Source organism: Scyliorhinus canicula, chromosome 15, assembly GCF_902713615.1.
Source record: "Scyliorhinus canicula chromosome 15, sScyCan1.1, whole genome shotgun sequence".
Classification (NCBI taxonomy): Eukaryota; Metazoa; Chordata; class Chondrichthyes; order Carcharhiniformes; family Scyliorhinidae; genus Scyliorhinus; species Scyliorhinus canicula.
Genome location: NC_052160.1, coordinates 140,681,223 through 140,752,564, shown reverse-complemented (window position 1 = coordinate 140,752,564; position 71,342 = coordinate 140,681,223). Strand labels below are relative to the sequence as shown.

Below are 71,342 nucleotides of genomic sequence, written 5' to 3'. Positions count from 1 at the left end.
AATTGAGGTTACTTCCCCATGAGGCAGCCACCTAATCTGTTCCTATACTTACGATGACCCAACTAATGGGCACATTCTCAGTATGTCCAAGGATCTGTATGGTAACAGACACCACAGTGAGTAAAGCACTCGCCAAGCTTCTCTCAATGGGCAGCATTGTGGTTAACACAATTGCTTCACAGCTCCAGGGTCCCAGGTTTGATTCCCGGCTTGGGTCACTGTCTGTGAAGAGTCTGCACGTTCTCCCCGTGTGTGTGTGTGTGTGGGTTTCCTCCGGGTGCTCCGGTTTCCTCCCACAGTCCAAAGATGTGCAGGTTAGGTGGATTGGCCATGCTAAAATTGTCCTCAGTGTCCAAAATTGCCCTTAGTGTTGGGTGGGGTTACTGGGTTATGAGGATAGGGCCGAGGTGTGGACCTTGGGTAGGGTGTTCTTTCCAAGAGCCGGTGCAGACTCGATGGGCTGAATGGCCTCCTTCTGCACTGTAAATTCTATGATCTCTATGATCTATGAATCCAATCCCCCCCCCCCATATATTAGATCTGACCATGGAAGGCTCATGCACACTGAAGCTCAAGTTCTCCATCCATAGCCCAGTAAGAACATTCAGGAGAGAAACTGCAACTGGCTTTAAGTCTTCCAGTACAAGATTTCAATGGAGATGGCCACGAAGTTGTGATGTCAGAGCATAAGAAATAGATGCAGAAGGAGGCCATCTGGCCCTTTCTTTCGTGGAATCCCACGGTCCATGTGGTGCCTGAAGCAGATGAAATGAGACAGGTGGTGCTCGCTTCACATAGTTAGCAACTTTGTGCTCATCTTGGGAGACCCTATAAAATTAGAGAAATAAGTTTGAGAAATTGGATGTTGCTATATTATGTGACATGATGTTGCCGTGCAAAGTATGCCTGGCATTAGTTAGGGAGTGAGCATTAAGAGGAAGAAGAAGAATGGTTGTGATTTCCCTCCAGTGCCTTGTCTGAGCCAGACTCCATCACACTCTCAGGCAGTGGGTGAAAATATTTTCCTCATGTTGATTTTGCTTCTTTAGCCAATTACTTTAAATTATGCCCTTTTGTTCTCTATCCTTCCACCAATGGGAATTGTTTCCCCGAAATTCCTTATCCTAATCCATGTGATGTTGAATACCTCCATCCAATCTGCTCCATCTTCTCCAATCTATCAATGTAACCAATGTTCATCCCCCTGGAACTATTCTCATCAATCTTTTCTATACTCTAATGTCTTTTATCTTAAATTGTGACACCCAGAACTGTACACACTGTCCCAGTTGATGCCAAACCAGAATTGGTCTTGTGTACCTTAAAATGGAACTCCAGCTCAGTTCAGACCATTACCAGTCATTTCCATGTTTTACTGGTTTTTGCATAATATCCTTGTATTTATAATCAATGTTCCTATTAACAAAGCATTCGTATCTCTCAACCAGTCCTACCACCATCAATATTGTGTAAATTATCCCTCTGCTCCTGTTCCCACTTTAGAATTATACCTTTTATTTTATATCACCTCTCTGCCGCATCTTTCCTGCCAAAATAAATCGCTTCAATTTTGGTGTTATTCTTTTTTTTTAATTTAGTGTACCCAATTATTTTTTCCAATTAAGGGGCAATTTAGCGTCGCCAATCCACCTACCCTGCGCATCTTTTGGGTTGTGGGGGTGAAACCCACGCAGACACAGGGAGAATGTGCAAACTCCACACAGGCAGTGACCCAGGGCCGGGATTCGAACCGGGGTCCTCAGCTCCGTAGACAGCAATGCTAACCACTGTGCCACCGTGCTGCCCTATTTTGGTGTTATTCTGTTTTTCATCTACTTATTGTGTTTCCTGTAACTTCAAATAATCAGATTACTTGTCCAATTACTGTTTCAAATGTTTTCACTGGGAAAACATCAATTCGTTTTGTTGAGAATATATTCCATGTATTTAAGAACAAATATTGCCTTTCTAAATTCATGCTCAAGTTCTCCTCTCCTTCAAACATGTTTACATTTTTTTAAATCCTGTATAAATCCAAGATAAATAAGCATTTTAAACTTGTTACATCCTCTCTTGATCACCTTTTCTAGTATAAAAAAGGAAGTCAGCTGTTCCTCTAACCCATCAGGATTTCAGATGTAACCCAGAATCGTTATTTAACAATAAGTCTATTCCTGATAAGTTGAAGTTGTATTGAAAAATGTAATTATTCAACTTCCGGTTGCGGTTACGCAGAGCTAAGTCGCACGTTCGGCAGCTCCCGCTTAGAAAGGACTTTTGGGCTCTTTTCAGGGCCCCCAACGGCAATTTTTCAACATTTCCAGGTGTGGGAAGGAGTTTGCAGCATTCCCCCAACAGTGTATGGCTTGGATCAGGAGCGGGGCGACTAAAACATGGTGGTGAAGCCAAAGAAAGTGCGAGGGAAGAAAAGCAAGATGGCGGCGGGCGGAAACCAAGCAGCGGGATGCAGTGGGCGGTGGAGCAACAGGAGGCTGTCCAGCGCTGCTTCAGGGAGCTTAAAGCGGACCGGCTGGAGCTGTTGAAGGCTTCCATTGATAAGTTGCTGGAGACCCAGGCGGCCCAGAGGGTGGCGATCCGCGAGGTCCGACAGAAGGTCTCTGAGCACGAAGTCGAGATCTTGGGCCTAGCGATAAAGGTGGAGGCGCATGAGGCGCTCCACAAGAAATGGCAGGAGCGGTTCAAGGAGATGGAGAATCGGTCGAGGCGGAAGAATCTGCGGATCCTGGGCCTCCCGGAGGGGCTGGAGGGGTCGGACGTGGGGGCCTATGTGGTCACTATGTTAAACTTGCTGATGGGAGCGGGGTCCTTTCAGGTGCCCCTGGAGCCGGAAGGGGCCCATAGAGTGCTGGCGAGGAGGCCCAAAGCTAAAGATCCGCCGCGGGCGGTGCTGGTGATGTTTCCCCGATTCGCTCATCGGGAGTGTGTCCTCCGGTGGGCCAAGAGAGAGCGGAGCTGCAGGTGGGAGAATGCGGAGGTTCGAATTTATCAGGACTGGAGTGCGGAGGTGGCGAAGAAGCGGGCCGGGTACAACCGGACAAAGGCAGTGCTGCACAGGAAGGGGGTGAAGTTTGGCACGTTCCAGCCGGCGCGTCTGTGGGTCACCTACAAGGACCGGCATCATTATTTTGAGTCCCCGGAGGAGGCGTGGGCCTTTGTTCAGGCCGAGAAGTTGGACACAAACTGAGGGTAGGGGTGGGGGCCGTGCAGTGGGATGGTCGGGGTGCTGAGGTTGTGATACACTTCGAGTGGGGGTTCTTTATGTTCGTTCTCTATTCTTGTTTTTTCGCAATTTAGGGTGGATGGTGGGGGTGAGTGGGGCACTGATTTGGTTAGATCTGTCGGGTGGGTTAGTGAAGGGAGGCAAATAAATGGAGTGGGAGTGGAGGGTTGGTAGGGGGGACGAGGCCCCGGTGGGGGTGAGAGGACTGGGCTTGTGAATAGGAGCTGCACCAGAGGAGGTGGGGCCGGGCAGGTGGAGGGCTCTTTTCCCGGGATGAAGGCTGGAAGGGGCGGGGCCGGAGCAGGGAAGCGCGGGCTTTTTCCCGCGCTTGGGATGAAGGGGGAGGTGGGGATCCTGTGGGTGGGCAACGGAGGGGGAGGGGATGTCCCACAAGGTGAGGGGCGGGAACGGCCAGGGTCAGCAGGAGTCGGCTGACTTGCGGGAGTGCAACGGGGGGAGCAACACAGCTAGGAGGGGTCTTAGCTTTGGGGGGGGAATCAGGTTCCTGCTGGTATGGTCAAGGGGGAGATGGAGCGAGTAGAGGGGGTCGGGACGGGGGTCTGCCGCGCTGGGGAACGGGCCGAGCGTGGGGTGTAGGTGCGTGGCTGGCCGCGGAGGGGTTATGGCTAGTCGGCGGGGGAGGGGGCGGGCAGCCCCCTGGTCCGGCTGATAACCTGGAACGTAAGGGGATTGAACGGGCCGATTAAGCGGGTCCGGGTGTTTGCGCACCTGAAGGGGCTGAAGGCGGATGTGGTCATGCTCCAGGAGACGCACCTGAAGGTGGCTGACCAGGTAAGATTGAGGAAGGGGTGGGTAAGCCAGGTGTTCCATACAGGGCTAGATGCAGAAAATCGGGGGGTGGCGATTCTGGTGGGAAAGAGGGTTTCGTTCGAGGCATCGAGCATTGTGGCAGATAATGGCGGGAGGTACGTAGTGGTAAGTTGCAAGGGGAGAGGGTGGTGCTGGTTAATGTTTACGCCCTGAACTGGGATGATGCGGATTTTATGCGGCGCATGCTAGGCCGAATCCCGGTCCTGGAAGTGGGGGGGCTAATAATGGGGGGAGACTTCAACACTGTTGGATCCGACACTGGATCGCTCCAGATCCAGGACCGGCGGCGGCTAGAGTACTGAGGGGGTTTATGGACCAGATGGGAGGGGTAGATCCTTGGAGATTTGCAAGGCCGAGGGCTAGGCAATTCTCATTCTTCTCACATGTTCATGAGGCCTATTCCCGGATCGATTTCTTCGTTATGAGTGGGGCGCTGATCACGAGGGTAGGGGATACCGACTACTCGGCGATAGCCATTTCAGATCACGCCCCGCATTGGGTAGACTTGGAGCTGGCGGAGGAGAGAGACCAGCAGCACCCGCTGTGGCGCTTGGATGTGGGAGTGTTGGCGGATGAGGAGGTGAGCGAGCGGGTTCACGGCAGCATAGAGAGATACCTGGAGGTTAACGACAATGGGGAGGTTCGAGTGGGGACGGTCTGGGAGGCGCTGAAGGCGGTGGTCAGGGGAGAGCTAATCTCCATTAGGGCCCATAAGGAGAGGAGAGAGCAGTGGGAGAGGCTGGTGGGGGAGATGGTGAGGGTGGGCTGGAGGTACGCGGAGGAGCCGGAGGAGGAACTGTTGAGGGAGAGACGTAGCCTCCAGGCCGAATTCGACCTGTTGACCACCAGAAAGGCGGAGGCGCAGTGGAGGAAGGCCCAGGGTGCGATCTATGAGTATGGGGAAAAGGCAAGCCGGATGCTGGTGCATCAGCTTCGGAAGCGGGACGCAGCTAGGGAGATTGGGGGAGTTAAGGATAGGAGAGGGAGTGTGGCACAAAGGGGTTGACATCAATGGGGTCTTCAGGGACTTTTATGAGGAACTGTATCGGTCCGAGCACCCACAGGAGGAGGGAGGGATGGGCAGCTTTGTGGACCAACTGAGGTTCCCGAAGGTGGAGGAGGGACTGGTGGTGGGTTTGGGGGCTCCGATTGGGCTGGAGGAGCTGACCAAAGGGATAGGGAGCATGCAGGGGGGGAAGGCACCGGGACCGGATGGTTTCCTGGCTGAATTTTACAAAAAGTATGTGGATTTGCTAGGCCCGTTGTTGGTTAGGACTTTCAATGAGGCACGGGAGGGTGGGCCTTTGCCCCCGACAATTTCCAGGGCACTTATTTCCCTGATCCTGAAGCGGGACCATGACTCCCTGTAGTGTGGGTCTTACAGGCCGATTTCGCTGTTAAATGTGGATGCTAAGGTGCTGGCGAAGGTCTTAGCCTCGAGAATTGAGGATTGTGTACCGCAGGTCATTCACGAAGACCAGACGGGGTTCGTGAAGGGGAGGCAATTAAATGCGAATGTGCAGAGACTCCTGAACGTCATTCTGATGCCGGCAAGTGAGGGGGAGGCGGAGATAGTGGCGGCGATGGATGCTGAGAAGGCCTTTGATCGGGTAGAGTGGGGGTACTTGTGGGAGGTGCTGAAGACGTTCGGTTTTGGGGAGGGGTTCATCAGGTGGGTCAGGTTGTTGTATGAGGCCCCAGTGGCGAGTGTGGTCACGAACAAGAGGAGGTCTGAGTACTTTTGGCTGTATCGAGGGACGAGGCAGGGGTGTCCCCTGTCCCCCCTGCTCTTTGCACTGGTGATTGAACTCCTGGCTATGGCACTGAGGGAGTCGAGGAGCTAGAGGGGGCTGGTGCGGGGCGGGGAGGAGCATAGGGTATCGCTCTATGCGGACGACCTGCTACTTTATGTCGCGGACCCGTTGGGGGGGATGCCGGAGGTAATGAGGATCCTCAGGGAGTTCAGGGAATTTTCAGGGCATAAGCTCAAAATAGGGAAGAGTGAGCTGTACGTGGTTCACCCGGGACACCAGGAGAGGGGGATTGGTGAGCTCCCACTAAAAAGGGCGGAGAGGAGCTTTAGATATTTGGGGGTCGAGGTGGCCAGGAGCTGAAGGGCCCTGCATAAACTTAATCTCACGAGGCTGGTGGAGCAGATGGAGTAGGAGTTCAAGAGGTGGGATGCGCTACCGCTGTCTCTGGCGGGTAGGGTGCAGTCAGTGAAGATGACGGTGCTCCCGAGGTTTTTGTTTCTGTTCCAGTGCTTCCCCATTTTTATCCCGAAGGCCTTTTTTAGACGGGTCAATAGAAGCATAACGGGGTTTGTATGGGCACGTGGGACTCCGAGGGTGAGAAGAGTATTCCTGGAGCGGAGCAGGGATTGGGGAGGGGGGGGGGGGGGGGGGGCTGGCGCTGCCCAATCTCTGTGGATGCTACTGGGCTGCTAATGTGGCGATGGTGCGCAAGTGGGTGCTGGAGGGGGGGCGGGCGGCATGGAAGAGGCTGGAAATGGCGTCTTTTGAGGGTACGAGTCTGGAGGCGCTGGCAATGGTGCTGCTGCCGCTCCCTCCGAGAATTACCACGAGCCCGGTGGTGGCAGCTACCCTCAAAATCTGGGGGCAGTGGAGGCGGCACAGGGGGGAGTTGGGGGCCTCGGTGTGGACCCCGATATGGGGAAACCATCGGTTCGTCCCGGGGAGGATAGATGGAGGGTTTGCGGGGTGGCACAGGGCAGGGATAAGGAGGTTGAGGGACCTATTCGTGGATGGGAAGTTCGCGAGCCTGGGTGAGCTGGAGGAGAGGTACGGGCTCCCCCCCGGGAAATGCCTTTAGGTACCTACAGGTAAGGACGTTTGTTAGGCGGCAAGTGGTGGGATTTCCGCTGCTGCCGCCACGCACTGTACAGGATAGGGTGCTCTCGGGGGTGTGGGTTGGAGAGGGGAAGATTTCGGCAACATACTAGGTGATGCAGGAGGAGGAGGAAGCCTCGGTGGAGGAGCTGAAAGGTAAGTGGGAGGAGGAGCTAGGGGAGGTGATTGAGCAGGACACTTGGGCAGATGCCCTAGGGAGAGTCAACTCTTCCTCTTCATGTGCGAGGCTCAGCCTCATACAGTTCAAGGTGCTGCATATGGCACACATGACCGGGACAAGGATGAGCCGGTTTTTTAGGGGTGAGGACAGGTGCGTTAGGTGCTCAGGGAGCCCAGCAAACCACACCCATATGTTCTGGGCATGCCCAGCACTGGAGGAATTTTGGAAGGGCGTAGCGAGGACGGTGTCGAGGGTGGTAGGGTCCAGGGTCAAACCAGGCTGGGGGTTCGCAATATTTGGGGTTGCAGAGGAGCCGGGATTGCAGGAAGCGAAAGAGGCCGGTATTCTGGCCTTTGCGTCCCTGGTAGCCCGGCGGATGATTCTTCTTCAGTGGAGGGATGCGAGGCCCCCAAACGTTGAGGCCTGGATCAATGACATGGCGAGGTTTATCAAATTGGAAAGGGTGAAATTTGCTTTGAGGGGGTCGGTACAGGGGTTTTTCAAGCAGTGGCAACCGTTCCTAGACTTTCTGGCAGAACGGTAGACAATGATCAGTGGCGGCAGCAACTCGGGGAGGGGGCTTTTATTTCAGTTTTGTTTCTATATATTGGAAGTTTTATCTGGGTGTATATATTTGCTATGTGTTTGGGCGGGTATTAATTTATTATTTTTGTTACTGAGTTTCCTTTACATTTTTTGCATTTGGTACTTTATATTTTTGTTGTTCATATTTTGTGAAAACTTTAATAAAAATTTTTTTTTTTTTTTTTAAAGAAAAATGTAATTATTCAGCTAGTTAATTAACCTTTTACAGTCACCTTTGGGTTGTTCTTTTCAGTCCAATTAGGGACTTGAGCAGATAATCCAGGCCAGTGTTTCAATGCAGCAGTCAGGAAGTGGTGTATTGTTGGAGGTGCCATTTTTCAGACAAAACATTAAGCTGGGGCACTATCTACAACTCGGGTTGATGTTAGAGATCCCATTTATAAACCAGTATTGATAGACCTCTGGCTACAAAGGGAGACAATGCAGGAAGGTGGAGCTGGTGTAAAGGTCAGCCGTGATTTTGGTGAATGGTGGAGTAAGCCTGAGGAGTCAAAATAGCCGACTTGAGCTCCTCTTATGCTCGCCTTCAACTGGATAAAGTTAGTGAAATTTTTGACTTCGTTTTGCACCTGTTTTTTAATTCATTCATGGGATGTGAACATTGCTGGCAAGCCCTCACTTATCGCCCATCCTTAAGTGCGAACGGTGATGGTGAGCCATCTTCTTGAATCGCTGTCGGTACAGGAGGAAACTGCAGGATTTTCACCCAGTGACAACTGTGTGGGAACTGTGATATACTTAAACATCCAGCTGGCAAGTAATTTAGAGGGGAACTTAATAATCTTTATTGTCACAAATAGGCTTAATTACTGCAATGAAGTTACTGTGAAAAGCCCCTAGTCGCCACGTTCTGCCACCTGTTCAGGTACACCGAGGGAGAATTCAGAATGTCCAAATTACCTAACAGCACATCTTTCAGGACTGGTGGAAGGAAACCGGAGCACCCGGGGGAAACCCGCGCAGACACAGGGAGAACATGCAGACTCCGCACACACACTGACCCAAACCTCGAACCCGTGACCTTGGCACTGTGACACAACAGTGCTAACCACTATGCTACCAAGCCGTCCACTGCTGACGTTCCCACACATCTGCTGCCCTTGCTCTTCCAGGTGGCAGCTGCAGATTCTGAAGTGGCTGTCGATGGAGCTTTGCTGACTTGCTGGACTGCATGATACACACTGCTGCCACTGTGCACTGTTGGAGTGGAGGGGAGGGAGTGAATGCTCCAGGTGCAAGGAATCAAATGCCCCACTTGTTCCTGGACGAACCTGTTGGTACAGCTACGGCAGACTTTTAAAAAAAAATGTAGAATACCCAATTATTTTTTTCCAAATAAGTGGCAATTTAGCATAGTCAATCCACCTACTCTGCCGCGGCAGATTTTTAAATGGTCCCTTTATTGCCCCTCCCTTCCCTTGGCACCCCAGCCAGCGGTTGATGCCAATGGCCCCGCAGCCAGCCGCCTGCTCCACATGTGGCAAATTGCAACAAGGAGGAGAGCGACTGCGCCTGCGCCAGTTGGCGTCCCGCCCCCGCCTCCATATATGGTGAGGCGCCGGGCACTGCAGCCAGTGAGGTCACCTCAGGACACAAATCTGCCCGGCAACAGCTGGGCGGCAGCAGCCTGGTGACGCGGCGGGGGGCGGTCCCAGTGCGCCCGCGTCATCCTCAGTGTAGCAAAGCGCAAATGTAGCAAAGTTGGCCGAGTTGTTGCACAATTGTGAATGTCCTGAATTCACTCCACTATACACAACACTCAGCAACTAACATCAACACACTTTATTTACTGTTTAAGGCTATAATTAATGAAAAAACAGGACGTTATTTTTCAGGATTTTACGTTATTTTAAAATGTCTCTATTGTTTAAGGTTCTATTTAATGGAAACTCCGGGGTTTAGGTTTTGATTTAACGTCTCTACTGTTTAAGGTTACATTTAGTGGGAACTCCGTTTTTAAAAAATAATTTCTCTTTTTTACTCACTGAAAAACTGAAGTCACTCACTGAGCTGAATAATGTCGGTTTTAATGTGGACGAGATGTTACGTAGAATAAATCGAGTCTGACTCTTTTTAACCCCTTGTTATCTTTCAACCAGTCTTCACAAAGGCTACATGCTGAAATTGTGAAATTTCAGTCATCTGCAAATGATTAGTTAAGAACTGTGAAATGAGGTATGATACACAATGAGGTGTTTGCATTAAAACGATATTTAGTACATTTTTAAACGTTTATTTCCACCTCACTCGCAGTTTCTAACATATTAAAGTCGATTTTTTTTGCCGAGGGCAGAGGCTCTGTTAGACAGAGAAAAGGTGACATCTGCTGGTTCGTTTTAGATCCAGCGAAAGCAACAGGAAAGTGGCATTACCATAGTTGAGCGGTCAATAGACTACAATCTCATAACGCTTGAGAAATGGAGGTCAAAACATTTGGACGAACTTCCAAACGTTAATTTATCACCTCCTATCAGGATCATTATTGTCTCTACAGTGAGTGGCGGTTTTTATTTACTATCTGGAGAATATTACTATGAAAATGTTCCGCAATATCTAAATATTCTTGACCAAATCAATATTTTCCTTAGTCTTCAAGTTTGTTAGAATGTTATTGAAAGGTGCTGTACTTGTATTAGAAATATTGGCTATTACATTGGACCAAATTTAAATATAGGCAGTTCAACGGTAAGCTTTCATGATTTTCTCAAACAGGTAAAATAACAGATGCGATAGCTCCACTTTCTGTATAGTTGCCTGTTGAACCCTAATGAAGAATCCGTACATCCACAACTAAAGCATTGCATCCAGTTCTGGTTCTCCTTTCCATCAGCTACCATAGCCTAAGAGTGCATTGGTGACCATGGCCATGTACTTCCATGATTATGTTTGGCAAAGTACTGCCCCTTGCCTTCTTTGGATTTGGATTTGTATTTGTTTATTGTCACGTGTACTGAGGTACAGTGAAAAGTATTTTTCTGCGAGCAACTCAACGGATCATTAAGTACATGGGAAGAAAAGGAATAAAAGAAAATACATAATAGGGCAACACAAGATATACAATGTAACTACATAAGCACCTGCATCGGGTGAAGCATACAGGGTGTAGTGTTAATGAGGTCAGTCCATAAGAAGCTGTTTTTGAGTCTATTCGTGCGTGTTCTCAGACTTCTGTATCTCCTGCCCGATGGAAGAAGTTGGAAAAGTGAGTAAGCCGGGTGGGAGGGATCCTTGATTATGCTGCCTGCTTTCCCCAGGCAGCGGATGGTGTAGATGGAGTCAATGGATGGGAGGCAGGTTCGTGTGATGGACTGGGCGGTGTTCACGACTCTCTGAAGTTTCTTGCGGTCCTGGGCCAAGCAGTTGCCATACAAGGCTGTGATGCAGCCCAATAGGATGCTTTCTATGGTGCATCTGTAAATGTTGGTAAGGGTTAATGTGAACATGCCGAATTTTCTTAGTTTCCTGAGGAAGTATAGGCGCTGTTGTGCTTTCTTGGTGGTAACGTCGACGTGGGTGGACCAGGACTGATTTTTGGAGATGTGCACCCCTAGGAATTTGAAATTGCTAACCATCTCCACCTCGGCCCCGTTGATGCTAACAGGGGTGTGTACAGTACTTTGCTTCCTGAAGTCAATAACCAGCTCTTTAGTTTTGCTGGCATTGAGGGAGAGATTGTTGTCGCTACACCACTCCACTAGGTTCTCTATCTCCCTCCTGTATTCTAACTCGTCGTTATTCGAGATCCGGCCCACTGTGGTTGTATCATCAGCAAACTTGTAGATGGAGTTGGAACCAAGTTTTGCCACGCAGTCGTGTGTGTACAGGGAGTAGAGTAGGGGGCTAAGTATGCAGCCTTGCGGGGCTCCGGTATTGAGGACTATTGTGCAGGAGGTGTTGTTATTCATTCTTACTGATTGTGGTCTGTTGGTCAGAAAATTGAGGATCCAGTTGCAGAGTGAGGAGTCAAGTCCTAGGTTTTGGAGCTTTGATATGAGCTTGACTGGAATTATGGTGTTGAAGGCGGCGCTGTAGTCAATAAATAGGAGTCTGATGTAGGAGTCCTTGTTTTCGAGATGCTCTAGGGATGAGTGTAGAGCCAGGGAAATGGTGTCTGATGTGGACCGGTTGCAACGGTATGTGAATTGCAGTGGATCAAGGCGTTCTGGGAGTATGGAAGTGATGCGCTTCATGATCAACCTCTCGAAGCACTTCATTACGACTGAGGTCAGGGCCACCGGGCGGTAGTCATTGAGGCACGTTGCCTGGTTCTTCTTGGGCACTGGTATGATGGTGGTCTTCTTGAAGCAGGTGGGGACCTCAGAGTGGAGCAGGGCCAGGTTAAAGATGTCCGCGAACACCTCTGCCAGCTGGTCCGCGCAGGCTCCGAGTGCACGACCAGGGATCCCGTCCGGGCCCGTCGCCTTCCGAGGGTTCACTTTCAGGAAGGCCGATCTGACTTCGGAAGCTGTGATGGTGGGTATGGGAGAATTATGGGCTCCTGGGGCACTCAACAGCGGATTGTTGGTTACCTTCTCGAACCGAACATAGAATGCATTGAGTTCATCAGGGAGGGGTGCGCTGCTGCCAGAGATATTGCTCGGCTTTGTTCCGTAGCCCGTTATGTTTACATTTCATAGGTATACATTTCTGTATACCTTTTGGCTATAGCTTTCTATAATGAAAATATTGAAATGTTTGTAGTGCTCTCATTACAGTATTGAAGCATCTCAGAGTGTATCAGAATCTCTGGAGAAAATGTGAATATCATTGTACTTTCCTGTTATGACAATTTGAAATGTTTTATAATGTTTCTTTCAGATATTTTTTTAATAAAGCATAATTTTGCAAAAAAAGAAACTTTTGGCTATGATTAAGTGTAATGTCTGTTCTTGTCAGTTTCGATCGAGTGGGGACCGTAATTGGATTCAGTTTCAATTGGTTTTGGAGCAAGGAAGGAGATGGATTAAGGGCTTGCCCTGTCCACTCTGTACATTGGCTTTAATAACAATAATCTTTATTCTTTATTAGTGTCACAAGTAGGCTTACATTAACACTGCAGTGAAGTTACTGTGAAAATCCCCTAGTTGCCACACTCCTGTGCCTGTTCAGGTACACTGAGGGAGAATTCAGAATGTCCAATTCACCTAACAAGCTCGTCTTTTGGGACTTATGGGAGGAAACCGGAGCACCCGGAGGAAACCCACGCAGACACGGGGAGAACGAGCACAGACAGTGACCCAAGCCAGGAATCGAACCCAGGTCCCTGGCAGTGCTAACATCTGTGCTACCATTGTTAACACTGATATTTTATGAATAAAGTACATTTTTGAAAATGGTTGACCAGGCCTTAATACACTGAGGGGCTGGTAACTATGTAGAACCCATCAGACTGTAAGCTTGTTCTAGACTATATGTAGTAAATGCAACTGTGTTGAAGCACCTCAGATTGCAACATGATCCATGTACGTGATTTGATCATCATTGCATTTTCCATAATGACTATTTTACTGCCTGCGATCAGGTGTATTGGAAAGATTTGCAGGCCGATAATCAACCTGTTTCATTATTGATTTACCTTCCATGACCCCCAAGTAGGGATAATACCACTACACCACAAGACCGCCCCAGTTCTGGTTACCACATTTCAAGAAGGATGTGAGGGTTCAGAAAAAAGTATACCAGGATGAGGGATTTTAGCTTTTTTGGAGAAGCTGGTGTTCTCTCGGAAGCAGAGAGGATTGAGAGGAGATTTGAAAGAAGTGTACAAGATTATCACATAATAAATAGGAACAAGAGTAGACCATATTACCCAACTAGCCTGCTCTGTCACTCAATACGAACATGATTGACCTTTGGCTTTCATTCTCCCAGTGTTTGCGTGGGTCTCGCCCCCACAACCCAAAGATGTGCAGGGTAGGTGGACTGGCCACGCTAAATTGCCCCTTAATTGGAAAAAAAGAATTGGGTATTCTAAATTTATGTATTTTTAAAAGAAACCACAAAAAATCTTTGGCTTCAACTCCATTTCCCATAGGCTCCACATATTGATTTTCTGAGACAAAAAATATATCTGTCTCAGCATCAGATATATTCAACGATCGAGCATCCATAACCCTGTGGGTTGGAGAATTCTGAAGATTCACAACCCTTCCAGTGAAGAAATGTCTCCTCATCTGAATCCTAAATGATTGATCTCATATCATGAGATTATGCTCCCACGTACTAGGTTCCCTGCCCTGGGGAATCAATCTCAGTGTCTATCCCGTCAAGCGCCTTCAGAATTTTGTATGCTTCAATGAGATCACCTCTTATTCTTCTAATTTACGCAGCCTTGTATATCACAGGACAAATTCTCATCTGAGGGACCAACCTAGTGTACTGCGTCTACTGCAAGTGTATCCTTCCTTAAATACTGAGACCAAAACTGCACAGTACTCCAGGTGTGTCTGCACCAAAGCCCTGTCCACTTGAAGCAAGGTCTCCACTCCAATCCCCTTACAATAAACACCAGTATTTCACTTTCCTTCCATATTGCTTGCTCTATCTGCATGCTGAGGGTGTGTATCTTGTACAAGTACACCCAAATCCCTCTGAACACCAATACTTATGACTTCCACAACCATTAACAAAATATCCTGCTTTTCTATTCTGTTAGAATACCAGAGAGGAGTCGCAAGCAGAAGACATGGATAAAAGACAGGAAGAAATCCCAGGATGGGAATGCAGGAAGAGAGAAAAGGGAGGACCAATGGAGTGGAAGGAAAGCGGGGAAGGAGCTATCTGGAGGAGTAGATCACTGGTATGAATCGCCGGGGAGAGGAGCAAAGAGGTTCCAGTTGTAAAATGTCTGCAGTTGGCAGGCCAGAGCCCAGGAGAAGCCCTGCTGAGTGAAAACACAGCAGAAAGTTGGTGATTCGTACCATTTGCTGTTGGAGCAGCGTTAACCCTTTGGAGCAGTAGTGTTCTGCTGCAAGTGGCTAAGAGCTGAGGTTGTCCTTGTGAGCTGGTGCTGGGCTGGAGTGCAGATTTGGGAATCCAGGGCAAAGGAGCCTCAAGATGCAAAGATGGTCCATCATTGAGGAAGTGTGAGTCGGGTGATGTTTGGAGAGAATTCCCAGGCTAGATCTTCAAAGGTGAAGACTGGAATCCCTCGTGAGAGGGACAGTTTCCACCAGATTGGCTGGCTCATGGTGTTTACTAGGTAGGTTTCTGAGAAATCTGTGGGACGACCTGCCTTGGCCGTATTTGCTATTTATTGTGCAGCATAGTGTGTTTGTTTACAGTTTGCCTGTTAATTCACATGTAGGTCACATTAAGAGTATAAGGTAGATATTGTAGATTATTTTATTTTTCTGAACTTTTACAGTAAAGTTTATTTTGTTTGTTCAAAAGCTTTGGGCGGGATTCTCCGTTCCCCGACACCTCCAAGACGGCGTCATCGAGGAGCGCGCAGCGTGCCGGCCTCAGGACGTCACCTGAAGGCCCGCCCCTGATGGGCCGAGTTCCTGACCACGCGGTTGACCCATGGTCTCAGCAGTCGGGAACATGGTGTGGCGACTTCGGACTGCGTCCATCACCGCCACAGTCGGACAGGAGCCGTGCTGCTGGCTGTGAGGGGGACTTCAACGAGGGCTGGGGGGGGGGGGGGGGGGACTGTTAGGAGGGTGGCAAGTGGGTGGCCAGGGGGGAACCTATCTAACAGGTCGGGTCCACCCATGGCCAACCCATGTTGTACGGCGCGACCGCTTCAGGTTGACACTGTGTGCATGCGCGGCCATAGACCCAGCAATTCGCCAGCCGTTTTTGTCGTGGCCGCCGGGTGGTTTATGTGGCACAGCTGCTAGCCCCTCACCGGTCAGAGGATCGGTGCTGAGGCGCCACCAATTTTTTTGACGTAAAACGTCATGGATCTTCCGGATGTAGCCTGAAAATTGGAGAATTGCAGCCTTTTGTGTCTCGATTTAAATTGTGTCGACTTTAAGCAAAACGTTACTGGTCCCTAACCCAATCATACCAAACCTTGGGGGTTTGGTGTATCATCATAACAATTCTTACTACCAAACTGAATACCTTATGCTTCCCCACATTATAGTCCATCTGCCATCTTGTTGTCCATTCAGCTAACCTGCCTATATTTCTTTGCACCCTCGTTGTCTCTTCACAGCTTGCATTCCTACCCACCTTTTATCATCAGCAAATGTAGACACATTATTCAGTCTCTTCGTCTAACGTAGATTCTTAATGGCTGAGTACTGATCCTTGCAGCACTCCGTTAGTTACAGCCTGCCAACTTGAAAAATGTCCTGTTTATCCTTACTCTTTGCTTCCCATCTGTTGATCAATCCTCTATCCACACTAAGGTATTTCCCCTAAATCCATGAGCCTTTATCTTGTGTTTGAACCTTTTGTGTGGACCTTACTAAAAATCCAAGTATACTACATCTACTGGTTCCCCTTATCTACTCATTACATCCTCAAAAAACTGGTTGAGATAGGCTAGCCAAAGAAAGGTTATCATCATTAGCTGCTGGTACAAGGGTGAGGTGACATAGATTTAAGGATTTGGGCAAGAGATGCACGGAGGATTAATTAATTTTACGCAGTGAGTGGTAATGACCTGGAACTGACTGCGTACAAGATTGGTAGGGGCTTAGGTGATGAATCATTTCAAAAGGGAATTGAGTTGGCACTTGATTAACAGGACTATGCGGACAGAACAAGGGAATGAACTGATTGATTTACTCTACAGAGAGCTGGCATGAATTTGATGGGCTGAATGCCCTCTTTACATGCCATAATGTCTCTAACTATGTGTAGTTTCCAAGTTAGTGTCTCCTATTTCCATAGAAGCAAAGGGCAAGCAACAATTATTAGATGTATCTGAACAGCAATAATACCGTTCTTAACTCGTACTTTACTAAATATTCATTCCAAACCGCATTGCCCACTGAACCAGTAGATAGACGGACTTGATCATTGCCATTCCACAGCCTGCCATCCCAAACTCTGCTCTTTCTTTCCTTCCTACTCTGAATATTCTTAGCTTCTGTGCCACGTTGACATCTGACGAATTAAGTCATTTGAAATAGAGAATTTGCAATGGGGAACTCTAAACATAAATCACATCCCAATGTTTATAGAATAGCATGTACACAAATCTAATGTCACTGATGTGTTGAAACGATGCAGGAAGTTGCTCTCTCTCTATAGTAAACGACTTAACAAACTTGCTCCAGTGAAAATGCCAGTGATATATAAAATTTATACTGGAATTTTCCAAGTTCTACATTGTATGAAACAACTGTACATATCTTAAAAGTATGCAATTCTCAGGTCGAAAAATTTACTTAAATTGGTAACATAAGGCTATTGAAGTGATTATTTGCATTTTATGTCAGTTTGCCTTGGAATCATTATAAAATCTCAATTAATTCATAATCATACAGCACGAGGCCATTTGGCCCATCCTGCTAGTTTCAGCTCTCTGAAAGATCTATACCAAGGGTCCACATTGGCTCATTAAGCATTCAGGTGGAGCTACCGACCTTGATAAATTGAATCCATTTGTTTTTCTCATGATCATTGTTTTTAAGGAAACAATTATCTAAATGTGTTTCTGATTTAATAAACTAACATCAGATATCTAAAAATCTCCTTGGCACTGGATATTTTAAAAGATAACAGTCAGAACCTGTGAAATCATAAAAATATGAAATTATATCGAAAGCTTGCTTGATTCAACAGCCAGACTAAGTTAACAGTCACACTATTTTGCCAAGCAAAATGACATCATGTGCCATGGGGCTAATGGCTTATGTATCGCCCACTAACCAATCATACAAGTGGCTCGCAGATGTGCATCAATGAAGGAACTAACCGTGTCGTTTTTTGAGGCCATTTCGCTGTAAGAGAATTTTAATTTGGTACAGGAAACAAATGTTTGCAACATTCATTGGTATTGTGCCGAACATTTGAGACTGGCTTCTAGTTTAAAAAAAAAATACATTTAGAGCACCCAATTATTTTTATTCCAATTAAGGGGCAATTTAGCGTGGTCAATCCACCTAACCCGCACATCTTTTTGGCTTGTGGGGGTGAGACCCACGCAGACACGGGGAGAATGTGCAAACTCCACACGGACAGTGAACCGTGGCCGGGATCGAACCCGAGTCCTCAGCGCCATAGGCAGCAGTGCTAACCACTGCGCCACCCTGCCGTCCAAGAGACTGGCTTCTAGTAACGTTTAAATTGCTACAAGTAAATTTCTGTACCTGTTGTAATGTACATTCATTAAAAAAAGGAGTTGCATAGAAATCCATAAATGTACCTCAGTCTTGCTTTTCCTTATTATTGACATTTTAAGTTACAGCATTGCAGCTCTTAACATGTTGGGTTTTTGACTGCATTTTAAGAATACCTCCTCTTGTTATGAAGGTCGCCAATCCCTGACCTATTCAATTAGTCCACACTTATGCCACACCCCTGCAAAAGCCACCTTTCCAAGCATGTATCCAATTCCCCCTTTGAACGTTATTGAATCTGTTGGCACCACCTTTTTAAGTAGTGCATTCCAAAACATAACGCAGTGTAAAAATATTTCCCCTCTCCCATCTGTTTTTTTTTTTTGCTAATTGTAATTGGTACAGGATTTAGTATTGTTATGACTCTCCAAAGTGGCCTTTCAAAGGTCACTCACACCCACCACCCAAGTATTTGCTCCCGGCTGGACTGAGAGGCTGGGACCAGGCAAGCCAACTGCACTTTTGACCCCAAGCAGCATGTAGTTAGGACTGTATGGAATAGAGGAGATGGACGGGTAGGTTTCAACCACATGCAGTTGGGAATACAGTTGCCTTCTTGAACACATCACAAATATATATCTATCCATCAATTTATTTTTTTTCCATGTGTTTAATGCTTCCACATGAAGCTCCCTGCCTGCAATGCTCTGGCGAATAACAGTGTTTTTTTTTAAATTTAGAGTACCCAATTAATTTTTTCCAATTAAGGGGCAATTTAGAGTGGTCAATCTACCTATCCTGCACATCTGTGGGTTGTGGGGGTGAAACCCACGCAGACACGGGGAGAATGTGCAAATTCCACACGGACAGTGACCCAGGGCCGGGATTCAAACCCGGGTCCTCAGCGCCGTAGGCAGCAATGCTAACCACTGCGCCACCGTGCTGCCCGCGAATAAGTGTTAAAGTAACAGTTAGAAATTTGATCTAGGAGGCCCAGTGGTAAGCACTGCTGTCACACAGCACCGAGGACCAAGGTTCGATCCCGGGTCACTGTCCCATGTGGAGTTTGCCCATTCTCCCCATGCCTGCGTGGGTCTCACCCCCACAACCTACAGATGTGCAGGGTAGGTGGATTGAAAATTGAACGCTAAATTGAAAATCAAAATGGCACACTTTAAATTTATGAATTAAAAAAAAAAAGAAATCTCCACGCACACACGGGGAGGATGTGCAGACTCCGCACAGGCAGTGACCCAAGCCGGAATCGAACCTGGGACCCTGGAGCTGTGAAGCGATTGTGCTATCCACAATGCTACCGTGCTGCCGTACCATTGCTCTCTCCTTTCTATTATTCATACAATTTTGTATCCACATTGTTACTGTCCACATTATTCCATGAGCTCTTACACATCTCAGAAGTCTGTTGTGTGGCACTGTATTGAATATTGTCTGAAATTCCCAAGTACACCACATCAACAGTATTCCCCTCTCCTCAAAAAACTCGAGGTTCAATCTCAAAGGCCAATCCACATACAACAACCTGCTCTGAAAGCTCTGCCCACATTTTGACAGCTGTGACAAATCGCACACAGCAGCTGAGATAATCCACAACATTCTTTTTTAAAAAAACACCCATAACATTCTAAAATCAAAAAATCAATTCACCTCATCACCCAATGCTAAGGGATCCTTTAAAAAAAACCCAAACAGGATCCTAATCTACATCCTTATCAAAAACAAATTAGTTCTTCGTTGGGTCATTCCTTCTCCTCCCCAGGTTTCATTGAAATCTGCGCATTAGGTAAAATCTGTTGTTTACAGTCAAAGGGACCCGAACATTAATAAATAACTATTGCCACAAGTAGGCTTACATTAACACTGCAATGAAGTCACTGTGAAAATCCCCTAGTCACCACATTTTGGTACACAGAGGGACAATTCAGAATTCTCAGCTGGTACGGGAATTGAACCCGCGCTGCTGGCCTTGTTCTGCATTACAAGTCAGCTGTCTAGCCCACTGGGCTCAACCAGCCCCATGGTAACCAGTCTCCACCAGTAATCATAAAATATTGTAGTGCAAGAGGAACATCTTTATTTTGACCCACGATCACAACATACCCAATCTTTGCAACGTTAGTCTGGCGGGGGGGGTTTGCATTCATTCCATCTTTCACAACCAGAGGACATGACTGTACACCGATGAATTTGTTTCTGAAGTATAGTCACTGTTTTATTCTATTAGGACATTATTCATTGAACAATGAAGTAAGTTAATTTTGTTGCAGGGTAAAAATAGAGGACAGAACTGGTCTCTATTTCATGTCTCATTTGGAAAACTGAACCAGCAACATTATAGCACACTAGTGAAGTGCCAGTCTGGATGGTGTTCAAGTCTTTTGGGTGAAAGCTTACACCCATGAGGTTCAGAATCAGGTGCCACAGTCAAGGCTGACACCTATCTTTTTTAGTCAATGGTGTGCATTGTTCCTTTATCATGCAGCCATGTCAAATGGACACTTGCAAAGGACCATGGGAATTGTGGTCAATTTGGAACACAGACAGGTACACAGCCTCTGTGTGTTGTGCAAAGAAACCAGACTTGGCTGAAACTTGTATCCATTAAGAGTCGATCACCATTTCCCCCGGGACAATAGAGTTTGAATCAAGGAGTTACAACATTAGCAGACTAACCGGCGCCACCCCCCCTTATTTGGAAAGGCCTACATGCCTGGGACAATGATAGCTGGGACCCGCCCATCTATCGAGGTAACTGCCCCCTAATTGGCTGAGATCGATGAGGGTGATCGAAAACCTTATTGATCCATTGGACCTGGAGGAAGGACCGCCGTAAGGGCACGAAAGAGACGAAGGATAAAAAGCCCTGCGCACTAGAAATCTGTCTCTTCTGGGATCGGCCTGTGCGCCACCAACTGCAGCAGAACAACCAAATTCAAGGACCTGCGACCATTCCTGAAGGACGAGCCCAGCTGAGACAAACCCAACAACTTACAAACTGACCACGTGGACCCGGATAAAGGCTTTATCTCGCACAGTGCCAGTCACTCGAAGTTAAGTAAAGGTCATCTTAGTCGTTAGGTGTAGTTTAGTACGGAACCGCGTGTGTTATTGTACAGAGATACCAGTCTTATGTTATTACTAAACTGGGTTTTTGAGCTAACATATTGGTTGTGTGGTCATTTGGTCGATATAAGAAACAGTTTGTGGTTCACATAAAGGGTAAGAAAAGGCAACAATCAGAACCAGTTTAGTTTGTAGCCACTACAAAACTCAAGTAACAGCCTATTAATAAGATAAGATAGCAATATTGAGATAGTACCTTCTACACATAGGGCATATTACCAAAACTTATCCAGTAGAAGTCATCCAAATCCTCCCACCGATCGTGGTTACGGTTGCTTGTACGTCGTGAGCCAACAGCTTAACCCAGGGACCTATAACTGGCCTCAAATGCACATGGGGATGCAACCAAACTAACTGTACACGCTTAATCTTTACTGTGTGTGGCTACGCGATAGTTAAGTGGGCACAGCACCACGCTAGCCAATGAATAGTCATTATGGCCAAGTACCAGAGTGCTCACAAACAACAAATATATAGCACCCAGAAATGTCTTCACAGGAGCATTACAAAACTATATATTTTTTAAAATAAATTTAGAGTACCCAAATCATTTTTTCCAATTAAGGGGCAATTTAGTGTGGCCAATTCACCTAGCCTGCACATCTTTGGGTTGTGGGGGCGAAACCCATGCAGACACGGGAAGAATGTGCAAACTCCACACGGACAGTGACCCAGAGCCAGGATCAAACCTGGGACCTCGGCGCCGTAAGGGAGCAATGCTAACCACTGCGCCACCGTGCTGCCCTTCAAAAAATACGATGACAACATCACCATGCCCTTACTTCAGAAAGAGAAAATCAATGGGCGCAAAAATAAGTAATCATTCATAAAAGCAATGTATGACAGATAAATATTTAATCCCACTTCCGGGCAGCACGGTGGCACAGTGGGTTAGCCCTGCTGCCTCACGGCGCCGAGGTCCCAGGTTCGAATCCCGGCCCTGGGTCACTGTCCATGTGGAGTTTGCACATTCTCCCCGTGTCTGCGTGGCTTTCACCCCCACAACCCAAAGATGTGCAGGGTAGGTGGATTGGCCACGCTAAATTGCCCCTTAATTGGAAAAAAATTAATTGGGTACTCTAAATTTATAAAATAAACCCACTTCCCGGTGAGAGCTTGTCATTCAACAAAAACAAAAGCTTTTGATCGGATCGACCAACCTCACTTCAAATCAAGGTATTTATTCACTCAAAATAACACAATCAGGCGGAACCGAGACAAAGTCACTCCACTGTCATTCCCACTTCCACATCCCGCGACTTGGAGTTGACCAGTTCACGCCTGATCTCGGGTGAAATCTGCGAATGGCTGTGGGTTCTCAGCAGTTCCAGCAATGACTCCTTCTGCTCAGAGGCGAGATCCTCCTTATATCGCTGGGCAAAGGTGAGCAGACTCTGATGCCACAATACGGGCAGGTCTCGCTTGTCAGTTCTGAACTGCAGGAAGTGAAACACCAAAGAGTCGATAACTCGGAAGGGAAGTGCGTACTTCTTGTCGATCATCAGCCGAAGGAAGATGCTGTTTGCTCCATTATATTCCATTTCGGCAATCTTCAGCATTGCAGCACTGTTAACAGAAGATGGATTGTGGTTAAACAGATAGAGATACTGATATCACAAAACGGCAGATTATAAAAATATATGACTCCACCATCAATAAAGCCAAGAACAATTGTTTGATTAACTTAGAAAATACCCGAATTTGCATTTATAAACCTGCAGAGACGAAGCTACAACTTGCATTCCATTAACTGCTTTTTCCCCCCTCTGCAAAAAATAGGGGCTGGTTTAGCACAGGGCTAAATCGCTGGCTTTGAAAGCCGACCAAGGCAGGCCAGCAGCGGGGTTCAATTCCCGTGCCAGCCTCCCCGAACAGGCGCCGGAATGTGGCGACTAGGGGCTTTTCTCAGTAACTTCATTTGAAGCCTACTTGTGACAATAAGCGATTTTCATTTTTCAAATATCACTCAAGTGGAAATTGTTGATTGTTTACTTATTTTAAAACCGTGGGAGCACCACGGTAGCATAACGATTAGCACAATTGCTTCACGGCTCCAGGCTCGATTCCCGGCTTGGAACACTGTCTGTGTGGAGTCTGTACGTTCTCCCACAGTCCAAAGATGTGCAGGTTAGGTGGATTGGCCGTGATAAATAGCCCTTAGTGTCCAAAATTGCCCTTAGTGTTAGGTGGGGTTACTGGATTATGGGGATAGGGTGGAGGTGTTGACCTTGGGTAGGTTGCTCTTTCCAAGAGCCGGTGCAGACTCGATGGGCCGAATGGCCTCCTTCTGCACTGTGATTTCTATGATAATTAGAGTAACTAGTTAGGGAAGAACCAAGATATATTGAGAACTGCTCTCGCCACAAAGGGTAGCTACAACTCGCTGTGGAAAAAAAACAGACATTAAAGCAAAATACCAGACAGCACAGTGGTGCAGTGGTTAGCACTGCTGCTTCACAGCGCCCAGGTCCTAGGTTCAATCCCAGCCCCGGGTCACCGTCCGGGTAGAGTTTGCACATTCTCCCGTGTTTGCGTCGGTTTCGCCCCCACAACCCAAAGATGTGCAGGCTAGGTGATAAATTGCCCCTCAATTGGAAAAAATGAATTTATAAAAAAAAAAAGCATAATACTGCAGATGCTGGAAATCTGAAACGTAAACAGAAAATGCCGGGACAACTTGGCAGATGTGGCAGCATCTGTGGAGGGAGATGTTGAGTTAATGTCTCGGGTTTGTACGACTCTCCCACAGAGCTCCAGAGGTGCCATTAAGCCACGGTGGAGATATTCGGAGTGGGGGCCAGAAGTGCAAATTATACATTGCGTCATGTGACAATGTATATTTAAATAACACCTTGAACAGAAACATGTGCCCAAAAGTGCTTCTCACATGGATTACCAAATAAAGAGTTTGATGTGTAATTTCCCTCCCCCTCCGGTTAGAAAGCCACATGTACAAACCAACAATTACCTGGTGTGTAGAACAGGGATGGAGCATTTTGTCAGAATGCTGCCGATAATGATAGCTTCTCTAAGTGTGCACGTGCCAGATTCACACAGAGGAAGCAGGATGCCTGGGGAAATAAGGGGAAAAAAAGTTAATTTTTAAAATTACAATTAAGCATCTAATCTTGCCGTCTGTTTTTTTAAACCTGTCTCACTCTTGCACAAAGGAAAAAGTTAGAAATTCACTGAAAATAAAAAACAAAAAGTGCTGGAAATACGCCAGGACAGTGAACACTCCTCAGAACAGTTCAAACAAAAGATCACAAGCCAGACATGTTAACTCTTTTTTCTTGCTCAATATGGGCAGCACGGTAGCACAAGTGGATAGCACTGTGGCTTCATAGCGCCAGGGTCCCAGGTTCGATTCCCCACTGGGTCACTGTCTGTGAGGAGTCTGTACATTCTTCCCGTGTCTGTGTGGGTTTCCTCCCGGTGCTCCGGTTTCCTCCCACAGTCCAAAGACGTGCAGGTTAGGTGGATTGGCCATGATAAATTGCCCTCAGTGACCAAAAAGCTTAGGAGGGGTTACGGGGATAGGGTAGAAGTGAGGACTTAAGTGGGTCAGTGCAGACTCGATGGGCCGAATGGCCTCCTTCTGCACTGTATGTTCTATGTAATACTAGACCTGCTGAGAATTTCCAGCATCTTCCGTTTTTATTTCTCACGCCCGTTTTCCCTCTCACGTTATAAATCCACTTACTGTAGGGGCAGCAGGCGACAGCACGTCGCCGAGGTCCCAGGTTCGATCCCGGCTCTGGGTCACTATCCGTGTGGAGTTTGCACATTCTCCCTGTGTCTGTGTGAGTTTCACCCCCACAGCCCAAAGATGTGCAGAGTAGGTGGGTTGGCCACGCTAAATTGACCCTTAATTGGAGAAAATGAATTGGGTACTCTGACTTTAGGGGAAAACAAATATTGTAGGGGTGGCACGTTGATGCAGAGGGTGGCACTGTTGCCTGTGGGACCCCGGTTTTGATCCCGGCTCTGGGTCACTGTCCATGTGGAGTTTGCACATTCTCCACGTGTCTGCATGGGTTTCACCCCCACAACCTAAAAGACGTGGTTAGGTGGATTGGCCACGCTAAATTGCCCCTTGATTGGAAAAAAATAATTGGGTACTCTAATTTTTTTTAAAAATCCACTTGTTGTGTCAAGGATTCACTTTTAAAAAAAGAAATTTAGAGTACCCAATTCACTTTTTCCAATTAAAGGGCAATTTAGCGTGGCCAATCCACCTACTCTGCACATTTTTGGGTTGTGGGGGTGAAACCCATGCAAACACTGGGAGAATGTGCAAACTCCACATGGACAGTGACCCAGAGCTGGAATCGAACCTGGGACCTCGGCGCCACCGTGCTGCCCAGCCAAGGATGAACTTGACCTGGTGGTACGCCCCATCAGGCAGGAGATACCAAAGAGACATATTCTGAGACATCTTTTCCAAGCCTTGGTTTTAAGAGTTCCCAACACTGGCCAGCATCAGACTTGCAAGGTACCTGCCCTGATTAATGCTGTGATGTTTCTTCATTACAGATCAAACAGAACAGCAGAGGCCAGAAGAATTACATTCAGCATAATTGTACCAGGAAAATAGTTTGGCTTTTAAATATCAATCAATTTTCCGTTGCCACCACCAGTGATTGGATTGGAATGATTGGCACTTCCTCCACATATTCAATGGTTCAAGATGGTCTCCAATCAGAGCAAAAGTACAGAGGGACAATCTACAATTAACTGCTACACTTTGTCACAGTTCAAGTTAAGGAATGTCGTTCCTACTTATGCCCCCAGTTCAATCTTACTAGAGTCCCAAGAACAATGATGCTGATCTGGGTGCGCATCCCCTGTCTAGGAAAGGGTTCTATGAAACTACACATCAACTGTACTCTGCTGATTAGGGATAGTTTAGAAGACAAAACGTCCAGCGCACCTGTTGTTACAACAAGAGGTCACGTAGGTAATGAAAGTTACAGGGTTCATTTACTGATGAGTCAAAATGGAACCAGATGTATCCCTACTTTAATCCTCTCAATCCTCTTTAACAGAGAAAATCCATCTTACCTTTAAACCAGGCTCCGGGTTTGAAAAGTGCTTTCTTTAAGGCCGCATAAAGGTGGAAGTTGAGGCGTTTGTATTCTGCGATATCATCTCGCACCCGTGGCAAAAGCACCAAGTTATAGAATCTCTGTGCCATCCTTGCCTTTAGATTGGCGGAAAAGATCCTGAAGGAGAATTGGGAGCGGAACGAAAGATGTGAAACATTGCATCAAGATTGCACCATTATTTTCTTTAAATATACAAAGATGGTGATATCACGTGAAGCGACATCCTGCGGAGGCCCAGTTGCTTTGGATACCAGATGACCAAACTGAGCGAATGATTAAGAACATCACAAGCGACTAGCCCCCAACAGGGCGCAAAGGACCCTCACCCTCGACAGAAAAAGCAACCCCCACAATAGAAGCTTTCCTTCAGTTGTCAATCTAATCAAAGAACTCGGTGGGTGTAGCAGACACTACTTGAACTTAAAAACAAGTACAATACTTTTATTTATTTTTTTTAAAAAGTTTAAAGTGTTCAATTCATTTTTTCCAATTAAGGGGCAATTTAGCATGGCCCATCCACCTACCCTGCACATCTTTGGGTTGCAAGGGCGAAACCCACGCAAACACGGGGAGAATGTGCAAACTCCGCACGGACAGTGACCCAGAGTCGGGATCGAACCTGGGACCTCGCCGCCGTGAGGCAGCAGGGCTAACCAATGCGCCCCGTGCTACGTACAATACTTTTATAATCCTCTCCTAGCAAAGCATAAAGTTTGAACTGCCCACAATTTTAAGTACACTTCGCAAAACCGAGCAAAAAAAATAAAATAAATAACAATAATAGAAGTGGCACTTAGGTTTTAACAGGCTACATGAATACTGGTCCCTTACCTTGTTGCTTGATACATGGCTGCTGCTGTCCAAGTCTCTGGTTCAGTGATGTACAAGATCTGCTCCCAGTTTGACAATGCTGGGATAATCTTAAAGGCTTTAGGAAGTTTCCCACTTCTGTACTTGCACAATACCTTTTGGGAAAGCAAGATACAAAGTGCACAACCACAGTGAATACAGTGCGATGGGCTCATTTCATTCCGAAAAATTCACACATACACACCTCCAAAAAGGACACAGGTCATCAAACGCAGTTGAGAATCAAGATTACGGCCGTAGATGGTTCAATTTCAAAAAGTTTTAAAATGGGGCTGCGTTTCAACAAACCGAACACGGAAATTGATACCGTTAACCAAGATCGCTCACACGACTGCTTACCACATGCAAAGTTTCCTTTCCCAAACTGGGTCATGACACAGACTTTCCCCAGCACCAGAGAAGCATTTGCCCAGGGAAATAAAGGGCATGGGGAGTCAAAAATAATTTTTCAAAGATCCAATCAACTTAAGTATCTGTACAGACGATCAACTTAGTTGTAGAAATGATGTCAGCACAGCTCTTACCCTGCTCGCCTACAATTGATGCAGGGGACAAACATGGGCGAAAGATAATTATTTAATATATTATAAAAAGGATATTATGCTTAAAAACATGCTTTATATATCTAACCTCAAGATTAAGGAGGGTTTTGATAAAGACATTTATAGATTGTTTCCACCGGGCAGCAAGATGCATTAGGAACGCACATAATCACAAGATGTAAATTAGTGAAGAGGGAACTTAGTTAAGTGCACATCTCCACCACATGCTGTGTTAACTCAACATTATTACAATTTCACAGCTCTTCCTGGAGGCTGTTCCCAGCCTGGTTGGTGCTCTGCAACCACAAAGCTGAAAAAGTAACTCCTTTTACTAAGAGCTTCTGACTCACTGAGGGAGCTTCAGGCCAATTCATGTCCAACAACCTGCTCTGAAAAATCTCCTCAAATTTTATGGGCGGCACGGTGGCACAGTGGTTAGCACTGCTGCCTCCCAGCGGCAGGAACCTGGGCTCAATTGTGGCTTTGGTCACTGTCTGTGTGGAGTTTGCGCTTCCTCCCCGTCTCTGCGTGGGTTTCCTCCGGATGCTCCAGTTTCCTCCACATTCCAAAGATGTACAGGTTAGGTGGATTAGCCATGCTAAATTGCCCCTTAGTGCCCAGGTTAGGTAGGATCAGTGGGATTGCGGGGATAGGGCAAGAGAGTGGGGAGCTGTTTCAGAGGTCAGTGCAGACTCAATGGGCCGAATGGCCTCCTTCTGCACTGTAGGGATTCTATGGATTTTGACAGCTATGAAAAATTGCACCAGAGTGCAATGGTGGAATCACAAAAACATTCAACACAAAGAGAGGAGTTTTAAAGGACAGAATCAACAAGGAGGTGGACAATATTATGGGGAGGAAAATTCCAGAGCACAGGACCCTCCTGGCTATAATAATAATAATCTTTATTATTGTCACAGGTAGGCTAACATTAACACTGCAATTAAGTTACTGTGAAAAGCCCCTAGTCGCCACATTCCAGCACCTGTTCAAGTACACAGAGGGAGAATTTGGAATGTCCAATTCACCGAACAAGCATGTCTTTCGGGACTTGTGGGAGGAAACCGGAGCACCTGGAGCAAACCCACGCAGACACAGAGAGAACTCCCCACAGACAGTGACCCAAGCCGGGAATCGAACTCGGGACCCTGGCGCTGTGAAGCCATAGTGCTAACCACAGTGCTACCGTGCTGCCCTAATGGGTAGGGCATGCAGTTGTAAAGGTGGAAAGAAGTAATGTAGATCACACTCTCATATTTCTCCATAACAGATACAGAATTTAGGTTAAACTCCTCACACCCCAAGAGTTCCCACCCACTGGATTATGGGGAGGAATATGTCCTTCCGCATCAAAACGGAGAAACATTAAATCAGGTACTTCGAGCAAAATCGCCTACAATGTTTTTCATGATTTGATGTATTGGTCAGGGGGAGGTGGTGCATGCCTCTGGAGGCAGAGTCAGCAAAATAATCTTAAATTTGATAGAAATAATAAACATACTTCATTTTAAATATATCAACAAATCTAGTTTACAAACGTATTTGTAGTTACGCCCAAAACCATTTAATTAACGGCACCACATCCTTCATTAATAAAAATGATATCGGAAATGCACAGATATACAGATTAGGAATGGGACAACAGTCTGGCTTCTTCTATCCTGAAATAGAAGCCGAGAGTTGACTTATAGGGATGTTGAAAATTATGAAATGTTTTGAGAGTGTGGATACAGTGAGACTGTTTTCTTGATGTGTGTGTGTGTGTGTGTGGGGGTGGGGGGTGGGGGGGGGGGGAGCATGACTAGGGGGCCACAATACAAGGTAGTCACAAAGAAATCCAACAAGGATTTCAGGAAAAAACCCTTTCACCCAATGAGTGAAACTCACTACCGCACATAAAAAGAAACAGGAGGCGTAGGCCATTCAGCCCCTCGAGCCTTTTCCACCATTCAGTAATATCATGACTGATCTAATTGTGGTCTTATCTCCATTTTCCTGCCTCCCTGAACTACAGGAATGGTTGAAGCGAATGGTGTAGATGTGCTTCAGGGGAATAGAGAAAAGCACATGGGAAAGGGAATAGATGATGACAATTATAGATTTAGATGAGAAAAGCAGGGAAGAGGCTCAAGTGAAGCATAAACACCAGCATGGCCCATGTTTTCTTTTATGCGCATGGCCGGAAAAGCAGCTATATATGCCTTGATGTCAAGGTTAGCAATTCATGCAACAGCTTCAGTTGATGCAGTGTAAATAGTTGTGATGGTGGCACAGTGGTTAGCACTGCTGCCTCACAGCGCCAGGGACCCGTGTTCAACTCCGGCCTTGGGTGACTGTGCAGAGTCTGCACGTTTTCCCCGTGTCTGCGTGGGATTCCTCCGGGTGCTCCAGTTTCCTCCCACAGTCCAAAAATGTGGTAGGGTGGACTGGCCATGTTAAAATGCCCCATAGTGTCCAAGGATGTGCAGGTTAGGTGGGGTTACGGGGTTAGGATGGGAGAATGGGCCTAGGTAGGGTGGGCTTTCAAAGGGTCAGTGCAAACTCAATGGGCCGAACAGCCTCCTTCTGCACTATAAGGATTCTATGCCACTCGGAATGGATCTTCAGGGACGAGGTTCGGTATGTGGGCGATGCTCTAACTTGTCCCGCCGTTTCACTTGAGGAGCAAGTGGTCACAGCTTCCCCGGCCTATGCCCAGGCAACTGAGGATTGTCTAGAAATTCTGTGGAAGCTCGAAACCTGGGACTCGACCACTCGGGTCAGTTACCAGGTTGCAGTTGGTGATGTACCAGAAGATATGCCGTTGCAAGAGGGGGCTGCTTTTCGAATGTGGAGTGTGTTCAGTAGGGACTGTGAGGTGCCAAACGAGCTTGTAGGTTGTTTTTGAGGTCTGGTGGCGATGAGAGTGCTTCATTAGCCATCAGCAAGTGTGGTTTCACCTGGGGACTTTAGGGCTTCAATATGTGCTAGCACAGGAAGTCACTTGAGGTGTGTTGGCCTCATCATCATATTCGATATCGGAGGTGACATGGTGGCACAGTGGTTAGCACTGCTGCCTCATGCCACCAAGTATTGTGGTTCGATCCCGGCCCCGGGTCACTGTCCGTGTGGAGTTTGCACGTTCTCCCCGTGTCTGCTTGGGTCTCACCCCCACAACCTGGAGATGTGCTGGGTAGGTGGATTGGCCACGCTAAATTTCCCCTTAATTGGGAAAATTTTTAAAAATCATATTAGATATCGTATGTAGCCCAGCATTATGAAGTATGAAGCAGTTATTCTATCCACTTATTTCACTCTCACTCCAACGCGGCACTCCCTCTACTGGCAAGACTGGATATAGCAAGCTAGTATGAATAGCACCTAATTATCAGAATGTGTGCCCTCAAGGTACAATACTCCCGCTGCTAACGCTGCTGCCTTGGTCAAGAAAATATAATAATGCACTCTGAACATAGCAGAACTCTTTACCTCACGGACCCCCTTATACACGTCCAGGACTTTGGGATTGAGCGGAGGCATGGGTCTGCCGGAGAATTCAGACATGACGGTCTCCACTTCCGTCTGCTTCTCTGTGATCTTCTCCATAATGATGTCAGCAAGAGTTCGCCTTTAAGAGCAAAACAAAAAAGGGTTAACTGACCAATGCACACGTGTAGTGAAAACTAGTTTACATCCAACTAACGTTTGGGGCTCAAAATAGGAAGTTAATAATTAATTGACAATATCTTCCAACTTACAACTGGTGACAGAATAAGGATCATGGCATTGAAGGCCTCAGGAATATTATGTCATTAAGGATCATTAACACTTCACTCAAAACAGTTCCATGGATGAATTTGTCTTCCAATGTGATGATGAGTCATAGAGAGACAAAGAAGCCCAAATCCTACCCCTGCTCTCTGCTGAGTTTTGCAATCTGCAAAGACTGCAGTGGGGGGATTTCATAGAATCCCTACAATGCAGGAGGAGACCACTCGGCCCATCGAGTCTGTACTGACCCTCCAAAAGAGCACCCCACCCAGGGCCAGTCCCCTGCCCTAATCCCATAGACCCACGTAACCTGCACATTTCTGGACACTAAAGGGACAATTTGGCATGACCAATCCACCTAACCTGCACATCTTTAGACAGTGGGAGGAACCCGGAGGAAAACCCACGCAGGCACAGGGAGAAAGTGCAAACTCCACACAGAGAGTTACCCAAGGCCGGAATCAAACCCGGGTCCCTGGTACTGCGAGGCAGCAATGCTAACCATCATGACGCTCACTGGGTATTTCACTTGGCTTCAGTATTTAGGGAGAGCAGGTGGAATGAACAGATCCAAAAAAATACAGAAAGCGACTTACTGGCAGCCGCTCGGGCGTTACACAGCATTCCTGGCTAGAAACTGCACACACACCAGATGATGAAATAACAAAGCTCAGATGTAATATTCATCCTATTCCACCCACAGACAAATGGTCTGCTGATAATCACAGTCTGGCTTAATCCGAAAGTCAGGATTTATGGAGGGAGGGGATGAATGGTAAGATAATGGGAATGGGGTGGATGGGAGCAGTGGATGAGATGATGGAATTGGTCAAGTACACCAATTTGTCCACAAATTTTTCACAATTCTCTGTTAGCCTTCGTACGGGTGAAGTGTATTCAAAACGGTACATAATGTACTTGTCACTTCAAAGGGGCTGGTTTAGCTCACAAGGCTAAATCGCTGGCTTATAAAGCAGACCAAGCAGGCCAGTAACACGGTTCGATTCCCGTACCAGCCTCCCCGGACAGGCGCCGGAATGTGGCGACTAGGGGCTTTTCACAGTAACTTCATTGAAGGATACTCGTGACAATAAGCGATTTTCATTTCATTTCAAATAGCAAAGCTGTGCTCTAGAAACATTGCTGTATGGTTAGGGGAGTGAGTTGATTCAACTTCCCATTCCCTTAAAACACCAGACATCTCTCTCTGAGTATCCAGAATGGAGCAGGAACAGAGCACAACTTGTAGACTTTTATGTGGAAGTGACTATTCTTCCCAGCTGAAATATCAAAAGGCACTGGGCTTGCATATTTACTGGACATTACCTGAGCGGTGGGTTTTTGCTCATGAACGTATTGATTGCCTTTTCATCCTCAGGGTTCATGACGACATCCTCACAATACTCTTCCTTGACAATCGCTGCAGCTCTGTCCAGCGTGGGCCATTCATCGTCTGAATCGGAGTCATAGCCTTGACCTTTTGAACTTGTGCCTACAACACCAAAACACATTAATAGCCACAAGCACCCTGGGGAAGGGGGCAACTCTTCAAGTATTCATCCAATCACTTTTTCCTATTTAAATGGTCACTTTTTATTTACACCCCCTTGGGTTTAGCTTCCTCTGACCTTTAGCAAGAGGTCAGCAACGACCTCCATCGCTCCTTTGACCCAAACTCCTGTAGGTGGCCGAGGGTTCTTTACTTCAAAGTATAAAGCTGCAATTGATAAGGCAGCACAGAGCTGGAAATGTTATTGGCCAAGATGCCAATTTCCCATATTTAATATGGAGCAGCGGAGCCTTTTTGGTGTAATGCCTGTATGTGTTTTCCCGCAATAATCTCTGCTAAATAGGGCAGGTCAGAATTTCCACATCCGTACGAATGAGGAGGATTAGGCCACTCTGCCCCACGAGCCTGCTCCACCATTCAATAAAATCATGGCTAATCTGATTGTAATCTGAGGCAAACATTCCTGCCGACCCCGATAACCTTTCACCCCCTTGACCCTCTTGTTAATCAAAACTTTTACTTTGATTTGCTTGTATCACTTTTTTTTTAATTTAAACTTGGCCGTAACTTAATAAACCTTACAAACATTGATAAACGTTACCAGTATTGATAAATCCAAATAATATATAACACACTTTACTAGTTGCAATAATAATTACTGAAAAGGATCACTCCCTCCCCCCCAGGTGCAATGAATTCCCACATGAACCTAATTCTCTGCTCACTCGGTCTCCATCTCATTCGGGCGTGATCTCCTGACCGTGCGTCTCTTACTGACCGTGCAGTTTGAAAGGATTCTCTTATAGACTCTTTGATGAGTCACGAGATGGTTCAGATTCCTGCCACAGAAATGACCACCAATTAAACCAACTTGTGATCTAAAGGCATCCTTCAGCCTCTCTCTGGAAGTCTCGTCTATTCATTAAGGTTGCGTTCTCCTTTTTTCCCTTTTAAGACCACATTCAGTAGTTCCAGGCATGCAGCTCTGGACAATGAAACTAAACATTGTTTATTGAGAAATTCAGCTCGCCTCACTCTCCCGTCCTCTCGCCGTAACTCTGATAATTCTCCTCTCTTCAGGAACCTATCCTATTCCCTCTCGAAAGCCTCGATGGAATCTGCCTCCACCTCCACCACCTTCTAAGGCAGCCCCATGTTTTTCCCTGTCGCCATTGGTTCTTTTGCCAATCACCTTAAAATCGGTGTCGACTGGTCCTTCGCCCTTCTGCCAAGGAAAACCGTTTCCCTCTATCCATCTACAGCAGAATCTCTGCTATCCGGCATGCTCCACGAATGGGAGGTACAGGTTACACCAGTTAACTAAGATCAAGGCGCGATCAGAGACGGCCGAGGGAAGACCTGACGGAGGTGTACAGAATTATAAGACATATAGATAGGAAGGAACCTTTCCCCTTAGCAGAGGGGTCAATAACCAGGGGGCATAGATTTTAATGTAAGGGGCAGGAGATTTAGGAGGGGATTTAAGAAAAATCTTTTTCACCCAGAGGGTGGCGGGAATCTGGAACTCACTGAAAGGGTTAAAGTGCTTCTTAAATGTTGCACTTAACAGCAGAGGAACCTTCACAACATTTAAGAAGCATTTATAATCTTTATTATTGTCACAAGTAGGTTACAATGAAGTTACTGTGAAAAGCCCCTAGCCGCCACATTCCAGCACCTGTTCGGGTACACAGAGGGAGAATTCAGAATGTCCAATTCACCTAACAGCACGTTTTTCGGGACTTGTGGGAGGAAACCGGAGTGCCCGGAGGAAACCCGCGCAGATACTGGGAGAATGTGCAGATTCTACACAGGCAGTGACCCAAGCCGGGAATCGAGCCTGGGACCCTGGCGCTGTGAAGCAACAGTGCTAACCACAAAGAAGAAACCAAAAAGAAAATGCTGGAAAATCTCAGCAGGTCTGGCAGCATCTTTTTGGTTTCAGATTCCAGCATCCGCAGTAATTTTCTTTTTATTCAGTGCTAACCACATTTAGATGGGCACCTGAAACACTATGGCATGCAAGGCTATGGGCCAAGTGCTAGAAAATAGGATTAAATAGGATTAAAATAGATAGATGCTTAATGGCCAGCTGTAAAATTCCAAGGCTCTATCTAGGACCAGGGAGTTTCCAACACAATGGTTACAAGATGTTTATCAATTACCAAGGGAAGATAACAGATTTTGGTTTTCAACACTTTGTAGAATAAATGTCACTTATTAACATTTTAATCAACCTTTTGTCCCAGTGCTTTAAAAAGTGAATAAATTTTGCTTTAAAGCCTATATCACTGTTGCTGGGTCAATATCCTAGAAACTATGACTTTATAACTCCTTCCCTAACAGCACTGTGGATGTACCTACACAAGGGGCTGCAGCAGTACAAGAAGGCAGTTTGACACTACTTACTCAAGGGCAATTAAGGATGGGCAACAAATGCTCCCCGTGTCTGCGTGGGTTTCCTCCGGGCATTCCGGCTTCCTTCCACAAGCCCAACGATGTGCAGGTTAGGTGGATTGGCCATGATAAATTGCCCTCAGGTAAGGTGGGGTACACTGGGAGAGAGAGAGAGAGAGCAGCAGAGCTGCCAAAGTGCACTGTTACTTCTCAGCTGCAGGGTCCCAGGTTCGATTCCCAGCTTGGGTCACTGTCTGTGCGGCGTCTGCATGTTCTTTCCGTGTCTGCGTGGGTTTCCTCCGGGTACTCCGGTTTCCCCCCACAGTCCAAAGACGTGCAGGTTAGGTGGATTGGTCATGATAAATTGCCCTTAGTGTCCCAAAAAGAGATAGGTGGGGTTATTGGGTGGTCTTTCCAAGGGCCGGTGCAGACTCAATGGGCCGAATGGCCTCCTTCTGCACTGTAAATTCTATCACCACAGCACACACAAATTGTAAATAGATTGTTGGTTTGTCAGCTTCTGTAAAGAAAACAGGATACTGCTTACAGTGAACACCTTTACACATGATCAGCACCAAGACTGCTATGGTCTATGCTGGAGTTTATATTCCACACCATTTCCTTCTGACCTGACTTCATTTAAACTCTAACATCTCCTATTTCTTTGCTGCTTGGGTGCTTATCTTCTAAATTCAAAAACTTAATTTTGTTCTGATTAAAATAACCTAATTTCTGAACTGCTCGAGAACTGCCAGGCAGATTTAACACCAACCCTGTGACTATCTCTTGCACTCTTTCTGTCTGTGTGTCTCTCTCTCTCTCTCTTCTGGTGCTCTGCTGTATTCACATCTAGTTGCAGACTCGGTTTCTCTGCCCAGAAGCTGCCAGCTCTGCTGAGCTGCCGCAGTATTTGCTGCTCCACTCTCCCACCTACCCAGCACCGTGGTTTGGGCTCTCTCGCCTCCTCTCTTCCTGACTCCATGCTCTGCCTCCAGCTCCTCCTGCTGAATCCTGGCCTGCTCCAGGATCTTGCGGGACAGCCTCTCGTCCACGTACTCATCCTCGGCGTCCCGGTCCCGGCCTCGCTTCTTGGTGCGGTTGACGGGCTTCACGGCGGCTTCCTGCAGAATCTGATCGGCCAGGGCCAGGTTCCTGGGCACCGGGGCCCCTTTCGCCGCTTTAACCTTCGGCATCTTGGGCTAAAAACCGGCCCACCTTTTGACGTTAAAATAAAGAGGAACTCCCCCACCCGGCCCGCTTCCCCGGGACAGCCACACGTGGCCCGCACAGCCGGCCAGCGCGCCTGCGCGCAATGTAACCATCTCAATGTAACACACCGCGTTCCACTCATTAGCATAGTCAATTTCATGCAGATTGCACCCTCCTGCCCTGCCTTCACCTGCTGAACCCACAGCCCAAACTCACCTCTTTACTCCTCCAGTCCAGCTCAGGAGGCCTTTAGAATCATACAATTTACAGTGCAGAAGGAGGCCATTCAGCCCATCCAGTCTGCACCGGCTCATGGAAAGAGCACCCTACTTAAGCCCACACCTCCACCCTATCCCCATAACCCAGTAACCCCACCTAACCTAAAGGGAAATTAGCCAGCACGTCTTTCAACTTGTGGGAGGAAACCGGAGCACCCGGAGGAAACCCACGCAGGCACGGGGAGAATGTGCAAACTCCGCACAGACAGTGACCCAAGCCGGGAATCAAATCTGGGACCCTGGAGCTGCAAAGGAACTTTGCTAACCACTGTGCTACCGTGCTGATCTATTTAGACTTACTCTGCCACCCACCATCTTAACTCTACAAATAATAATAATCTTAATTAGTGTCACAAGTAGGCTTACATTAACACTGCGATGAAGTTACTGTGAAAATCCCCGAGTCGCCACATTCCGGCGCCCCAGAGGGAGAATTCAAAATGTCCAATTCACCTCACAAGCACTTCTCTCGGGACTTGTGGGACGAAACTAGCAGCCTCTCCCTTCACAATTTTATCCAACGCTATTGAACTGGGTGGGTGGCACAGTGGTTAGCAGTGTTGCTTCACAGCACCAGGGCCCGGGTTCAATTCCTGGCCCTTGGTCACTGCCCGTGTGGACTTTGCACATTCTGCCCGTGTCTGTGTGGGTCTCACACCCCACATCCCAAAGATTTGCAGGGTAGGTGGATTGGCCACGATAAAATGACCCTTAATGATGAAAAACATTGGGTACTCTAAATTTATTTTTTAATAAACTTTTTTTGAAAGTTCAATGCCCTGATCCCACCTTCCCCCTATATACCTTGATTCCTTTATCCCCAAGCGATATATGTAATTCCTTCTTGAAATTACACAATATTTTGGCCTCAACTACATTCTCTGATAGCAAATTCCATAGATTCACCACTCTCTGGGTGAAGAAATTTCTCCTCACCTCAGTCCTTAGTGTTGGGTGGGGTTACTGGGTTATGGGGATAGGATGGAGGTGTTGACCTTGGGTAGGATGCTCTTTCCAAGAGCCGGTGCAGACTCAATGGGCCGAATGGCCTCCTTCTGCACTGTAAATTCTATGTAATCTATGTAATCTATGTTTTCCCCTTAGCCTCAAACTATGACCCCTAGATCTGCACTCCCCCACCATCGGGAACATTTTTCTGAATCTACCTTGTCTAATCCTGTTAGAATTTTGTAAGTTTCTGTGAGATCCCCTCTCACTCTTCTAAACTCCAATGAATATAATCCTAACCAATTTAGTCTCTCCTCATAAAACAGTCCCGCCATCTCCGGAATCAACCTGGTAAACCTTCGCTGCCCTCCCTCCATAGCAAGAACATCCTTCCTCAAATAAGGACACCAAAACTGCACACAACATTCCAGGTGTGGCCTCACCAATGCCCTATACAATTGCAGTAAACATCTCTATTCCTATACTCAAATCCTCCTGCTATGAAGGGCAATATACCATTTGCCTTCTTTACTGCTTCGTGTACCTGCGTGCTTACTTTCAGGGCATGAGGACACCAAGGTCTCGCTGAGTATCCACCTCTCTCAATTAACACCCATTCAAATAATAATCCGCCTTCTTATTTTTGCTGTCAACATGGTCGAAAATGGAGGGGGTAGATAAATAGAAAAATTTGTAGTTTTGCGCCATTAATTCTGAGAATTAGGAGGCAGGTATTTGAAAGTCACCTCCTTTGTTACATTAGAAACATCTGGCTTTAGGGTGGCACGGTGGTGCATTGGTTAGCACTTCTGCCTCACGGCACCGAGGTCCCAGGTTCGATCCTGGCTCTGGGTCACTGTCCGTGTGGAGTTTGCACATTCTCCCCGTGTTTGCGTAGGTCTCACCCCCAAAACCCAAAGATGTGCAGGGTAGGTGGATTGGCCACGCTAAATTACCCCTCAATTGGAAAAAATGAATTGGGTACTCTAAATTTAAAAAAAGAAGTAAAATCTGTCTTTGATGGGGTAAAGAGCAGCTGATTTGCACGTTGCCTCATTACTCTTATAACTATTTTCTATCGCCCTCCACACTCAATCTTATTTAAACAGTTGTACAATAGTATACTTCCTCAAAGCCATATTCATGTTTAGTGTGCATATCATTTGTTTTTTATTTAATTTAGAATACCCCAAAAAAAATTCTAATTAAGAGGCAATTTAGCGTGGCCAATCCACCTAGCCTGCGCATCTTTGGGTTGTGGGGGCGAAACCCACGCAGACACGGGGAGAATGTGCAAACTCCACACGGACAGTGACCCAGAGCCGGGATCGAACCTGGGACCTCGGCGCCACTGCGCCACTGTGCTGCCCCGTGTGCACATCATTTGTAATTTAATCATGATAAATTGGATTAATGTTTACTTACAAGTTAATAACATCAGTTTTATGTCATGTAATATTCTGCTAATAATGCAGAATTTTGCTAAAATATTCTATTCCTTGCATGGCTATAGAGTCTAATTGCTGTAAATCCCGAATTCAATTAAAACTCAATTGCTGTTTGTGGAAACGTTCAGCTATTTGCCAATTTTCAGAACAAAGGAAGCTAGTATGAATGCATTCTAAATTTCTCCATTTAAAAAAAATACTCTTGACACTTTTAAGTGTGAAGGGCCAGGGAGTCAATAGTTGTAAATCTACATTTAGATTTATTTATTGCCACGTGTACCGAGGTGCAGTGAAAAGTATTGTTCTACATCTAGTCCAGACGGATCGTACCATATATGAAAAACATGTATGAGTGGCACGGTAGCACAGTGCTTAACACCGTTGCTTCACAGTGTCAGGGTCTCGGGTTTTATTCCCGCTTGGGTCGCTGTCTGTGCAGAGTCTGCACATTCTCCCCGTGTCTGCGTGGGTTTCTTCCGGGTGCTCTAGTTTCCTCCCAAAAGTCGTGTGTGTTAGGTGAATTGGACATTCTGAATTCTCCCTCTGTGTACCCGAACAGGTGCCGGAATGTGGTGACTAGGGGTTTTTCACAGTAACTTCATTGCAGTGTTAATGTAAACCTACTTGTGACAATAATAAAGATTATTATTATTACTACATAGAACATACGATAGATACCCACCTGCATAATAATTTAGTTGATCTGTTGATTTTCACTAGGTTTGATTTGATTTAATTTTCACTAGGTCTAGTGGATTATATGGTAGCACGGCGGCGCAGTGGTTAGCATTGCTGCCTCAGAGCACCGAGGACCCGGGCTCGATCCCGGCCCCGGGTCCGTGTGGAGTTTGCACATTCTCCCCGTGTCTGCGTGGGTCTCACCCCCACAACCCAAAAAGATGTACGGGTTAGGTAGATTGGCCACGCTAAATTGCCCCCTAATTGGGGAAAAAAATAATTGGGTACTCTACATTTATTTTTAAAAAGAGATTTAGTGGATTATTACTGAACTCTGCCGCGTTCCAAATTGAACTCTATTTTATTATCCAGTCTATAATTTTCTTGGGTTACCTGCTATCAGACTTGAGTTTGCACAATATGCTCATTGGCACCAAATGGGTTCTTGAGTTGGTAGGGAATACATTAAACGAAAGAAAGACTTGCAATTGTACAGCACTTATCAAAGCACTTTAAGTCAGTGAAATGCTTTTTTAAGTGTGGTCACTATTGTAATGTGGGAAAACGCACTGCAGGTGGCATACTTCTTTCAATTTCCGAAATTTGTACTTTTATTTGTTTTAAATAGGCTCCTCGTTGACAAGCCTTGGTCTGTGACTGTGACTGAGTTTGTCGGAAAAGCAGATTTGCAGCCAATGCTGGCTGCAGGATCAGGAATGTTAATGCCAGATAACCTGCTAAGTGGCTCTGACCCTGCCCTCCAGGAGCAGCCAGGAGGTCCTCCTGGGCAGTAGGGGAGCAGTTGGGGAAGGGTGGCTGCAACCCAGCTTGCAGATCCCTCTTTCAGAGCATGTGACCTTCTTTGTGCAGGCAGCCTTGGGGGAGAGGAGGAAGAGGCAGGCACAGCAGCCTTGACACTGAAAGGGGCAAAGGGAAGCAGTTTGATCTGGTCTTCTGCAGCAGGAGGGTTGCAGAGTTGGAGCAAGAGCCAGAGTTGAGAGGATGGGTGTGACCTGGTGAGAGGCACCTTCTTTATGAACTCTCTTTATTCCAGATGTAGGAAGGAGGGTGAGACCCCAGTCTAGATGGAGCCTTGGCAGCAACTCCTCTGTCCCCAACACCGTCCCCAGTATCCAAATCTGAATTCCAGGGCATTCAGCAACCTATGGCTCCAACTCCAAAACAATTTAAAATGATAATTTTGTCTTTCATTGACCACAACAAAATGTTCTTGCGTGCCAGCATTGAGGAGCTCTAACATTTCTTAAATATTCAATTCTCATTTGCAGTTTAAGGATATATTGCATCTATACCACGACAATGCATAATGTGGTAGATTTAATTTGTTTTCTTTTAAATTATTTCCTGCTGCCCCGATTACAAATTCTGACCAAATGGTCCCTGTGCTGTCAGGAGGAGATGTTATTTATTTAACTTTTCCAATTAAGGGGACAATTTAGCGTGGCCAATCCACCCACCCTGCACATCTTTGGGTTGTGGGGGTGAGACCCACGCAGACACGGGGAGAATGTGCAAACTCCACACAGACGGTGTTGTTGAGATTAATGTGTTTTGGGGTTGCAGATTGAAGGCTTCACTGTTTTCGGCTCTGGGTTGTATTGGACGGGGAGGGTTTTTTTTTGAAACCAGAAGCTGGTGGGGGCTGTGGAGGTCACTCCCTGACCAAGGCAGAAACCCTCATCACATTCAAGAAATACACTTAGTGCTGTAACCTATAGAGCTGATGCCCAAGTGCTGGAAAGTGATGTGGACATGACTGGCCTTTTTCTGTGCTGTAAATGTTCCATGCTTCAGAGGATGTTGAGGCAAGGGATTATTAGGGGCACAAATGTCCATTCAGGAAAGCAGCAGAAGTTGACCTCCTCTCTCTGCCTCATAAAGCGGATGTCTTGGGAAAACAGCCATGAACAAAGGCCTTGGACGTTTGAAGACAAGGTGCTGGATTGTCACATGGGAGTGGTTATGGGGGTTGATTTATAAATCACATCCCCAGGGGTCAACACAAGATCCTAACACCTCCAGGGCGTACTCCAGTTTTTAATGGGGGCGGGGTAACGGCCTGTAAAACCCCATGAGCTTGTTAACTAGCCGGAAGGTATGAGAAGGTAAATTCCAATGTGAAAATTGACAAACCTGAACCGTCTAGAGAATGTTAGCTGTAGATTCAATATGGGGAGAAGTGAAAGTTTATCTCGGAGAAGGTGGAAATGTTTTTGAGAGGGCACTTTACGTCAGATTATGCATTACCTCATATGGCCATGTGGTCACTTTCCTGTGCAGGTAGGCTGCTGGACCTTTGAGGTGCTATCTGTTTCCTTAGGCAAGGCAGTGACAGGCCCCATCATGGCTGCCGTCTGCCTTTGTCACTTTCTGGCAGCTCCTGCCTCCTGGTAATCCTCGGTGCCCCTAATTGGATGACAAGCTCGACTGCTGACCTGTTAGGACGTTTCATTTCAAATCAACATCACGTAAGCGATACATTGGGGGCATGGGATTTTCCTGGATGGAAATTGTCTGGGCCTTGGGTTCCCAGCAGTGATTTGAAAATTAAACCCAAAGATTTGCACTGAGTGCGGAGCAGGCTACCGGTTTATCATAACTAACTGTACGTATACCGAACATTTAAATTTTGTGTAACCTGAAGTACAACAAAGTGCAGTTGGCTGCAGAAACTGCTAAAAGGGCACAATTTCTGGCAGGCTTTGGAGGTAAGCTGTGCAGAAAAATAGTGTTTTGCGCAGCATTAATGAGCATGTCGTAAGTCAGCCTTTCAACTCGAAAGTAATCGTAGAAAGGTTTGCACATTCTCCCCGTGTTTACGTGGGTTTCGCCCCACAACCCAAAGATGTGCAGGGTAGCTGGATTGGTCACACTAAATTTCCCCTTAATTGGAAAAAATGAATTGGGTACTCTAAATTTATTTATTTATTTTTAAAATGGTGAGCGACAGGGCAATGCTGGTATTGAGGGGGGCCTGGGTGTCCTTGTGGACAAGTCACAGGACGTCAACACGTGGAGGCAGCAAGCAGTTAGGAAAGCAAATGCTACGTTCATTATTACAGAACAACTGGAGTACAGGAGTGTTGTGCAGTTGTATCGGACCTTAGTGAATGAGACCCACGTCTAGGTTACTACGGATAGATTTGGCAGTCTTATCTAAGGAAGGATATACTTGTTTTGGAAGATGTGCAATAAAAGATCCAGGGACGAGGGGCATAGTCCCACGAGGAAAGATGGAGCAAACTAGATTTACGTTCCCTGGAGCTGAGAGTAATGAAAAGTAATCTCATTAAAACGTATCAAATTCCAAAGGGATTTGGCAGGCTAGATGCCAGGTGGATATTTCCCCTGGCTGGGGTATCTAGAATTAGGCGTCACCATCCATACCACGGGCTGAGATGAAGAAACATTGCTTCACTCGATGGATGATGGCTCTCTGGAATCCCGTAGAGAGCTGTCGCTTTGGGCAGCACGGGAGCACAAGTGGCTAGCACTGTGGCTTCACAGCCCCAGGGTCCCAGGTTCGATTCCCCGCTGGGTCACTATCTGTGTGGAGTCTGATTGTTCTCCCCGTGTCTGCATGGGTTTCCTCCGGGTGCTCCGCTTTCCTCCCACAGTTCAAAGACGTGCAGGTTAGGTGGATTAGCCATGCTAAATTGCCCTTATTGACCAAAAAGGTTAGGAGGGGTTGTTGGGTTATGGAGATAGGATGGAAGTGGGTTGGTGCACACTCGATGGGCCGAATGGCCTCCTTCTGCACTGTATGTTCTATGTTCATTGAGTCGGTGGCCAGATTTCTGGACACCAGGGGAATTGAGGGCTATGAGGATAGTGCAAGAAGGTGTATCTGCGGTAGAAGATCAGCCATGATCTTACTGAATGGAGCTGGCTCGAGGGCCAAATGACAACCTCCTCTTATTTCTTAAGTTTAGCATTTTCAACCTCGAGTGTTTGAAGAGGGAGAATACAATCTGATTCGGGCAGGATCCAGGTTCACCCTCAAGCCGACCTGATTGGTTCTGTCAGATTCTATTCCTGCTCCCTAATTGACCTGATTGGATCAGACAGTTCTCATTTCCTGCCTTCGAACGGATCTGCTTTGTACCAACAACCAACTAATCTGGTGATTTTTCTTCTCAAATGCTGACCCGTAGTTTGAGATGCTGACGGTTTTTGAGCAATGTGGAGGCAGAGAAGGGCACCCGAGGGTCTGCTGTAGAGGGCCAGTGTCAGTACCTTGTGAGGTGGCTATCCACTGTAAGAATCGGGACTAATTCCTAAATCGTGCCGAGGTACAGTAATTATTATGGTTCTAGGCTGGAAACTCAATGGTCATGCATTCAAATTCCACCATGACAAGTTGTGAAATAGAATTAGTGTGCTGAACCGTGAGAGAGCGAGAGAACGCCAGAGCTGTCAGAGAGCATAGTACGGTAGCATAGTGGTTAGCACTGTTGCTTCTCAGCTGCAGGTGCCAGATTCGATTCCCGGCTGGGTCACTGTCTGTGCGGAGTCTGCGCGTCCTCCCCCTGTCTGCGTGGGTTTCCTCCGGGTGCTCAGGTTTCCTCCCACAGTCCATAGGTGTGCAGGTTAGGTGGATTGGCCATGCTAAATTGCCCTTAGTGTCCAAAAAAAAAAGGTTAAGTGGGGTTACTGGGATAGGGTGGCGGCGTGAGCGTATGTCGGGTCTCTTTCCAAGAGCCGGTGCAGACTCGATGGGCCGAATGGCCTCCTTCTGCACTGGAAATTCTATGAGAGAGAGTGAGCATCAGAACTGGCAATAGTAGCCCCCTCCCACCCATCCCCTCCAACCTTCAGGGTAGGAGCTTGCCCACCCTACCCCATGGTACACTCTGGTCCCACATGATGTAATAAATTCCTAATGATGTCTGAGGTGACCTAGCAAGCAGAGTGAAGCAGGAGGCACCATTGGATTACCACAAATTGATCGTTAATGCAAGCATGCTAGCATTCCCAAGGGGAATGTTTTTTTTTAAAAAACAGACTGTCATTTTACCTCCGTCAAGGAAAAGCCAGACTGATTGCATCACCAAATCAGCTAATATTTTAAGAATCCACTGCAGGTCAGTGTATCTCCTCAGCTGGTGTTCTTTTCAAGAATACTCTTCTCAAAGAGTGAGCGATACTTTGGGGTGGACTTGCAGGGAGGTTAGTTCAGAAAACATTTCAGGAAGAAGCGGGATGCTGTGATTGGGAGTTTAGGCTCTATCTGGCTTGCTGTTGGTATATATGCAGGCAATCGTCTGGAGGTGAAGACCTACTTATTTGTTCTCCCCTCATCCTTGGAGGAGACGTCCCCTCCAGAAGATGGCGCCGGAGCGAGGCGACTCTTTGCCAGCTCTCCCCAACAGATCCACCTTTTACTTAACTTATACTCGTTCTAATCTTTTAAAATTTAATTCTAAGACTAACATTATTGCTAACCTCTCTCTTTTACATTGTATACCTTGTGTTGCCCTATTATGTATTTTCTTTTATTCCCTTTTCTTCCCATGTACTTAATGATCTGCTTGCAGAAAAATACTTTTCACTGTACCTCGGTACACGTGACAATAAACAAATCCAATCCAACTTCCGGCGGATGTTCCCCCCCCCCAACACGGGCACCCCTTTGATTGTTTTTTTCAGTGTTTGTGAAATTGTGAGAATTCTCTATTTAAACACTCAGTATAGTGGGCAGCACAGTAGCACACGTGGCTAGCACTGTGGCTTCACAGCCCCGGAGTCCCAGTTCGATTCCCTGCTGGGTCACTGTCTGTGTGGAGTCTGCACGTTCTCCCCGCGTCTGCGTGGGTTTCCTCCGGGTGCCTCGCTCTAATATGCAGATTTGCCAAAAAGTGATTCCGCCCATTTTGGGTAGGATTCACACCGCAACGTCTCTCGAGATTGCGTTGAATCTTGCAAGGCGTGGCGAGCTGGGTGGATCCCCCGACTGGAGTCTCGCGGCTTTCAATGGCCCCGCTGCACCACGGGGGCGAGATGCTTTTTCGGCGCAGTGCGGCCCGAGGATCGCGCCCAGAGTGTCATCTTCAGGAGTCGAGGGGAGAAATAGAATGGAAATGCAAAATTCATCTCTTCCCCCCCCCCCCCCATCTCCCCACAACATCTCCCACCACCAAATGTTGCGCGTGACTGTGGGCTGAGCTTCGCTAATCCGTTCATTCTCCTTTGCAGTGTTTCCCAGATTCCAGCAGTTGAAGGGAAGAGTGTCCAGCAAGCTGTGGAAATGATCACCAAAAAACTGGAGCTATTGGGTGCTGTAAAGCAGGGGACGTTTTGTGTGGACTGCGAAACCTATCACACAGGACAGAGTGTGTCAATCCCAGGTAACTACCACAAAGGCTGAAGGCCCTCAGCCTTCGAATCACAGTTTGTGATTGTTCCTCTACAAACTTAAAATATAGAGAGACCTGCGAACCGTCTGCAGTGAAATTAAATCTTTACTGTAACATAGAACATACAGTGCAGAAGGAGGCCATTCGGCCCATCGGGTCTGCACTGACCCACCTAAGCCCTCACTTTCACCCTATCTCCGCAACCCAATAACCCCTCCTAACCTTTTTTGGTCACTAAGGACAATTTAGCGTGGCCAATCCACCTAACCTGCACGTCTTTGAACTGTGGGAGGAACCCGGAGCACCCGGAGCAAACCCACGCAGACACGGGGAGAAGGTGCAGACTCCGGACAGACAGTGACCCAAGCTGGGAATCGAACCTGGGACCCTGGATTTGTGAAGCAACGGTGCTAAACACTATGCTACCGTGCTGTGCTTTAACGATGCTCCTTTCTTTTTTTTTTATAAATTTAGATTACCCAATTATTTTTTCCAATTAAGGGGCAATTTAGCGTGGCCAATCCACCTACCCTGCACATCTTTGGGTTGTGGGGGCGAAACCCACGCAGACACGGGGAGAATGTGCAAACTCCACACGGACAGTGACCCGGAGCCGGGATCGAACCTGGGACCTCAGCGCCGCGAGGCGGTTGTGCTAACCACTAGGCCACCATGCTGCCCTAACGATGCTCCTTTAAGTCCCCCATCCTACACGGTTGCATCTTTCCCATGCCTGTCCTTTCATGACTCTGGTATCATCTCCCCAACATGCCCCCCACACCCTCCCCATCCCACTGCCACCTTCATCACATTCCTCCCCGCCATCTCATTTCCATCTGCCACTTCCCCCTCCTGTGCACCCCTCCCTTGCCTGCCCAGCCGCCCATGCTTTATACATTGCTGTTGAGCCCCCCTCACCTCCCACTGCTCTTTTTCTGCACCAACGTTCCCTCGCCCCGCTGCTGCCGCAAAGCCCACACGTACGTGCGTGCGCCGTGAGCTGCAGTCGTCCGCAGGCCCTGGGTGCCCTTGTGTCTGCCAGGCTTCGCCCCCGAGATGGACCCACCGAGGTGATACAAGGCAAAACATCAGGAGAACATGCTCAAGGAAGACTCGAAAGCGCAGACGGATAGTACCAGAATGTCGACTGGCCTCTCTGGGACAGGCAGGGAGGATAGCGGAGAATAGCAATCAGTGGAGAAAGATCACTCATAGTGTGGCCAACCCTCGGGGAGAGGATGGATGCAAGACAGTACTAGCGTGCTATAACCTACAAGGTGACAGACTAGGCTGGAAAGTAGTATTAGGCTGGATGGCTACTTGTGTGGCATGGTAGCACAGTAGTTAGCACTGTTGCTTCACAGCACCAGGGTCCCAGGTTTGATTCCCGGCTTGTGTCACTGTCTGTGCGGAGTCTGCATGTTCTCCCCATGTCTGCGTGGGTTTCCTCCGGGTGCTCCGGTTTCCTCCCACAAGTCTTGAAAGACGTGTTGTTAGGTGAATTGGACATTCTGAATTCTCCTTCTGTGTACCCGAACAGGTGCCGGAATGTGGCGACTAGGGGCTTTTTATAGTAACTTCATTGCAGTGTTAATGTAAGCCTACTTGTGACAATAAAGATTATTGTGCTGTAAATTGCTTCTGTGATTCACCACAGTGATACTGGAGCTAAAAGGGTTCCATTACGTACACAGATTACGTCGATCAAACTTGCAAATGTGAGTGTAGAAGATTAAAGGATGATCTATTTGAAATGCGTAAAATGATTAAAGTAGTGTTGAGTAGAAAGAGAGAAACTATTTTGTCTTGGGGGGGAGGGGGGGGAAGAAGACGGGGGGGGGGGTCCAGAACTAAAGGGCATAGCCTCAAAATTAAAGCTTAGCATTCGGGGTGAGGTCAGGAAACATTTCTTCACACATGTAGTGGAAATCTGCAACGCTCTGCCCCCAAAAAAACTGTTGATGCTTCAGGGGGCCAATTGAAATGTTCAACTTTGGGATTGACAGATTTTTGTCAGGCAAATGTACCATGGTTTATAGAACCAAGGCAGGTAGCTGATGCTACGATGCATGATCTAACTGAGCGATCTTCTTTGTGGGTTGTGTTTGTTTGTGCATGTTTTCTTTTGCTTTTTACATGGTCAGATGAGTTAGAAAGCTGGCATCAACGTTCAGCACTCATTTTCAAAGTCACAATTTGCAACATTCGGAATGGTGCATGGGGGAGACCCTGGTGTGTCACTCGGAGGAGGTGAACAGAAGACCCCCTTCGGAAGGAATGATCGTCTCACTTCAGTTTTGTGCATTTCTCCCTGTTCTACCTCTCCACAGCTGCTTACAAAGGGCTTGTGCTGTTTTACGTATAATGCTTGCTGGTATTGATGTACGTTGGGTGACTTCAATAATAAACCCTCTCGCGTTCACAACCATCACATGGGTGTCCCTAAGATTGTTACGATAAGTTCAGCGGTTCGAAGCTACCATGAAAGACTGAGCTGGTGGGAACGTGGAGCTGTGCTTCATGCTTCCAGTGCCCTGGGCACAACACTTCAGGAATGCAGTAGAATTTGGTCTTTGAATGTTATTTCCATTGATGTTGAGACATGCAGTCTCCATCTTAGACTGCAAGACTTTGGGTGATTCACTCGCAATGTCACCCTCTGTATCAAAAGACAGTTCCCTCTCCCTTTGCACTGCTCCCCCCCTCCCCACCCCCACCCTTCCAAGTCAAATACATCCTTCCTTTTTTCAAAATTTAGAGTACCCAACTCTTCTTTTGCAATTAAGTGGGCAATTTAGAGCAACCAATTCACCTACCGTACACATCTTTTGGGTTGTGGGGGCGAGACCCACGCAGACACTGGGAGAATGTGCAAACTCCACACGGACAGTGACCCAGAGCCGGGATCGAACCCGGGTCCTCGCCGCCGTGAGGCAGCAGTGCTAACCACTGTGCCACCGTGCTGCCCTCAATAAATCCTTCCTGAGGGTGCAGTTCCCCGAACTGAACAGAGACTTTAAGTTAAAACATTTTTAAAATATTTTTTATTCGCCTTTTTCACATTTTCTCCCAAATATACACCCACCAACAATAAACAATAATCAGCAACAAATATGTCAAACCCCATATCAATAACAACGATCCCATCTTCCCACCAAACCCCAAACATTAGCCCGCATGTTCACATAAACAAATGACAAAAAGGAATCAGGACTCACCCATAGTCACCATTAACACACACAGCCCCCACCCGCCAAGTAATGTTCGATGTTATCCAGTTCTTGAAAGTGCATAATGAATAATGCCCATGAATTGTAGAACCCCTCCATCCTTCCCCTCAGTTCAAACTTAACCTTCTCAAGAGTCAAGAATTCCAACAGGTCCCCCCACCACGCCAGGGCACAGGGTGGAGAGGCTGCTCTCCAACCCATCAAGATCCGCCCACGGGCAATCAACGAGGCGAAGGCTACAACATCTGCCTCCGCACCCGTTTCCAACCCTGGCTGGTCCGACACCCCGAATATGGCCACCTGGGGGCCCGGCTCCAGTTTCACGTGCACCACTTTAGAAATTACCCTAAAAACCTCCTTCCAGTAATCCTCTAGCTTTGGACAGGACCAAAACATATGAACATGATTCACAGGGCCCCCCTGCAACGTTCACACACATCTTCCACTCCCTCAAAGAATCGGCTCATCCTCGCCCTCGTGAGGTGTGCTCTGTATACCACCTTCAGCTGTATCTTCCCCAACCTCGCTCACGAGGTGGAGGCATTCACTCTCCGGGGCACCTCACACCAGAGCCCCTCCTCCATATCCTCTCCCAACTCTTCCTCCCACTTTGCTTTGATCCCTTCCAGTGGTGCCTTCTCTTCTTCCAAAATAGCCCCGTAAACCGCCGACGCTACCCCCTTGTCCAGTCCCCCTGTCGTCAGCACCTCCTCCAGCAATGTGTAGGCCGGCTCCCCGGGAATCTCTGTACCTCCTTTCTGGCAAAATCTCAAACCTGCATGTAAAGTAAAAACATTCTAAGGACAACTTAACGTGTTAGACCTTAAAAAAATGCAATGAATATATTTCACAAGTCCTCCTATCTTACAGTTTTGTCTTGCTTCCCTGTTTCCACGCACAGGATTTTCTTGCACTTTCATTTTCTGAAAGTGAATCTGAGCCAGAGGTGACAGAACATCTGCGTTTGGTTTTTGATGCACCCAGCATAGGGACCGGGAAATAAGCTGGAATTCCGATTCTCGTTTTCTCTCCATTTGACTTCTACTGGGAAGCGTGTGTCTGTGTGTGTGTGTATGTCTGTGTGTGAAAATGGGTCTGATAATGTCCATGGTCGAAGCTCTTACTATCTCGGTGCTCACGTGAGGCATGGCTGCTGGGGTAAAATGCCAGCAGGTGATCAATGCCTGTGGAATTTAAAGTCGGTTGAATGAGTGAGCGCTTTCAAAAGATGAAGTGACTCAATCAATAACTGATGTAAATCTGCTGTTGTGTCAAAATTCTGTGTGTGTGTGTGTGTGTGTCCCTGTGTCTGCGTGTGTGTCTGCGTGTGTGTGTTGGGTGACTAATTTACTGCATCTTTGTTAGACAGCTGCAGCGCCCAGCCTGAACTGAGTGTGACCTCTTGTGGGCTGGGAGTATAACGAGGGCTCAAATCTCTTTGTTGGCCTTGCGCTCATTAATTCTAATGATACCCATCCTTCCTTCCCATCAGGGCAGGCTGCAAAGTTCATGTACGTTATGCACAACACGGAATACCCGCTCAGCTGCTTTGCCCTTTTTGAAAATGGCCCCTACTTGGTCACAGATACAAACTTTGACACTCTCATGATCAAACTGAAGGGGTTTTTCCAGAATGCAAAGAGCAGCAAGATAGAGAGCCGGGGATCTCGCTACCAGTACAGTGACTTCCTAATAAAGGTCGGGACAGTCACAATGGGACCCAGTGTACGTGGCATATCTGTTGAGGTACGTTCACTAAATTGCCTTGCTTCAGCTGTGGATTCTTGATTTTTCGCCCCTTTGTTTTTCTGGCATTGATTCCACAGGGTTGTTTATCAAAACTTTTATTTTGGGGGCAGCACAGTGGGTTAGCCCTGCTGCCTCACGCCGCCAACGGCCCAGGTTCGATCACAGCTCCGTGTGGAGTTTGCACATTCTCCCCGTGATTGTGTGGGTTTCGCACCCACAACCCAAAGATGTGCAGGGTAGGTGGATTGGCCGCGCTAAATTGCCCCTTAATTGGAAAAAAAATGATTGGGTACTCTTTTAAAAAAAAAAAAACAAGTTTTAATAAACATTTTATTGAGGTATTTTTGGTATTGTAACAACAACAAAATAAACAATGTACATGAAACTATACAGATAATGCAAAAGCCGTCACCCTCCCTTACAGGTCCCACCTTTATTAACCCCCTACTGTAAGCTAAACTAGCCACCCCCCCGGCCTGACGGTAGCATGGTGGTTAGCATCAATGCTTCACAGCTCCAGGGTCCCAGGTTCGATTCCCGGCTGGGTCACTGTCTGTGTGGAGTCTGCACGTTCTCCCCGTGTGTGCGTGGGTTTCCTCCGGGTGCTCCGGTTTCCTCCCACAGTCCAAAGATGTGCGGGTTAGGTGGATTGGCCATGCTAAATTGCCCGTAGTGTAAGGTTAATGGGGGGATTGTTGGGTTACGGGTATACGGGTTACGTGGGTTTTAGTAAGGTGATCATTGCTCGGCACAACATCGAGGGCCGAAGGGCCTGTTCTGTGCTGTACTGTTCTATGTTCTGCGGACGATTAATTTTCCGGGAAGAAGTTGACGAACGGTTGCCACCTCCGGGTGAACCCTAACAGTGACCCTCTCAAAGCGAACTTAATTTTCTCCAGACAGAGAAAGCTAGCCATGTCCGACAGCCAGGTCTACGACTTCGGGGGCTTTGAGTCCCTCCAAGCTAATAGTATCCGTCTCCGGGCTACCAGGGAAGCAAAGGCCAGAATGTCTGCCTCTTTCTCCTCCTGGATTCCCGGGTCTTCCGACACACCGAAAATCACCACCTCTGGATTCATCGCCACCCTTGTCTTTAACACCGTGGACATGACATCCGCAAACCCCTGCCAAAATCCCCTAAGCTTTGGACATGTCCGGAACACGTGGACATGGTTCGCTGGTCCTCCCGCACGTTTTGTGCACCTGTCTTCCACCCCAAAGAATCTGCTCATCCGGGCCACTGTCATGTGAGCCCGATGAACAACCTTAAATTGTATCAGGCTGAGCCTGGCACATGTTGCGGACGTGTTGACTTTACTCAACGCGTCTGCCCATAGACCATCCTCTATCTCTCCTCCCAACTCCTCCTCCCACTTGCGCTTCAGCTCCTCTGTCTGCTGACCCCATAAACTCCTTGTAAATGTCGGAGACTCTCCCTTCTCCAACCCATCCTCTGGAAACTACCCTATCCTGAATGCCCCTTAGCGGTAGGCTAGATACCTGAATTTGTTTCCCCTCGCCAACCCAAACTTCTCCTCCAGTGCCCTCATACTCGGAAAGCTCCCCTCTATGAACATATCCCCCATCCTATCAATCCCTGCTTTCCGCCATATCCGGACACCCCCATCCATACTTCCCGGGGCAAACCGGTGATTATTACGGATTGGAGACCAGACCGATGCTCCCTCTGCTCCCACATGTCTCCTCCATTGCCCCCAGATTCTCAGGGCTGCCACCACCACCAAAAAAAATTCATTTTTAAAAAAAAACTTTTATTTTAACTTCTGTGGCAGTAAAGAAGAAACATAGAACATAGAACAGCACAGAACAGGCCCTTCGGCCCTCAATGTTGTGCCGAGCCATGATCACCCTACTCAAACCCACGTATCCACCCTATACCCGTAACCCAACAACCCCCCCTTAACCTTACTTTTATTAGGACACTACAGGCAATTTAGCATGGCCAATCCACCTAACCCACACATCTTTGGACTGTGGGAGGAAACCGGAGCACCCGGAGGAAACCCACGCACACAGGGGGAGGACGTGCAGACTCCACACAGACAGTGACCCAGCCGGGAATCGAACCTGGGACCCTGGAGCTGTGAAGCATTTATGCTAACCACCATGCTACCCTGCTGCTCCCTTTCCTCGCCTATAAAGTCCATTTTATTTTTCCCATGTTCAGTGGGTTGGCAATAATAAAATTTGTGATGTGAAAACAAATTCTAAGCAATTTGTAGTTTCCTCCCTACTCGCTCTGGCGAATCCTGCTCTCGAGGGGAAACCTGGTGGGTGAACAACAGATGAGAATTTGAATTTTGAACTGTTATCTCCAAGCCAGAGGTCTCGAGCTCCGTCTTTGCAATTTCCTCCCCATTCCAGGTTTTCTCTCCCTTTCCGGATATTTCCCAGTGAACATCACCAACCCTACCAGCAGCTTTTCCGAGTCGCCAACCAATAATTTGTGACCCTACGCAGCTTGCTGGTGGGTACAATCATGGCTGCCTTCACCCAGGGCGTATGATTCTTCGAGAGTGTGGTCAAAAGCGAGAACCCCGGAGTGCTTTTCTGTTTGTATCTGCCCCTTTTCAGCCCAATATTCGGAGGTCGAATACCCTCTGCCACCAATCCAATTTAGAACATACAGGGCAGAAGGCCATTCAGCCCATCGAGTCTGCACCGACCCACTTAAGCCCTCACTTCCACCCTATTCCCGTAACCCAATAACCCCTCCTAACCTTTTTGGACACCTAAGGGCAATTTAGCATGGCCAATCCACCTAACCTAATTTGGACTGGCTCAGGTATTCGGTACACAACAGTGAACATCCTTAGAATTCTTCCTGTTAAGTCTAATAACATTGGGCTTATATCCATTGGGAATCCCAAGGACTTTATGAAGTCTGTTTTTTAAAAAGATTATACAAAAATAATTCCACAGAATCGTACAGCTAGTAAAATGTACCCATTGATTTCTTCCTGGAGCTTATTCCAGGTATCATTGTGAATGGGAAATGACTGCAAACTCTTGGCTCCTCGGCAGCATCCGGGGGGACGAAAAGGTAGAGTAACATTAGCCTGTACTTCCACTCTTCACAGATGCTGCCCGGCCCGTGGAGAGCATTTCCAGTCTTTTCTGTCTTTGTTACTTGAATGAAATGAAAATCGCTTATTGTCACGAGTAGGCTTCAATTAAGTTACTGTGAAAAGCCCCTAGTCTCCACATTCCGGCGCCTGTCTGGGGAGGCTGGTACAGGAATCGAACCGTGCTGCTTGGTCTGCTTTCAAAGCCAGCGATTTAGCCCAGTGAGCTAAACCAGCCCCTTGTTTGACCACAAAGGAACGATGATGGACTGCCTGCCTCACTTACATTGCTGAACAGACTGTGTACTGGACTTTGTTCCGATTGTAACATTTTAATTAACTTGATCGATAATTTTTTTTTCATCACAAATCTGTGGATTAAGCATGCTGAAAATGTTTTCTATTTGATCAAAGGTGGCTGTGTTGATGTAAAAAGGGCAGGACATAAATTGGAGTCTTGTGGTTTTTGGTCAGAGTTGGTGCATAAGAATCGAGGCTGGCACTCCAGTACAGTACCGAGGAGGTGCAACACTGCCAACGGTGCTGTTGTTCAGATACTTTTTTTTAAAATTTAGAGTACCCAATTATTTTTTCCAATTAAGGGGCAATTTAGCTTGGCCAATCCACCTACCCTGCACGTCTTTTTGGGTTGCGGGGGTGAAACCCACGCCGACACGGGGAGAATGTGCAAACTCCACACAGACAGTGACCCGGGGCCGGGATTCTAACCCGGGTCCTCAGCGCCGTGGGCAGCAATGCTAACCACTGTGCTGGCCCCTGTTGTTCAGATATGATGTTAAACTAAGAGTGGTCTTGGAACTGGGGGGGGGGGGCTGGCGTTGCCCAACCTCTGTGGGTACTACTGGGCTGCCAACGCAGCGATGGTGCGTAAGTGGGTAATGGACGGGGAAGGGGCAGCATGGAAGAGAATGGAGGTGGCGTCCTGTGTGGGCACGAGCCTGGAGGCGCTGGTAACGGCGCCGTTGCCGCTCCCTCCAATTAGGTATACCACAAGTCCGGTGGTGGCGGCTACCCTCAAAATTTGGGGGCAATGGAGACGGCATAGGGGAGAAGTGGGGGGCTCGATTGAGGCCCCGATACGGGGGAACCATCGGTTTGTCCCAGGGAGCATTGATGGCAGATTTCTGGGCTGGCACAGGGTAGGGGTTAGGAGGTTGAGGGACCCTGTTTGTGGAGGGGAGGTTCGCGAGTTTGGGGGAGTTAGAGGGAAAGTTTGGGCTCCCCCCGGGGAACATGTTTCGGTACATGCAGGTTAGGGCGTTTGCCAGGCGGCAGATGGAGGGGTTCCCCTTGTTGCCCCCACGTGGGGTACGAGACAGGGTGCTCTCGGGGGTGTGGGTTGGAGGAGGGAGGATTTCGGACATATACCGGGTAATGCAGGAGGTAGACGAGGCCTCGGTGGAGGAACTGAAGGGTAAATGGGAAGAGGATCTGGGTGAGGAGATTGAGGAGGGGACGTGGACAGATGCCCTGGAGAGAGTGAATTCCTCCTCTTCCTGTGCGAGGCTTAGCCTCATACAGTTCAAGGTGCTACATAGGGCCCACATGACTGGGACGAGGATGAGTAGGCTTTTCGGGGGCGAAGACAGGTGTGCTAGGTGCTCGGGGAGCCCAGCGAACCACGCCCATATGTTTTGGGTGTGCCCAGCGCTGGGGGAGTTTTGGAAGGGGGTAGCAAGGACGGTGTCGAGGGTGGTGGGATCCAGGGTCAAGCCAGGCTGGGGACTCGCAATTTTTGGGGTTGCAGTGGAGCCGGGAGTGCAGGAGGCGAAAGAGGCCGGTGTCCTGGCCTTTGCGTCCCTAGTAGCCCAGCGGAGGATTCTTCTTCAGTGGAAGGAGCTGAGGTCCCAGGTTCGATCCCGGATCTGGGTCACTGTCCGTGTGGAGTTTGCACATTCTCCCCGTGTCTGCGTGGGTATCGCCCCCACAACCCAAAGATGTGCAGAGTAGGTGGATTGTCCACACTAAATTGTCCCTTAATTGGAAAAAATAATTGGGTAATCTATATATTTTTTTAAATGTCTGAGTGGGTTTCCTCCGGGTGCTCCGGTTTCCTCCCACAAGTCCTGAAAGATGTGCTTGTTCGGTGAATTGGACTTTCTGAATTCTCCCTCCGTGTACCCGAACAGGCGCCGGAATGTGGCGAAGAGGGGATTTTCACAGTAACATCATTGCAGCATTAATGTAAGCCTACGTGTGACAATAATAAAGATTATTATTATTATTACGATGTATTCTCTTTGCCCCTCTTTCAATGCGGAATGTGTTCATTGGCTCTCGACGTGACACATCCTACTGAGGACTTGGCCAAGGTCAAGAATGCATTCTGTAGATATCGTTTGCAGTTGAGTTAAATAGGGTCTTTGTAAAAGAGTAAATGCTGTGTTTTCCTAATTCTAGGTGGAATACTGTCCTTGCATTGTGTCCAATGACTGTTGGAACCTCATGATGGAATTCATGCAGAGTTTCATGGGAAGCCATACCCCTGGAATTCCTTCTGTATTCTCGACAAAACACGACGGGGTTTATGCTCCGACCGACACAGCTATTCAGTATATGGAACTGTTTAATAAAATTCGGAAGCAACAACAGGCTCCGGTATCTGGAATTAGATAGTCTGCTTTAATGCAGAAAAGCTGCATCAAGCCGCTTGCGGACTTCATAGGTTGCATGTTTTATTTTTTAAAATCTGGACCTCATTGTTACTAGATTGAATCACGGTAAGATTACATTTTCAATATGGAGTGTTCTTGACATCAATCGAGCTGCTACAGAAATCTTGCACAATACTTCCTGTTTAAAAGGAGTGGTATGTGGCGTAAAGAAAGGTGGTTTGTTGTTTTTCATCTCTGCTGATAAAGGTGGTTTGCTCAACATCTCAGTGTCCTTGTTCTAAACTGATCTGTAAAATCTTCCTGTCCTTTATCGCTCCCCACCCACCCCCTCTCCCCATCACTGCTCGTGCTTATCCATTGTACAACTGGAGCGTTTTTTTGCGCCAGGGTCACCGCATTGAAACTGGGCAGAGCCTAAAGTCTGCCCACTCAGGTTTGCACCCACAGCTTTCACGATTTCAGCCGCACCGCTGTGTAGGACTGGAAGCCAGCTGTTCGCAAAGACGTAGGGAGGATCTGAAGAAGATCTATCTGTTCGCATGCACACCCAGGGACCGATTTCAAAGTCGCGGGAGTGATTGGCTTATTCGGACTGCCTGTCTGGTTGTGGATGGTGTGTAGTACGGAAGTCGTAAGCAGCAGAGGAAGATGCAAAGAGTGGACAGGCCTCTTGCTCCCAACAGCAACGTGGCCCTGAAACAAAAGCAATGCTGGAAATCCGAAGTAACTACTGAAAATGCTGGACCATCTCTGCAGGTTAGGCAACAGCTGTGGAGAGAGTAACTTTCTGGTGAAAGGTCATCAAAGGTGGGCGGCACGGCAGCACAGTGGTTAGCACAGTTGCTTCACAGCACCAGGGTCCCAGGTTCGATTCCCAGCTTGGGTCACTGCACTGCGGAGTCTGCACGTTCTCCCTGTGTCTGCGTGGGTTTCCGCTGCGTGCTCCGGTTTCCACCCACAAGTCCCGAAAGACGTGCTGTTAGGTGAATTGGACAATCTAAATTCTCCCTCTGTGTACCCGAACGGGCGCCGGAGTGTGTCGACTAGGGGATTTTCACAGTAACTTCATTGCAGTGTTAATGTAAGCCTACTTGTGACAATAAAGATTATTATTATCATCAAACTAAAATTTCTCTCTCTCTCCACAAATGATGCCTGCCCAAGTGTTTACCTGCATTTTCTGTTTTGATAACATAACCTTTAACGTCTTCCTGTGCGACTGCACTGATAACCAGCTCAATGAAAGTAAATTGCTTTGCTTTAGATTAGAACTGAAAGGTTGCATTGGTCTTTGTAAATCCTTTGTTACGATGGTTTAATAGGTGCATTTAGTGAGCCTGGCAGGATTAGTCACTCAAAGCTTGGTCTGTGTTTAAAGTCTAAACTGAATCAACAGCACTGACACATTCAGCTCCAGTGCTGTCGTGCTGGAGAGGGGGGGGGGGGGGGGGAAAATTCTAAAACAAAATACATCTGAGTAATCCCATTTTCGATCAGTTGATTGACTCCCGGTGGAGAGTTTGCATGTGGCCTTATGGAGAGGACGTTCTGCAATGGTCCATGGGACCAAAGAGCCGGCTTGAGGTTTGCTCAGCAGATTTACACATGAATGGTCCCTTGTGTGAGACGCCAGCGGAACTTCTGGTGCTGTGTGTGTGTGTGTGTGTGCGAGTTTCTGAATTTCAGCTGTTAAATATTTGAAAACCTCTACGTTTGTATCAACTGTTGAAGCTGTCCAGGGAAAATGCTTTTAAAAATGATTTGAAGAATCCGATGGGTTTGCTTTTTGCTTGCTCCCTCTTCTCTTTTTTTTTTAGGTGAACACAATTTATTCCCCAAAGTAGGGGATAATACTGGCACAGTGGGGACAGTGAGGAAATGTGATTCGTGCAGCACAAGAGTTTTTATGCTCCTTAATTCCGAAACCCATTGTAGCTCTCCTCACTCCCATGTTCAAAGCACTCCCATTTTGTGGTGTCTCGGCCGGGGGTGGGGGCAGGGGTAGGGGGGGGGGCTGCCATTCCGTAGGGCAGGGACTCACTTTAGGTACCTGGGGGTGCAGGTTGCCCGGGAGGGGGGAAGGCTTCGCAGGTACAACATCACTAGTTTGGTGGGGAGAGTGAAAGCTGACCTGGCAAGCTGGGATGGTCTCCCTCTGTCACTGGCGGGTCGGGTACAGGTGGTTAAAATGAAATGAAAATCACTTATTGTCACGAGTAGGCTTCAATTAAGTTACTGTGAAAAGCCCCTAGTCGCCACATTCCGGCACCTGTTCTGGGAGGCTGGTACGGGAATCGAACCGTGCTGCTGGCCTGCCTTGGTCTGCTTTAAAAGCCAGTGATTTAGCCCAGTGTGCTAAACCAGCCCCAATGAATGTGTTGCCGCGAATTCTGTTTATTTTTCAATGCCTACCAATTTTCCTGCCAAAGTCTTTTTTCAGGGAGATTGAGGGAAGGATTACCTCGTTCATATGGGGAGGGAAGGTGGCCAGAGTGAGAAAGGTGCTGCTACAGAGGGGAAGGCAGGCAAGGGGTTTGGGTCTCCCAAACCTGATGTACTACTACTGGGCGGCGAATGTGGAGAAGGTGCGGAGCTGGGTCAGAGGGGTTGATTACCACTGGGTCAGAATGGAGGAGATTTTGTGCAGGGGGTCGGGGCTGAATGCACTAGCAACAGCGCCGCTCCCGATAGCTCCGGGGAAATACTCAGGGAGTCCGGTAATAATAGCTTCATTGAAAATTTGGAGGCAGTTTCGCCAACACTTTGGGTTGGGGCAGGGTCAAGGGAAATGCCGATTTGGGGGGAACCACAGATTTGAGCCAGGGAGGTGGGATGGAAGTTGTCGGAAATGGGAAGAGAAGGGGATTAAGACGCTAAAAGATTTGTTTCTTCGGGGTCGATTTGCAGGATTGAGGGAGCTGGAAGCGAAGTATGGGCTGGAGCAGGGAGAAGTGTTTAGGTATATGCAGGTTCGGGACTTTGCCAGGAAGGAGATACAGAGCTTCCCGGAGGAACCGGCCTCCACATTGCTGGAGGAGGTGCTGACGACAGGGGGACTGGAGAAGGGGGCAGTGTCAGCGGTGTACGGAGCTATTTTGGAAAAGGATAAGGTACCACTGGAAGGGATCAAAGCAAAGTGGGAAGAAGAGCTGGGAGAGGTTATCGAGGAGGGGTCCGGTGTGAGGTGCTCCGGAGAGTGAATGCCTCCACCTCGTGTGCGAGGTTGGGGCTGATACAGCTGAAGGTGGTATACAGAGCACACCTCACGAGGGTGAGGATGAGCCGATTCTTTGAAGGGGTAGAAGATGTGTGTGAACGTTGCGGGGGGGGGGGACCCCGCTAATCACGTTCATATGTTTTGGTCCTGTCCAAAGCTTGGGGAGTACTGGAAGGAGGTGTTTAGGGTAATTTCCAAGGTGGTGCATGTGAAGCTGGACCCGGGTCCCCGGGAGGTCATATTCGGGGTGTCGGACCAGCCAGAGTTGGAAACGGGTGCGGAGGCAGATATCATAGCCTTCGCCTGGTTGATCGCCCGAAGGCGGATCCTGCTGGGATGGAGAGCGGCCTCTCCACCCTGTGCCCTGGCGTGGTGGGGGGACCTGTTGGAATACTTGACCCTTGAGAAGGTTAAGTTGGAACTGAGGGGAAGGACGGAGGGGTTCTACAAGTCATGGGCACTATTTATTATGCACTTTCAAGAACTGGATAACATCGAACATCAGTTGGGGGGGATGGGTGGGAGGGTTGGGGGGAGATGGGCTGTGTATATTAAAGACGACTATGGGTAATCCCTGATTCCTTTTTGTCATTTGTTTATGTTAACGTGGGGTGATGTTGGTGGGAGGATGGGATTGTTGTTACTGTTAAGGGGTTTGACATATTTGTTGTTGATTATTGTTTGATGTTGGTGGGTGTAAATTCGGGAGAAAATGTGAAAAAGGAGGAGAATAAAAATATTCTTTTAAAAAGCACTCCCAGGCTGCTATGTAGCATGTTGTCTTGCTGTACAACAGCCCACGGGTTTTTTTTTTAATCTGTTTGTGGAAAAGATAATTAATTGACGGGACACACCACTCCATTACTGTCCAAGGTTGAGATAATGTCATAAACCACAAGAGCAAACCTTGAAGTGACTGGCTAACTATGTCAATCTTGGGGAGGTGTTGGTTCTCTGAAGCCGTTTCAAAAAGTGTTATATTTACAGTGTGTCTCGCCCGAAGATTTCTTGCTGATTTCCTTTGTGCAGAGGATAGCTGGAGCAGGCTGGTTGGATTTATGAAGTGATATCGTCTCTGGCATGGCCTGCTGAGCAGTAATGGTCACATTTATTTAACTGAACAAATACGACAGTCTGAACAACCTGTCTGCAGAAAACAAAGAAAAAACTGCAAATATGTCGGAAGTTTCATACAAATATAGAATGTGGAAACGTTCAAATTGTTTACAATATGTGGAGAAAACCGTTGCATTTAAAGGTTCATTCATGTCTGAAATTTAAACTGGTGTGTGATGTTTCGCTATCCTTTTATGCCTCACTTCATTCATTCCTGGTTCCCATATTGACTCTACGGGCGGGATACTTCAGCCGCGTCTGCCCGCTGACCAGAGATTCTCACCAATGGATCTTTACACGGTCCGGTGCCCCACCCTTGCGCCAGGTAGGATGGAAGAATCTGGCCATATTTGTTTGGGATAAGGAAGAGGCATTTCCAACCCTCTGTAACACAAGTGACATTCTCCAATGCAGGGAGAGAGTAGGGATAAGTTCGACTTTTTTGGGTTGGCAAACTGTAATAGCGGACATTCAATGCCATTACCATCGCTGAATCCTCCACAATCAACACCCTGGGGGTGATCATTGATCAGAAACTGAACTGGAATAGTCACATTAATACTGTGGCTACCAGGAAAGGTCAAATGCCAGGAATCCTACAGCGAGTAACTCACCTCCTGACCCCCCCCCCCCCAAAAGCCTATCCACCATCTACAAGGCAGCTCCAACAACACTCAAGAAGCTCAACACCATCCAGGACACAGCAGCGCCACTTGATTGCTACCTCTTCCACAACATGGAAAGAGAGACTAGAACTAGGGGACTTGGTTTACGAATAAGAGGTCTCCCATTTAAGACTGAGCTGAGGAGAATTCTGTTCCGAGGGTTATTAGCCTGTGGAATTCTCCCCGTAGAGAGCAGTGGAGGTTGGGGCATTGAATTCATTCCGGCAGAGTTAGACAGATCGGTAAGAGTTGAAACCACATCTAGATCAGCATATGATCTTATTGATTGGCGGAGCCAATCCTATGGTCTTATAGGAGAATGGGGATGAGAAAATATCAGCCAGAGCAGCAGTGGGTTAGCACTGCGGCCTCATGACGCTGAGGTCCCAGGTTCGATCCCTGCTCTGGATCACTGGCCTTGTGGAGTTTGGACATTCTCCTCGTGTCTGCATGGGTTTCACCCCCACAATCCAAAAATGTGTAGGGTAGGTGGATTGGCCACGCTAAATTGCCCCTTAATTGGAAAAAAATTAATTGGGTACTCAAATTAAATAAAAGAAGAAAAAATATCAGCCATGATTGAATGGCGGAGCAGACTCGATGGGCCGAGTGGCCTAATTCTGCTCCTATGTCTTATGGTCTTATGGAGCAGGCTCAAAGGGCTGAATGGGCTACTCCTGCTCCTAAGTCCTATGTCAAGTGACAGCCTAGATGGGATGTTGTCATGGTTATTTGGCAGTGGAGGGCATCACCCCAAGCGGACTCAAGAATCTGCATTTTTTTTAAATTTAGAGTATGCAATTATTTTTTTTCCAATTAAGTGGGCAATTCAGCGTGGCCAATCCACCTAACCAGCACATCTTTGGGTTCTCGGGGTGAAACCCGCGCAGACACGGGGAGAATGTGCAAACTCCACATGGACAGTGACCCAGAGCCAAGATTGGAGCCCGGGTCCTCAGCGCCGCAGTCCCAGTGCTATCCACTGTGCCACCGTGCTGCCCTAGAATCTGCATTTTTATATATCCTCTTTTAAAGGAGTAAAATGCTCAAAGATGCTTCACGTGCATAATAAGACAACAATGACATCTTACCAACAAATCAAATAGGTCACCCAAAGCAAGGGCAAAGAGTTAGATTTTAACATCATAGAAAGGTGGGTTAAAGGTTTAAAGATAGAATTCCATTACTTGTTGCGAGACAGCTGAATCATAGAATCTCTACAGAAGGAAGCCATTCGGCCCATTGACTCTGCACCGACCCTTGGAAAGAGCACCCTACCTAGACCCACGCCCTCAACCCTATACCATAATCCAGTCACCCCACCAAACGTTTTTGATACTAAGGGGCAATTTAGCATGGCCAATCCACCCAACCTGCACATCTTTGGACTGTGGGAGGAAACCAGAGCACCCGGAGGAAACCCACGCACACAAGAAGAGAAAGTGCGACCTCGACACAGACAGTCACCCGAGGCCGGAATTGAACCTGGTCCCTGGTGCTGTGAGGCAGCAGTGCTAACCACTTTGCCACCATGCCATTGTTGTTGATGGTAAGTCGAAGGAGGTGGGGAATGCACAAGAGGCCGGAATTGGAGTTCTGTAGACCTCTGAGGTTGTATGGCTGGAGGAGGTTATGGTAATCAAGACTGGAATCATTTATTCTCTCTTCCACTACCCCCCAACCCAGTCGAGGAAAGCTGAGGACAGTTGTGGGGCTGGATTCTGCTGATTCTAAGACTGTGCTGATGCCGGTGTGGGAATGCTGGCGTTGTACGACGGGACATTCGGCGCAAAACGGCCACCGATCCCTCCGTTTGGCTGGGGGCTAGCAGGAAGGCAGGGTAGAGCACCCGGCTCTAGCTGTCGATATGGCCTGGAGAATTGCCGAGTCTGTGGCCACGCGTGCACGTGGCGGCGACCTGCAGCGGTCGCGCAGTGCTACATGGCGCCGCCGACCCGGCCTTCAAAATAGTGCCCGTCTTTGGCTGGCTCTCAATCCCCGGCTCCAACAGTGCCACCAGCCCCTGCCAAAGTCCCCCCTGCCCACGCATCGGCTCACCCTCGATTGTGGTGGCGCTGGACTGAATCCGCAGCCGCCACACCGAGTTCCCAACAATGAATAGCGCACGCGACCGACTCCGTCGGGAACGTCGGGGGCGGGGCATTGGGGGAGGGCCTCGGGCAACATCCTGAGTACGGTGCGCGTCGTACGCTGCTTTGATGGGGGTGGAGCATCGGAAAAGCGGCGTCGCCCCCCCCCCCCCCCCCCCGCAATTTTGACGGAAACGTGAATTCTCCGGCCAATCGCCAAATGCGATTTCGCCATTGGCGACCAGATAACCCAGTCCATGTGTTCCACTCACTGTCTTGGCTCAGAATAACTGACTCTGCACGAGTGGGGAAAGGTTGCTGTGACCCCAGATGCCTCAGTTCCCCACTGTCACAGGATCTTTGTTCTTTTTGTACGTTTACTACTGCTATGTTACGAGAATGAATATCTGGGATAACATTTTAGAACATGGGCTAAAATTGGCTTGTTCAATTTACTTCATCAGCAGTAAAAGATGGTGCTCCACTTGTGGAGTTATAGAGGTACAAGATACTCGAGAGTATTGGAGTAGTACTGAATGTATGATGTTCAGATCCAATGAGACTTGGTTTCACCCTGTCTTATCATAAGAGCCGGAGTAAGCTATTTGGCTCCTCAAGCCTATTCCATCATTCAGCGAGGTCATGGCTGATCAAATTCTGGTCTTAACTTCACATGCCGAGGGCAGCACAGTGGCGCAGTGGTTGGCACTCTGCCTCACGGCGCCGAGGTCCCAGGTTCAATCCCGGCTCTGGGTCACTGTCCATGTGGAGTTTGCACATCCTCCCCATGTCTGCGTGGGTTTTGCCCCCACAACCCAAAGATGTGCAGGGTAGGTGGATTGGCCACGCTAAATTGCCCCTTAATTGGAAAAAATGAATTGGGTACTCTAAATTTATTTACAAATTTAAAAAACTCCACATGCCAGCCTTTGTTACCCTTGACTCCATTGTCTAATAAAAACTGCCCAATTCTGCCTGTAATATATTCAACAACCATCAGCTCTCTTGTCGAAGGGAATTACAGAGCCAGCGTTCCTCAGAAGAAAAGAATTCTCCTCATTGCAGTCACAAACCCCTCATTTCCAAACTCTGCTCTCTGGTTCTAGATTCCTCACGGAAAGGAACATCCTTTCAGCACCTTACCCTATCAAGTCTTCTCACAATCTTTTATGTTTCAGTAAGATCGCCTCCGTATTCTAAACTCCAATAGGGTATAGGCCCAATCTGCTCAAACCTTCCTCAAAAGACAGAAATCAGCCTACTGAATCTCCTCTGAACGTTCCAATGCAAGTTTATCCCTTCTTGGATTGGATTGGATTTGTTTATTGTCACGTGTACCGAGCTGCAGTGAAAAGTATTTTTCTGCGAGCACCTCAACAGATCATTAAGTACATGAAATGAAAAGGAAATTTAAAAAAATACATAATAGGGAAACACGAGGTACACAATGTAACTACATAACAACGGTATCGGATGAAGCATACAGGGGTGTGTTGTTAATGAGGTCAGTACATAAGAGGGTCGTTTGGGAGTCTGGTAACAGCGGGGAAGAAGCTGTTTTTGAGTCTGTGCGTGCATGTTCTCAGACTTCTGTATCTCCTGCCTGATGGAAGAAGCGGAAGAGTGAGTAAGCCGGGTGGGAGGGGTCTTTCATTATGCTGCCTACTTTCCCCAGGCAGCGAGAGGTGTAGATGGAGTCAATAGATGGGAGGCAGGTTTGTGTGATGGACTGGGCTGTGTTCACGACTCTCTGAAGTTTCTTGTGGTCCTGGGCCAAGCAGTTGCCATACCAGGCTGTGATGCAGCCAGATAGGATGCTTTCTATGGTGCATCTATAAAAGTTGGTAAGACTTAATGTGGACTTGCCAAATTTCCTTAAATATGAAGAGATATATACATGGGCAGCACGGTAGCACAGTGGTGAGCACAGTTGCTTCACAGCTCCAGGGTCCCAGGTTCGATTCCCGGCTTGGGTCACTGTCTGTGCGGAGTCTGCATGTTCTCCCCGTATCTGCGTGGGTTTCCTCCGGGTGCTCCGGTTTCCTTCCACAGTCCAATGATGTGCAGGTTAGGTGGATTGGCCATGCTAAAGTGTCCCTTAGTGTCCAAAATAGATTGGGTGGGGTTACGGGGATTGGTTGGCGGCGTGGGCTTAAGTGGGGTGCTCTTTCCAAGGGCCAGTGCAGACTCGATGGACCGAATGGCATTGTTGATTCTATAAGACAAAAATGATATCCAATACTTGTGGTGTGGTTGTCGCAAGACTTTATACTCCCTGCCTCTTCTCATCAGAGTGAAGTTCACACCTTGGTGGTTCCCCATCTCGAGGATTCAGCACAAGTAACCAAGTTACTAGCAATAAAAACAAGAATCACACGGACTCGAAATATTAACTGTTTCTCTCCAAAAATGCTGCCAGACCTGAGTTTTTCTAGCATCTTCTGTTTTTATTGGGAGATTGCCAGCATCCACAATACTTTGCTTCTAATTTATTAGCAATATCTGGTGTGCAATCATAAAATGCAGGCCATTCACACACATTGTTCCTATAGCGTGGATAACTAATGCATAAAAACAATGTCAGTCTGTTTTTGTTGTTTATGATATTGACAACCACCAGTAGAAACCAACAGACCACGCTACCATCAGGTGGGAGCAAGTTAAGTCTTTTTTTTCTGTGCAGTAAATGCCTTGTGCAGCTGGGACAATGGCCTGTGGAGTTACCAGCTGTAAAAGTAGCTTTAATCTTATGCCAGGATCGTGAGAATCACCCAGAAATCGGTGACTGATGGGTTTTAACAATATGCTAAATATTGAGGTTTCAATGTACAGCTCACAAATATAATTCATAGTTCGGTTCTCAAATACTACACATTTTTAAAAATAAATTTAGAGTGCCCAATTATTTTTGTCCCATTAAGGGGCAATTTAGCGTGGCCCATCACCCTGTGCATCTTTTATGGTTCGTAAAGTGAGACCCACGCAGACGCGGGGAGAATGTGCAAACTCCACACTGACAGTGACCCTGGACCGAGATTCGAACCTGGGTCCTCGGTGCCCTGAGGCAGCAGTGCTAACCACTGCGCCACCGTGCCGTCCTCCCAAACACTACACATTGATATATCTCAAACCTGATTTATTTCACTTTAATCTGGTAATTTCTTTAAATTATTGTCAATCGTGACGTGATTTCCCATTTTCATGTCCTCAGACGAGCAGATCTGTCAATAGAGGGGAGTTATTAAGAGTAAGGCTGAACATGTGGAAGTGTTTATTTTTACAAGTAACGCACATCAAAGGATCATATTTTTCAGACGAGATTTGCATCGCCCACGTTTATTTTCCTGTTACACCTGCTGGGTCAAGCATGTTTTGAAGCTCTTTCTAAATGCCATAAAGTCTTTACAGCTCTTTAAAGCTCTTGACTATACTGTAGTCAGTACAGAAAGCAGCTTTACTGTTGTGTAGAGTTTATGACCACCATCACTCAAAACTCTGCTTTCTGTGGCTTAATTGGTAAATGTGCAGCCTATTGTTTGAGTATGCAGACTTGGAAAAATCAAATGCCTAGATTGTTTTGCAACTACTGATCTCAATTGCGTGGTAGCAGTGATCAAAGGTTGGCATCATTACTTGGACCTCATTATTTGGCCAGGGATCTCCTCATAGAATTTACAGTGCAGAAGGAGGCAGTGGTGATATGCATCACTGTAGATACACAAGGGGTTAATGTAAGTACACGTAGACTAGCTAGACACTAGAGGGAGCACCAGAGACATGACACACAGACATTCAACCAATAGGTCAGTAAGATAGGACACGACCAATGGGCATTCACGATACACACAGAGGTGACACTACAACAGGGGGGCATTACACCAACCCATATATAAAGGACACAACACACATGATCTTCCTCTTTCCAGTGGAGACACTCAGTGAGTACAGACACAGAGTTGATTCAATATCACACCCACCACGTGGATTGTAGCAGACTGGTTTGGCAGTCTGAGTCGCTACAGAAGGATTAACAGTAGAGTCGAACCCGAGTAATAGAATTGTAAATAGTTCAATAAACGTGTTGAAGTTATCTCCACGTCTGAACCTTCCTTTGTCAGAGTGAACATCAAGGAAGCCGCTTATGCTACGCCAAGAGCATAACAAGATTGAGGCCATTCAGCCCATCAAGTCTGCACCGGCCTTTGGAAGGGGCACCCTACTTAAGCCCACACCTTCACCCTAACCCTGTAACCGCACCTAACATTATTTTTGGACACTAAGGGCAATTTAGCATGCCCAATCCACCTAACCTGCACATCTTTGGAGGAAACCAACGTAGACAGGGGGACAACGTGCAGACTCCGCACAGACAGTGACCCAAGCCGGGAATCGAACCTGGGACCCTGGAGTTGTGAAGCAACAGAACTAACCGCTATGCTACTGTGCTGCCTGTTGGAAAAGCCAATCGTGGGGACATTTGACAAGGGCAGGTTTAGCCTTGATTGGGATGGCTTTGTGGTAAAAGAAGCAGGTATACATTGAGACTTTTCTTTTTATGCAGCACGTTTTCGTGACCTGGAAAGCGTCACGTTAATGGATTCTGGAGATGGATCGAGGGCGAGATAATCCGGCTGTTAATACCGACAGACTGGGGCTGTTTAGCTCAGGGCTATATCGCTGGCTTTGAAAGCAGACCAAGCAGGCCAGCAGCACGGTTCAATTCCCGTACCAGCCTCCCCGAACAGGTGCCGGAATGTGGCGACTAGGGGCTTTTCACAGGAACTTCATTGAAGCCTACTCGTGACAATAATCGATTTTCATTTCATTTCAATTGTCCAAGGTGTGAGGTAGATTCAACGGGAAATCTGATTGACAGGGGTGGGACGTGAAGATCCCACCACCGGCCAACAGTGGGCTGCCTCCTGCTCCCAAGAAGCATACGCGAGGAGGCCAGAGAATCTTGCTCTTAAATAGTAACTTGCAAAATGGAATTGAGTGTATTCTTGACTAGGAAAATGTTTGCTGTGTTGTGAGGAAAGAGCAAGGGAGGTGAAACTAGATTCTTCCAAAGAGCTGTCAAAGGCACAGTGGGCCGAATGGCCTCTTTCTGTGCTGTACTATTTGACCTTAAAGTCGCTTGCTAAAATTCATTTGGGGCTATCGCATGACGATTGGCCTCTTGTGCAAGGTACCACATGATGAAGGCTGATATTTTGGAACCGTGCCCCCTTTAAGAAACCTTTCCAAAATGTAGAGAAAAGTGTTGGGAGGTGTGGGTGGGGAGGGTTGCAGGGGGAAGAATTGGAGGAGTGCAAATGGGGTGGGGGTGGAGGGGGATGCACATGATGTTTGAGATAGGGTGTCTAATAAACCAAGGTGCAAACAAACCCACCAAAACACGTGCTAGGAATGGCAGATATATTTGCAGTCTAAAGTATCTGGTTAGATATGGATAAAAATCTGGATCCCATTACATTCCAGTCATCACTGTGCTTACAGATGTTTTTTCTCAATGAATAAAAGGAAGGCAATCGTTTTCTAATTGTCTCTTCTAACCTGCAGTCATCAAAGCTGCAAAGGTTTAGATACCGCACGGTTGATATCAGGAAATAACATGCTTCCTTGTTGATATCAGGAAATAACATGCTTCCTTATGTGGACCATAGGAGATACTCAAGCAGTGATCCTGAAAGGGACAGGCCAGGTTGGCAGCTATCACAACCGTGCTCCAGACTTCAGATACTTTGGTGCCTATTGCATGACTGTAGAGTTGCTCAGAGTTTCGGTTTGGTTAAGCGGTGGCGTTCTGAGTCGTAAGTTTCACTCCAGGGGCTTGAGCACATTCTCCACCCTGACGTTTAAACCCAGAACTTCATTTTGAGAGATGATCATCTTTTTCAGGAAGAGGTGTTAATTTAAACCGTATGCCCGTGAATGTGCAACGGGAATGCTCCCCCACACACTTTGGAGAACACGAGAGTTCCCCAGGCCAACATCTACCCCTCGGCCAACATTACTGCGAGACAGGCTAACCATCTCCTGCTGCCTATCGAGCTTCCTTGTGCGCAATTGGCTCCTGCCTTTGACAATGCAGCAGTGACTCTAATTAATTGGCTGCGAAGCATTTCAGAAAATTCCCAGGATGTAAAATGTATTACACCACAGCCTCTCCAGTCCGGAATGCTTGGGATCGAGCCATTTCTGGATTTTGGAATTTTCTGCATTGTAGAATCCAGAATGTCTGACAACAAGTGTGTGAACTGGAAAACACCAATATAAATATTTAACTAAAGCATAAAACAATGAAGAAACACAATAAAGCAGCAATAAAAATACTGTACTTTCGGGCAGCACGGTGGCGCAGTGGGTTAGCCCTGCTGCCTCATGGCGCCGAGGTCCCAGGTTCGATCCCGGCTCTGGGTCACTGTCCGTGTGGAGTTTGCACATCCTCCCCGTGTCTGCGTGGGTTTCACCCCCACAACCCAAAGATGTGCAGGCTAGGTGGATTGGCCACACTAAATTGCCCCTTAATTGGAAAAATGAATTGCGTACTCTAAATTTATATTTTAAAAAATACTGTACTTTCCATGCAGCTGCTCCCAAGGTACTGAAATAAAATGATGCCGGGAGTTGCTTTGGTCTGCTCTAAAGATCTCCGGACAACTGGTGTTTCTGAACAATAGATTTCCAGACTGGAGAGGTTACAGTGTATTATAATTAAAAAAACTTCTTCAGCGAGAAGCTTATCACATGCTCGTTTAAACAGACATTTTTCCCATTTCTGTTTATTGTCTAGTGTAAAGAAAACTGATTGTTTCTCTTTTCAAAATGTAAAAAGGACGTTCAGCAGCATAGAGGAACTGGAATGTACACAGAACATTGGTGATAATGTTTGGTTTCACAAGTGTCCTGTTTAGCTCACTGGGCTAAATCGCTGGCTTTTAAAGCAGGCCAGCAGTACGGTTCGATTCCCGTACCAGCCTCCCCGGACAGGCGCTGGGAATATGGTGACTAGGGGCTTTTCACAGTAACTTCATTGAAGCCTACTCGTGACAATAAGCGATTTTCATTTTTCATTTCATTTCTGTTATGGTTGAATAACTTCAAGGATTGGCTCCACCAATTAACTTATAAGGCACAATGATTTATAGGGTGGCATGTGGCACAGTGGTTAGCACTGGGACTGCGGCGCTGAGGACCCGGGTTCGAATCCCAGCCCTGGGTCACTGTCCGTGGGGAGTTTGCACATTCTCCCCGTGTCTGCGTGGGTCTCACCCCCACAACCCAAAGATGTTTAGGGTAGGTGGATTGGCCACGCTAAATTTCCCCTTAATTGGAAGAAAATAAT

At 47.4% G+C, this 71,342-nt stretch overlaps 2 protein-coding genes across 4 annotated transcripts; one reads left to right on the top strand and one right to left on the bottom strand.

The window, feature by feature from the left end:
• Positions 1-22,236: 22,236 nt before the first annotated feature.
• bysl (bystin-like) lies at positions 22,237-36,564 on the bottom strand. Its single transcript, XM_038820261.1, has 7 exons — positions 36,202-36,564; positions 32,687-32,852; positions 31,079-31,217; positions 27,030-27,163; positions 26,155-26,315; positions 24,059-24,161; positions 22,237-22,656 (listed from the first exon to the last, which is right to left on the bottom strand). The coding sequence occupies exons 1-7, from the start codon at positions 36,458-36,460 to the stop codon at positions 22,314-22,316; spliced, it is 1,305 nt and encodes a 434-aa protein (XP_038676189.1). The 5' UTR covers positions 36,461-36,564; the 3' UTR covers positions 22,237-22,313.
• A 4,109-nt stretch (positions 36,565-40,673) lies between these two features.
• On the top strand, positions 40,674-57,167 carry med20 (mediator complex subunit 20). 3 transcript variants are annotated; one of them, XM_038820585.1, is made up of 5 exons: positions 40,698-40,844; positions 44,004-44,141; positions 46,045-46,196; positions 50,928-51,181; positions 56,692-57,167. In XM_038820585.1, exons 3-5 carry the CDS (start codon positions 46,097-46,099, stop codon positions 56,905-56,907), a joined length of 570 nt encoding a protein of 189 aa, XP_038676513.1. In that variant the 5' UTR covers positions 40,698-40,844; positions 44,004-44,141; positions 46,045-46,096; the 3' UTR covers positions 56,908-57,167. The 3 variants fall into 3 exon arrangements, with proteins under 3 accessions (XP_038676512.1, XP_038676513.1, XP_038676514.1); XM_038820584.1 differs by lacking the exon at positions 44,004-44,141 and having other exon boundaries at positions 40,674-40,844; XM_038820586.1 differs by lacking the exons at positions 40,698-40,844; positions 44,004-44,141 and adding an exon at positions 43,911-43,972.
• Positions 57,168-71,342: the final 14,175 nt, after the last annotated feature.

Coding starts and splice junctions, on each gene's coding strand:
- bysl (XM_038820261.1), bottom strand. CDS start 36,460: ATGCCGAAGGTTAAAGCGGCGAAAGGGGCCCCGGTGCCCAGGAACCTG. Junction 27,164..31,078: donor TGTATAAGGGGGTCCGTGAG/GTAAAGAGTTCT, acceptor CTTTCCCAAAAG/GTATTGTGCAAGTACAGAAG. Junction 26,316..27,029: donor GCCATGTATCAAGCAACAAG/GTAAGGGACCAG, acceptor ATTCTCCTTCAG/GATCTTTTCCGCCAATCTAA.
- med20 (XM_038820584.1), top strand. Junction 46,197..50,927: donor ACAGAGTGTGTCAATCCCAG/GTAACTACCACA, acceptor CCTTCCCATCAG/GGCAGGCTGCAAAGTTCATG. Junction 51,182..56,691: donor TACGTGGCATATCTGTTGAG/GTACGTTCACTA, acceptor TCCTAATTCTAG/GTGGAATACTGTCCTTGCAT.